General features: G+C 32.6%; 5 protein-coding genes across 11 annotated transcripts; 2 read left to right on the top strand and 3 right to left on the bottom strand.

The window, feature by feature from the left end:
• Positions 1-3,542: 3,542 nt before the first annotated feature.
• LOC8269763 (signal recognition particle 14 kDa protein) lies at positions 3,543-5,758 on the bottom strand. Of its 2 annotated transcripts, none has more exons than XM_048378641.1 (4): positions 5,626-5,758; positions 5,269-5,362; positions 4,992-5,101; positions 3,543-3,917 (listed from the first exon to the last, which is right to left on the bottom strand). In XM_048378641.1, exons 2-4 carry the CDS (start codon positions 5,318-5,320, stop codon positions 3,762-3,764), a joined length of 318 nt encoding a protein of 105 aa, XP_048234598.1. In that variant the 5' UTR covers positions 5,321-5,362; positions 5,626-5,758; the 3' UTR covers positions 3,543-3,761. The 2 variants fall into 2 exon arrangements, with proteins under 2 accessions (XP_048234598.1, XP_002530567.1); XM_002530521.4 differs by having other exon boundaries at positions 5,582-5,742.
• A 16,796-nt stretch (positions 5,759-22,554) lies between these two features.
• On the bottom strand, positions 22,555-26,099 carry LOC8269766 (trigger factor). Of its 2 annotated transcripts, none has more exons than XM_015726230.3 (8): positions 25,884-26,099; positions 25,595-25,710; positions 25,454-25,497; positions 25,286-25,377; positions 25,056-25,164; positions 24,519-24,532; positions 23,676-23,777; positions 22,555-22,780 (listed from the first exon to the last, which is right to left on the bottom strand). In XM_015726230.3, the coding sequence occupies exons 1-8, from the start codon at positions 25,926-25,928 to the stop codon at positions 22,658-22,660; spliced, it is 645 nt and encodes a 214-aa protein (XP_015581716.1). In that variant the 5' UTR covers positions 25,929-26,099; the 3' UTR covers positions 22,555-22,657. The 2 variants fall into 2 exon arrangements, with proteins under 2 accessions (XP_015581716.1, XP_015581717.1); XM_015726231.3 differs by having other exon boundaries at positions 22,555-22,776.
• Positions 26,100-26,111: 12 nt separating this feature from the next.
• On the top strand, positions 26,112-28,291 carry LOC8269767. The gene is made up of 6 exons (XM_015726237.3): positions 26,112-26,364; positions 26,444-26,538; positions 26,623-26,731; positions 26,982-26,995; positions 27,827-27,928; positions 28,000-28,291. The coding sequence occupies exons 1-6, from the start codon at positions 26,175-26,177 to the stop codon at positions 28,138-28,140; spliced, it is 651 nt and encodes a 216-aa protein (XP_015581723.2). The 5' UTR covers positions 26,112-26,174; the 3' UTR covers positions 28,141-28,291.
• A 170-nt stretch (positions 28,292-28,461) lies between these two features.
• LOC8269768 (DNA polymerase I) lies at positions 28,462-47,574 on the bottom strand. Of its 5 annotated transcripts, XR_007216947.1 has the most exons (17): positions 47,363-47,573; positions 46,809-47,040; positions 46,457-46,712; positions 45,823-45,902; positions 45,213-45,251; positions 43,980-43,998; positions 40,315-40,368; positions 38,508-38,635; positions 38,348-38,416; positions 35,279-35,364; positions 34,016-34,125; positions 30,680-30,730; positions 30,484-30,542; positions 30,234-30,278; positions 29,734-29,808; positions 28,666-28,848; positions 28,462-28,604 (listed from the first exon to the last, which is right to left on the bottom strand). XR_007216947.1 is itself a non-coding variant. In XM_015726236.3 (16 exons), exons 2-16 carry the CDS (start codon positions 46,968-46,970, stop codon positions 28,729-28,731), a joined length of 1,353 nt encoding a protein of 450 aa, XP_015581722.1. In that variant the 5' UTR covers positions 46,971-47,040; positions 47,264-47,573; the 3' UTR covers positions 28,462-28,728. The 5 variants fall into 5 exon arrangements, 4 of the variants coding, with proteins under 4 accessions (XP_015581722.1, XP_015581720.1, XP_015581719.1 ...); XM_015726236.3 differs by having other exon boundaries at positions 28,462-28,848; positions 47,264-47,573; XM_015726234.3 differs by having other exon boundaries at positions 28,462-28,848; positions 47,354-47,573.
• An 896-nt stretch (positions 47,575-48,470) lies between these two features.
• Positions 48,471-55,027, top strand: LOC8269770 (something about silencing protein 10). Its single transcript, XM_015726238.3, has 16 exons — positions 48,471-48,853; positions 49,242-49,333; positions 49,520-49,625; positions 50,153-50,292; positions 50,535-50,669; positions 50,767-50,861; positions 51,435-51,522; positions 51,700-51,879; positions 52,404-52,589; positions 52,673-52,750; positions 52,929-53,068; positions 53,157-53,298; positions 53,895-54,151; positions 54,388-54,448; positions 54,557-54,625; positions 54,723-55,027. The coding sequence occupies exons 1-16, from the start codon at positions 48,748-48,750 to the stop codon at positions 54,846-54,848; spliced, it is 2,001 nt and encodes a 666-aa protein (XP_015581724.2). The 5' UTR covers positions 48,471-48,747; the 3' UTR covers positions 54,849-55,027.
• Positions 55,028-59,804: the final 4,777 nt, after the last annotated feature.

Raw genomic sequence — 59,804 nt, 5'->3', positions numbered from 1 at the left:
ATAATTCAATTAAAATTTAAAAATTTAATATTATTTCAATTTTAAAAAAATTTAAATTTGGTGTATTTGTCTTTTACACACAAGTTAAAGAGATTATTTACTAAAAAATTAAAATTGGATATATTTGATCCTTAGACATAAGTTTATGGTTCAAATTGATCCTTTATCTAAAAAAATAAGACCTAAAAGGTAAATGAAAAGAGAATTATAAACTTTTAATAGTAGTAGGCTGAACCAATTGCAGAATTTGGTATTTAACTGTAAAAGTAAAATAAATTAATGAGTCAATTTAAGTATTTAATATTTAACTTAAAAGTAAAATAAAATAAAATAATAGTTAATAATAATATTTATCATATACATTAAGAAAATATAACTGATATATATTTAATGATTTGAAATTAATAAATAAATATTATGTATTTAGTTTTTAAGTAGTCGAAATATTAAAATTCTTTCATTGAGTTCTCCCAAAGTCTCAAAATTTCCTGGGAAAAAAACATGAATAAGAAGAAGAATAAGAAAGGAAAAACTTGGGCTGATTCTTCTTTTTCTTCTTCTTCTTCAGCAGAAACAGTGGCCAAACAATGTCGGCCTCCTCACAGAAATCCTCCTTCGAGTCCCAGCAACAACTCTACTCCATTTCAAGCTCGTCTCGAAACAATGTTATTCCACAATATCCAATCCCCACACTCGCCTCCACCTAAACCTTAATTCCACCACACCCACCGCTCTGTTTGTCCAAAGTCGCCGCGCTCCGAACTATCAATATCATTTCACCCCTCTCAAACCAGATGCCCTCCTGTCATCCAGGCGCTGACGTCCGAATACATCAGTCCTGTAATGGCTTGCTCCTCTGCTTTGCTCTGCCTTACCTTCCGGCTCACCTTATCAGTGATGCAAAGCTTGTTAGCTATGTCGTTTTCAATCATATTTATGATAGTGTACTTTATATTAAATCGCACCACTAAACAATTTAGGAGAGTCGATTTTCCTCGGCATTCAAGTATTCTGTTAATGCTGTTTGTTTGGCTTGTACCTGCTCAATCACAGAAACAACATAAACTGACAAGAAATTGCTGAAAATACTACCAAGACTCTTTGTCTAAATGGGTCCAGTCATTTCCGGTCCAAGTTTCTCTGAAATTCTGCCTTTGTTTTGGCTTTACTTCGAAAAGTTGACGGAGAACCCAATGTGAATCTAAATCCCGCATCCAAATCAGGGGAAGGCCCTGAATGCCATTGATGGGAAACTCCCTTGTCGACGAAAAGGATACTTGTCGGAAGTGAAGTTCCCAATGAACGCTAGATTGGAAGTTATGTTTTTTTAATAGTAATAACACAAAATAAACTAATCCTTTTACAGAGACTCAACTGGTAAACGTAACTTCTAGAGAGAAACGGAAAGTGGGGATTTGCTGTTCTTTCTCAAGGTGGATTATTAATCCATATGTTTGCTTTTCCGTCTCCATCTAGGATTAGGATTTGCTGCTTATTTTCCGTCAACGTCGAGGATTAGGATATGCTGCTGCTTATAAATATCATTGGCATTGGCGTCTCTTTGCCAAGATCCTGCGTGGTTTTAACTTTTTCTTAGGCGTGTTACCTCCTTCCTTATTCAAAATATAAAAAATAAACATCATTCACGAAGAGAGAACCTCTTTGCCAAGATTCCGCAGCAAATAGTCTGCTTTGTTTTAATATTTTCTTGAACGAGTTACCTCTTTCCTTATTCAAAAAATACATTGACAAAGCAGAAAATGAAAATTAATTAGTGCCAGCAATGATTTCGTTTCCTGTTGTTGGCTTTCCGGTTTCTATACATCATCATCAAGTATTTTTACGTCCTTTACATGTTGACAGCCATTCACAACACCATATGTATGTCGTCAGGATGATTCTGGTAAAGTGCTCAGGATGATTGGTGGGGTGCCTCCTCCGGAAGGCTGGTTTAAAATTAATACAGATGGCACTTGGAAGAAGTCATTCGGTATTGCCACAGCTGCAGGACTTTTCCGTAACAGTGATGGACAATGGTGTGGTGCTTTTGCTATTAAGTTAACCGATTGCTATTCAGCTTTTGTTGCTGAATTATGTAGTATCTTAAATGGTTTAAAGATTGCATGGGATGCTGGTTTTAAGAATATAATTTTAGAGACCGATAATAAGATAAGTGTAGACACAATATACGGGGATTTTGATACTAAGTGCATAGGTGATTTAGAAGATCTTTTAATTACTTCTATTAAGGAAATGCTAGCAATGGCATGGAACGTCAAATTACAACATCAATATCGAGAAGGCAACCAAGTAGCCGAAGCATTGGCAAATTTTGCAGTAGATTTTCCTCCTGGAAAAATGGTTATGCTTGATTATCCTCCTGAAAGTACTATCAATTTACTAATTGAAGATATGCATGGAGCAAAATTTCCACGTATATGTGCAGCTTAGAATAGTTTGACAACTCATTTAGATTCAGAAATTGTTAAATTTTGGTTATTATTGTAATTAATTGATTTTGTATTTTGATTGAACCAACAAGAAAACAAGCATATAATAATAGAAATAAGATTCAATTTGGCTCATAAACTTATTATAAAAGTCCAATTTACCTCCTTTTGACCTTTTGGGTCAATTTAACACAAAACTTGTCATTTTAGGGTCAAATCAACCCTTCTCTTCAAGTTTGCATAACATACATATTTGCTCATTATAAGCTTGTATCTGCTCAATCACGCTATGGTAGTTCAGATTCCTGTGGCAGAACCTATAAAATAGGTGTGTTGATGGTGTAGCCTTGGCCTATGGTCTCTGCCATGGCACATCAAGAAAGCTTTGTGATGTGAAGCGTCCACATAGGTTTCATTTTATTAGGCCTCGTGCCTTTGGATACTTCGACACCTTATTTTGTTTCTGAAGTCATTCCATGTGTGTGAACTCTGCTTCCTGAGCTGTATATATATTTTGTTTATGAATTGAATTTCCCTGTATTTTCGTTTGTTTTATGCCAACTCGTGTCTGTACTTGAGAGACTTCGTATAGCATGCCAATAGCACCAGATGTTGTAACCTTAAGAGATTTTGGTCTTCCCCAGGTATCACAGGGGTACAAAACACTAAACACGCGCCAAGATCGGCTGACAAGCATACTTAGAAGGCGAAAGATGAATAACAACACATGCGTGCATGCATTTGTGATATCAAAAATGAAAAGAAAGACCACTAGAAAATTTCAAGCTCCAAGACAGGGCAACTGGAATCAATGCGATAACATGGCATAATTTTCCTTGACCAGCACTGAACTGACTACCGGATCAATCTTGGATGGCTGCCAATTGCATTAGATGGCTAAACTGTCCAGAAAGAGAGAATCAAGGGTCAACATGATTAAACACCTAACTGAATATATGAGTGTTCTGACAATGTGTGGTAGGTTATTAGTAGTTCAGGGAGACCTTAACAAGCAATGTATATCATATTTGAACTAGCCAATCCTGATATTCTTAATATTAACTTGAGATATAATCCAAGACAGACGAAATATAAAGTCAGTAATAAGAAATCAACAGTTTCTTTTCATCAAAATTCTCATATATAAATGTGAGCCATATCCAGAAAAGAAAAGTCAAACAATCCTTCATCTCAGTACAACACCAAAAAAAATCTTCTTTGTACTTTCTGGGTAAAAAATTAAGAAACCTCACATCCTTGGACTGAAAGCTATTCCAGTTTATACGGAGGCTTCAAAAGCTTTGAAGGGGTTTAGGCCCTCTTTGCCTTTGTTGTAACAGCTTCTTTCTTATCTTCTCCTGCTGCTTTTTTCTTGTCCTTCCTCTCCCTCTTCTTTAAAGATGTCATATGGGCCTTAAGAATAGTTGCATAAGAAGATTGAAAGCGTTGGTGATCTTTTGCCCCAACCTTACCAACAAAAACAAGGAAATACCATTAACCAACGCAAGGAAATACATGATTAAGGAACTATATGGAAAATACAGAATGCTATCAGTAAGCAAGCCAATTAAAGTGGATAAAGAAATTCTAAATTGTAGCTATAAAATTCTCAAATTTTTGAGCTCTTCTCCCATGGTAGTAGAACACAAAACTTGGTACGTGTTATTCAGCAGAAGTCTAAGTCAAACCTCTTGGAATACCAAATCTCCAATGTTATCCTATTTTAAACCCCTCAAACAGTGCATCATTTTCATTTTCCCAATTACAACTCATGAAAAACCCCTCACTTCTCTTACTATATCATTCAAAGTTCCAGATTTAAAAAGAACATGACCTGGCTATAGTTGCAGATAGCCCTCTAACATAGCATCCAATGGCTTAAATTTACAAGAACCTTTCTGCACTAGCACGGTAGAAACCAATTATTATCCCATTTGTATAAAAGCACACCAATCGCTGATTGTTGATACCCCATGCCTCATCTTATGGTCTCAAAATCACAAGATCATACAAAAGATATGCCCAATTGAAATTAGAAGCAAAAACAATTACAAACACAGAAATCCATGTTGTATATGATTCTACATTGATTTACAGATTGAAAAATGATAAATTTGAAAAGGTACTGTTATCTAAATTAGAATGAATTTGTTTAATGCAGAGTATCTATTAAATACTTCTACACTATTGACTCAAGTGGTAAATATGTAAATTAGGCCATTATGGCAGCAAGAAATCCAGATACAATTTTAAAGGGAGAAACCACATAACAAAATCATCACAAGCGTAAGAATTATTCTGCATAAAAGCAATGAACAAGCAAGCAACACCAACATCTAGTTTACTCTTGAATCAATGAGTTACTTCATTTCCCACATCCATATATGGCCTTGGTTAATACGTAAATTACATTTTACCTCAAAATTCACCATCATAAGTTCCCCATAACCATAATTATCAAAATCATTGTATAAGAGTGCTCAACACTAGTCTAGGAACAAAATAAGCAAGACTTCAACTGAGAAAAATAAAGGTGCATACCGAAGTAGAGATAGTCCTTTTGCCATTAGTTGCGCGAATGAGGCACCTATACTCAATAGGTTCACCATCAGTTATCATTTTATTCCTGTGCGCTTTACACTTCTGCGATGCTAAAAGAAAATACAAAAATTTAAAAAACAGTTTGCAATTTGCAATCTAACACATAATTATCAATATACATCGTAATTAATCATTAATTTGATACCCTAAAACGAAATAACCCAACAAAATTAGACACACAAGGAGCATAAAGGAAGAAAGAGCAATATAAGCTCACATCTTTTAAGAGTGACCCAAACAGTGCCTTCCTCAGTAGTTTGTTCAAACATGGTTGTTAGTTCGTTAAGAAATGGGTCTGGCTGTAGAAGAACCTATTAAAAAGAAAAAAAAAAATCAAAAATTGCAGATTCTAACAAAACAATTTCGAAAACCCAAAATGTTAACAACTAGCTAATAACACAAACATATATATTTACTCCAAAATCAACATACAGGATCTGGTCAATTGCAGTGAATTGCAATATAATTATATAGTTACTCAATTTTAAAAGAAAAGAGAGAAAGAGAGAGAAATTTTAGGGTTCAATTACCATGATGAAGAATTGGATTTAGATCTGTGGCGCACTAAAATTACCTAGTGGGCGATGTTTTCTCTTTTACTCTCCAGCGAGTAACGGTGATGACCTGCGAAAGAGATTTTTTTTTTTTTTTTTCTAAAACTTGCAAGAGAGAGTTGTGTTGTTATTTTTCTTTTCTAAGTCTTCCTATTCTTCAGTTAAAAAGAAAAAAAAAAAGAACTCTTCCTATTCTAATAAATAGGGTAATTTTATATAATATTTTTATCTTTCTTTTTTAAAATTTACATTAATAGTTAAAAAAATTAATTATCTTAGTTTAATTTCTAAATTTTAATATATATATATATATATATATATATATTTTTTTTTTTGATAAACTTACTTATTACTTATTTAAAGTCAAAATAATTAAAATACTAAATTTATTATTAAATTTATTATCAAAAATTAAATTAGTCTAAAATTATTTATAACCAATTAAAATAAAATATTAATATCTAGCAAAAATAAATTTATATCTGTATAAAAAATAATTAATTATATTTAAAAATTTATTTAAGTTAATTTTAAATTATCAAAATAAAATAAATATTATTTTTATTATTGATTTTATTATACTAAAATTATAATTTTAATGAAAGATTCAAAGATTAGATTATATTTTTATTAATTGAGTTAAAATGTAAAAAAGATTTAGGGCAATACACAAAATATAGGGAAATATAAAAAATTAAAAGATAAATAATATAGAATTAAATATAGTTAACAATTATTTAATAAAAATTGTGATAAATTAATTTTTTAACATAAAATTATAAAATAAAAATTATAAGTTTAAAATATTAAAAATAATATAGAAAGTATATAATAATTACTTCAATAGAATAACTAGCAGAATATTAAAATATCTTTAAATATTTTTAAAATTTAGTTATTTTGTGTACTGTATGCACATATGTGTACATTTAAAAGTATAAATTTCATTTTTGTTAAAGTATTTTTCTAAAATAAATTATTTTATACACTATATTTAAATATGTATTCATTTTAAAATATAAAATTAAGAGATTTAACCATATTTTGATATTTTAAAACCTCTCGTTTGAAAATTCAATTTAATAATATCTCTATTCAAAATTTTTCAGTAAAAATTTCAGTTAATCAACCCGATCGAAATACTAATACATAATCAGCAATGAGATATTCAGTTTGATTTTCAAATTTAATATCAAGTATGCAATAATGGAAATTAATCTTTTATCAAATTAATGCAAATTTTTAATATGTTTTTGGTAAGTAGCCCACTAAAAACTGCTACACAACCACAATACTCAGATTGCTGAAAATGCAGCCAAAGAATCAAAGAAAGAATAAATCTATACGGAGAACCTGCATTAAACAGTTGGGCAAGGGTCAAACAGATCATTAGTATTAGAACTCCTAGTCCTATCCTGGTAATAGACTTAATCTTCAGGAGAATACTCCAATGCCAATTGAACTGACTTCTCTACACCAGCAATGCACATCTCTATAATCCGGTGGGTCGGTTTATAGGATCCTTTTCCAGATTCCATGAGTGAATGGACGAGCAAAATATTAAGTGTTCTGCAAAAAAGAAAACACAGTTTGTACAGCTTATCACATTCCAGTTTCTCATTCTGTCATAAATAAGTTCTGAGCCTCTTATTGATGGCTAACCATGTGATGAAATTATGTCTTGGGATACAGAAAGACTTCAGTATCAGTTTGCTTCAGGACACAGTTCCAGCTGGTATCTTCATAGATTTCCATGCACTTATAACAGGAAAAGGTGTCCAGGTGCCTGTTTTCCATCTGATTATGTCACCTATAGGATCAGGCAACTGCCAAAGACCATCTTTCCATATATCACACACCACCTTCTTAGGAATATCTGAATCTGCAATGTTGGTGCAATCGAACCTGTCAACAATTGATTCACACTAAGCCCCGGCTAATACCGCTCCTTTCCACAGAAAACTTCAGCAGGCAGCTTCAACTTCAGTTATCAAAGACCTGGGGAGGATAAACACTGAGGTAGCCTACCAGCAAAAGCTAGAAACTTAAGAAGTCCAAAATTGATTTTGTCAAGAATATTATCGACAGGGGGGTTACAACGAGCACTAGAGAGCCTAGTTGAAACCAAAGTTCTTTACTGGAGGCTGACCCTCTTAAAACACATTCAAACAGAGATATAATGGCAATCATCTTCCAGTAAGGATCACAGAGAACAGTCAATTCCGGACAATGCAAGAGTAGTCTTCATCTTTCAAATATTCAGTTTTCTAGACAAGACCATGATCTAAAACAAAGAAGAAACTTCCCACTAACCTCTCCCCATATCACTCCCATGTTTATAGGAACATGAAAGTTCATACTGAAAGTGAAATAATAACTACACATATTTACATTGACGACAACAGCAACTGAAGACTAAAATTCATGACACTAACAACTGACTAACTAAAATGCAGTAAATGACAGCAGCCTGTCTCTGCATTTAGATGCTCCTTCTTTGTAGACTCTTTTCCTTCCTCCCATGTGTGAACCTGCAAATGGAATTGCTCTAACTTGCACAAATCTATATCAGATGAATGGACTAGGACAAAAGAAATTAGTGGATATTATTCAGTTAAAAGTTGCAAACGCTTGATTCAAGGAGAGAAAACTGCTGTAAACGATGATTCTTCCAGGGGGGTGGGGGGGTGGAATGAATTTGGAAGCTAAAGATCCCAGATTGTAATCAGTGCCTCTCGTGATGGATGGCTCCATTCAGGTTTGGGTCTGATTAGCACAGGTAGAACTTCCTTCCATGATAGGATTAGCTTGGAGGATTATTGTATGATCGTGGAGTTTATAGAACAATTGTAATGATGTCGTGTGGAAGGCTAGTGGAAATTCTATATCACAAATAATCTATACATCTATATATATATGAAAAGAGTGTATTGACACATATTTTTTCTTTATTAAGTGGCACTCTTTCCTTTTTTTTTTTAAGTCATTTTTTTTCAATTTAGGCATATCATTCTAAAAATCTTCTCTTTTTAATGGTAAAAAAATAAAATTCTCTCTCCTATTAATAGATTTTCATTAAATTTTTTACTACTTTTTGAGCTCCTTCCATTAAATCTTTTACTAGATTATAACAATTTTGAGGTTGGGAATTTCTTCTCTCAGTCTCTCTATATTCTTCATTTATATAAGAGACAGAGAGTCTCTACAAAAGGGAGTCTCCTCATTATTATTAGCATAATCCCTAGGTGGGTTTTTCTTCTCTTATTACTAAATTACTTTCTGGCTTAAAACTTTTTACCTCCATTTGTTTCTTGATTTTTTTGCTATTATTTATTAAGTATCATTATCTCATATTTTGAGTGATCTTTCTTTAATCAATTTCTGCACTTCTCATCACCTTTCACTTTTCTATATCTTCAATTGCAAAGGCATGACATCATAATCTTTTGATTAAATATTTCAATTTTTGGATTTTTCCCCTTTTTTCTCTTTGGTTATTGACTCTGATAGCAACATATTTTTTGTGGTAAACTGATGCATGTTTTGGTCACAGTAATATGCTGGTTTTATGAATCACAACTTCAAAGGAAGTCATTCATATAATGGTAGTCAATGATCCTTCGTTCATACAAGACACTTTATAAGTATGGTTCAAAAAGATTAGGATAAAATGCCCCACTGGTACCAAATCTTAGCCACTTATATTCATTTAGTATCAAACCTTTAATTTGTTTCATTTTGGTACACCTCTTATTATTTCTGTTACTTCCGCCAGTACCAATGAAGATGCCAACAGTTATTTGATGATGTGGTTGCTAGATTTATAAAAGACCGCAGACCACTTGCAACATGTGCTGCTGACTCCTTTATTTTATCCTAGTGAGAAAATAAATAATGTCCCACCCCCAAATAAATAACCCTAAATCAGAAAAATTTCCAATTTCAAACTCTAGTTTTTAGTATTTGGCTCGATTCACAAATGAGCTTCAGAATTCGCAAAAGATTTGAGATTGCAATTTCTGGATAGAATACAAAACTAGAAAACTGGTAAATAAGACCTTCAAAATTTATGAGTTGATAAAACACCATCGAGATCAACTAATTTAACTCAAGATGTAGGTATTCAGCCGAATTCTCTCGGGCCCCCCGACTGATTCTACCATAGAGGCCAACGATAAGGACTGTAAAAATTCCTGCAGATGATGTGGTATTGCAATTTTCAGATGAAGCAGCGAAAAAACTTCAAAAGGCAAGAGGGAAAAAATAAGATTGATCACAATAAGCTCCTTGAACTCAGACCTTTTTCCCTCTCATCATGGCTTGATAATTGCATTTAATAATTTATTTATTGAATTTACGGATAAGTAGAACCCAACAGCTGAAATTGAAATTGAGACACAACCAAGATTTTATGAAAAAGCATATGTGAGTAAGGGGACTATAACATTCGAGGAAAGGAAAATGGCTATGTATGCAGATGAAGCATTTAAGCATGTAAATCCTTTTTGTAGGGTTGTCCTATGTCCATCATATTTGTACAAGGGTTGTGCTATGATGGGTCTTTTAACTATGTTCTACAATAGCTAGCTTTTTCAATTTACATCATATTGTAATTGATCTAAAGCCCAGTCCTATTGGTTTTGCAGCATTGGCCATCATGCTTTGCCAAAAATCATCTAAATCTTTTGTGAATCGAGCCAAATACTAACAACTAGGATTCGAAATTGGAAATTTTTCTGATTTAGGGTTATTTATTTGGGGGTGAGATATTATTTATTTGTTGATTATGATAAAATAAAGGAGTTAGCAGCACATGTGGCAAGTGGTCTATGGTTTTTTGTAAATCCGGCAGCCACATTATCAAATAACTGTCGGAATCCTCATTTGTACTGGCGGAAGTAGCATAAATAATAGGAGGGGTGCCAAAATGAAACAAATTGAAGGATTGATACCAAATGGATATAAGTGGCTAAGGTTTGGTACCAGTGGAACATTTTACCCAAAAGATTATATATCTATTTATTCCTTTGGCAATCAAATTTGGTCTAACATTTTTTTTTTCTTAGCACATTTCTATTCAAGGGAGGTTGTTGTTATTGTGGCAATCAATGATCCTCCATATACTAAGTACATGGTAAGAGTGCTATATTAGTTTTTCAAATCAGGTTCAAAACCTCTTATCCAACGATCCATTTATAGTTATTTTTATATGCCTTTATTTTGAATTATTATTTGTTATAATTATGATTCCGTATTTTCATGGTCTACTTTTTTATGTTTGGACTACAACATCTTGAACTTTAATTGGATATTATCATCTCTATAGTCTTTTGTTTCTCAGGCGTTTTGTTATTTTTCTTAATTAGAAAAACATTTCACTTCTTAGTATAAGCTTTCTTTTTTCAATTTTTTAAACTTAAAGTGCCATAGCTAGGCTTCCAGTCCATCTCGAACAAGGCAATAATCGATTCTAGCATTCTAATTCTTGGTGGATAAGTTTTTGAAAATATTAGTGTTTATCGTCTATTAATTATCATTTATTTTTAAAACATTGTCCTAAAGTTTTGGTATTTAGTTACTTTTTTAAAGTGATTTGGCTCTCTATATCTTCAAATAATTTCTTAAGGCAACCAAATGGATTTTCTACATCTATGTATTATATCGTGCTTAGAATTAATAAATCAACATATTTAGCTGTTTGGTTTTTGCTTATTTTCTGCACATTCCCAATAAGCTCTATGGTTAGCAGAGAAATATTTTCTTAGATGTCGCACATTGTACGAAATCTAGATATACTGTTTATCTACATTGTAGAGCATGTGATCTTAGTTTTTATTATTTGCTCTTCTCTCCAGTTTTCATTTATTGTCCTAATATAAAGGCATGTACTATTGGACGACCTTCTTTGGTAGAGAAAAAGGATCTAATTGTATCATGTGTGGAAATCTGATACATGTGAATAAGTTTCTGTAAGGGAGTATTTACAAAAGAAGCAATTATATATTGTGCTAATGATGCACTAGATTATTTTTAGTCAGAAGTGAATTAGATAATAGGCAAGTGGTGACACTTAATTTGAAGAGCGAGATGTATTTGACTTTTCAAGTTATACTTGCACCTTTTTCGTGATTTCTTTACTCTTTTTCTTATTTATTTTTTATGTGTGTGATGCTGGTGGATTTAGGAGAAAAAAAAACAAATAGAATAAAAGATGAAACATATTGGTATTAGAAGATATTAGAGTTGAAAATGAAAGAAGTGAGATAATTGTTTCTCTCTATCTCTCTCTCTATCCCAATAATATTTTATAAAACTCCAAAGAGTACAATCTTAATGTATTTATTTTACCTTCTCATAGTTTATCACCTTAACAAACATTACAAAATACTATGTTAATTTTTTATGTGTTAGGGCCTATCAACTTGGTCATTTTTGTTCGAATTTCTTACATCATAGAAATTGTGTCTCTCAACTGTAGAGAACTTTTTCCTTTGTATGTTTTTCAATATCCAATCTAGATAAGAGGAGTAATTTAGTTTGGATCGGACATTTCTAAAATTACTTTGATAATTATAGAATTATATTTTGATTTAGGCTACTAAGAGTTCTCTTTGATAAACCAATTGGTTTGTCTTAATGTATTTAAATACTTTTTAAAGCCAAATGACAATGTTTCGTCACATTTTTCCTTCTTGTGATTACAATTTTACAAGTTTGTAGCTTTTCTATTAGTTATCTTTTTCTCCTTTATCTTTTATAATTGTTGTTTTTTTTTAATGAAAGAAATACATGAAATTTCATGAACCTAGGTTGCCATATTCCACATTTGGAATGATTCTTATGCTAGAATTCAGTTTTATTGTATCCCTTGTTCTTACTAGAAATTTGACTTCATTTGTATATCAGTCTGAATGAAATGAGATATAATTGTGCCTTTACAAATGAGTCATCACATATTTAGTTAAAACTTCTATCTTAGTACAACTCATAAATTGAGGTTTGAGAAGGGGTTCAATAAGTATCACATTTATTTGTTCATTTTTTAACTAATTAGTATAAAGCCTTTCGTCATTCATGCCAGAAATTGAACCTTTTATTTCTAAGCAACATGTTGTAGAAGTTGTCATTATTCATGCTGGATGCTCGTACCAAATTTAAGATCTTAAGGGGTATCACATGGAAACTACGAAAGATTTTAAAGAGCTTCTTTCGATTGATTTTACAATAAAGTGTTATTATTTGTATAGCTTCAATTGTTAGTAATTTAATAATACTGCTGATATATTATTAGCACTGTTGTATTGTGTGCATCTGAAACTTCCTGATTGATTTTATATCTATTTATAAAAGTATTCTCGTCATTTATAATTTTTTAACCATCCACCATTTGCACAAGCAATGATGGAGAGGTTAAACAAATTATATATCATAAGTTTAATAATGCACTTGGTCTGTAGCCTTATGATACCTAAGAATTCAAGTAATTTTCTCTTAGGTTACATGGCTTTTTATTTAAGTTTCAATGCCATTTGCAGATATATTATTTTTATATTATTCTTGTAATGTATAAATACAAGTGATAGATTTGTTGTTATCAATTATTGCTATATCTAATTATTCTCTCATTATCAAGTTTTTATAGTTATGATATTGGCTAAAAATTCTTGGATAAGTTGTTGAGATAAGAGGTTATTATTAATTTTTTAATGGTTTATATTAAACTTGATAATCCAACAAAATTTATAAAAGAATTTGAAATGCTCTTTCCAGATAGATAGAGGCTAGCTAATCAATTGTTGCTCCTTAATGATTATTGTCCAATCCTTGATGCCATTGTTAACATTAGAGGTGCATATATGAATAGACCAAATTTTTACCTTTATCTTTTCATTTATTGTAGTCCAATGTTTGGTGTGTTTTTTTATCTTAACAATTCTCCCTATATTTTTTAGTTGGTGGTTTTAACAAGGAGAAGACCTGTTTGCCTTGAACTTATTGACTAGAATATGAAATAGTATGATACTTCTAGAATGAAGAAAACTTCATAATACAGTTGACTTGAGTAGTGGCTTGTCAGAATGACTCCAAATTATTTTATGTTATTTTATTTTTAATGTATTGAACTAAAAACTTACATTGATAGCTAATGAACTAAAAACTTATGTTGATGTTTAGTGAAGTAAAGTAAGAAGTGTCGAACATCTGTCTTCTTATATCTAGAAAGGTGTCTTCGTGAATTAAAAAAATGTAGCTTGTTCTTTGGACAGTCTTCGTGTGTCAATTATCCTTTTACGAACTTGGGCATGTGGCTACTGTATTGTTGATATTTTATTTTCTCATTCTCATGTTATTTTGTTGCCTTCTATGTACTAACAGGACACATGGTTCAAGCAAGCATGTACCATTAAGCCCATTGCATGTTCTCTCCATCTCCCCTTTTGCTTTTTTTGTTCTTCTTCTGATATATTATAAAACTTGTAACTAAGTTTTAATAAGGATCCTCAATTTGATATATTCTTAGAGAGGACACTTGGAAGAGCATGTGAGGCAGCATAATGAATAGACAATAACTATTTCAGAAGCGCATAATATAGAAGAGGAAAAAGATGATTCATATGACTTGACACTTGACGATGACTTCAAAATGACTGGAATATGGGATGCCTCCTACTTCATGAATGGTAATCACCTCTATGTTGTGCTTTTTTATTTTTTCTTAAAGAATATCACTAGCGAAAATCAACTATTTGTTTATACCCTTGAAAATAGTAAATTTATTAGCAATATATACAGATTACCATTTGAAGATAATTTAAGATTGGATTTTATCTTTTCAATTGTTAAAGTCAAATCGGCATCTAACGTCAAATATCCAAAAAGACATTCATAGTTTTAATAAGTTAAAGCTTGATTTGTCTTTTCTATTGTATAATTTTCTAGGGAAAGATATAATGGGAAGAGTTATTTTTGGATTAGAGATTTGGCATTGACAGGTTAGTGGTGCTTTTGACAAACTTTGTTAGCATTCAAGATGTGATTGTTTTCCCTTTGCTCAAGATTCAGTAGTAGGATTGCAGTAAAAGCTGGTGGATTGACTCATTTTTTATGTCAAAAGTTAGTTATTTATGGTTCAAAGAAAATATTATTATTCTTATTGAGTTTATTTTTTATTCTCTTGTGACCTTTTAAGTTTTGGGACTGAGGAAGCAATGTGTGTAATTTAAGAGATTTTTATACAAAAGAAAATTTTGGCTACATTTGGTTATCTATAGGTTGAGAAAATATGTTAGGACTCTTAAAACTATATTAGCCTCACAATTTTTGGAGGTCTCCATGTATCATTTGGATTTGTATCATTTTTCTTTAGAGGTCCTCTTTTATCATTTAGATTTGCAGACTAGGAATAATATCATTTTCCAATAATAAGATGAATTATAGTTGGACATTTGTAGTTATTTATATTATTATTTATAGCTATAATTTATGTTTAATAATTATATTATTATTATTATTATTATTATTATTATTATTATTATTATTATTATTATGCTTTAGTGACTTATGAAAATTTAAAAAAATGATAAAAAATATAATGGTTATACGACAATCAACTGTTTTTAAGGATTAATTATTAAAGGTAGTTTGGTTCAGGTTATTATTTTAATTTGTTTGGTTTAGGTTTTATTAATGAAAAAAATTAATAATTTTAATTTACTTTATAAAATAGCTCAATGATTGAAACCGGATTGTGATCACTACTACTATTGATTACAATATGTTCTTTCTAATTTATTCTTGTAATTAAAATTGCACATGCCTTTACTAAAAAAATTTGCACGTCTAGAAGTCTCTAAAGATAATACTTTGGATTATGTCCTCGTAAAGCTTCCTATAGATTCTTTTTCGAGTTATATATATATATGAGAAAAGAGCTGCATAATTTTTTTAACAGCTCAATTTCTTTATGATTTAAGACTTGAATTTTATTATTTATGCGACCTTACTTTTTGAACTCTATTATGGTATCTTATTAGTATACTTTTGATATCCTTTTAGTATTATTTTTCTTAGTAAAGTTATGATAGAATCAAATTCATTTTTCATCTCTATTCACGTTTTTATTGTCATAAAAATCTAAATAGCTACTATAAACACAAAACTACTATCCTTTTTTGCATATTTAAATGACTTTTTTGATTTTATTTTAATTTTATCTTCACATATTGTTAATTGCATTTTGAGTATATCTTTGGTAAAACACACATTTCCATTGTTATAAAAACACATAACCTACTATAGAAAAACATATAATATCTTTTAATATATGGATACCAAATATAAATATACAAAAAAAAATGATAAATATATCTCACTTGGCTGGTTTGACAATGATGCAAGTTAAATGATATCCTTTTAGTATTCTTTATGTATATTTTTAGTATTTTTTTGATAAAAATTTAAATAAATTAAAAGGCATACAAATAAAAATTTCTTAACCAAAATTGTAAGAAAAATCTAAAAAAGAAATTAGTACCAAATTTGAGTGATGAATGCAAAGATTTGTGCCAGAAATTGATGCGTTGTAATCCAGGTATTGCATGAAAAATAGCTTGCAATTAAAAATCTATATGTTCACAATGTGAAAAGTTGCAATGAACTGAGAAAAGGAACTATATACATATTTGTGCCTATAGGTCTATGTGGTATGATCTATGTTTCTTGTAAGCTAATTATATAAACATAAATATGTGATGTCTTATTATGCGAACAATAAATTACTAAATATTTGATGACAAGTTTTAGCTTTCTACGACTTAAAGAATGGGAAAGAAAATGCATTTTTGAGTACGAAAAAAGATACTCATAGTATCAAAATAAAAAGTGCAGGTTTATAGTATCAAAAGATTATTTAATTCCAATGAAAATGAGTCATTTTATTAAGACTAAGATTACAATTTAAACTTTCTAAATTAAAGGGAAGAGATAAAAAAAGAAAAAAAGAAGCATAGTATCATTAATATGTCATAATCTAAATCATTATTATAACACACAAAAAGATATACATTGTAAACTCATCCAAAATTAGACATAAATGCTTAAAAGAATATTAAATAATACTGTATCAATTTAAAAATAAAAGCCAACTTCAAAATCAATTTTGTCATTATTTTTAATATGTTGGGTTTACTTAAATTATAAAATATAACAACTGTAACAAAGCTTATTATTTATTATCAGCTTTCTACTTTAATCACATAGTTGTAATTTCAGCTCAGTTACACAACTGTTGCACGTTAGCTTTACTGTCGTAAATGTTAATTGGTTTTCCCGCTCCTTCTTTATACAACTGGCTTTCATTGATTGAATTAGTTAGAAGGTTGACTCATTTTAACTTGATGTATAAATACTGTTGTTCATGGTGTTTTTATTTAATGAGAATAAATATATTCCTCAGTTGCTTTTCTTGTTATAGTATTAGAGCATCTTTCTCTTCGTTAAAATTTTCTCAGCAACCAAACAACATTTTTCTTCTATAATCTCATTGTCTCTTCAATGGCGAATTAATCAAGACTAGAAGATTTACTTTTGAGTCCATATTTTTTGCATCCTAATGAAAATATAGCTTTGGTTCTCACCTCTTCTGTTCTTACTGGACATAATTTTCATTCATAGTCTCGATCCATGAAAATGGCGTTAATCTCAAAGAATAAGTTAAAGTTTGTGGACGGCACGATTTTTATTTCAAACAAAGATGATCCTATGTTCTCTGCTTAGGAACAGTGTAATACAATGATACTTTCTTGGCTGATGAGATTTTTATCTCCTTTAATAGCATAAAGTATAATTTGGATTGACTATGCTAAAGATTTATAGAAAGATCTTCATGACCATTTTGCTCAAGCTGATGCTATCATAATATCTGATGTACAGGAAGAATTGTTCAATTTAAAGCAAGGTAACTCATATGTGACAGAATTTTATACTCAGCTGAATATTTTATGGGATGAATTAATAAATTTTAATCCTATATCTTCCTTTATTTGTGATCCTTCATGTGATTGTAATGCTATTGGAGTGGTTAGACTATAGACAACAAGATTATGTGATTAGGTTTCTAAAGGGATTGAATGATAATTTTGCGATTGTTAAGTCTCAGATTCTATATGGATCATATTCATCCAATTACAAAAGTATTTGCTCTTGTTTTACAACATCAACGACAAACTGCAGTTGTTATTCCTTAACAAAATTTTGAGTGTAATGTTCTTTATGCTAGAAAAGGAAATTACAATAGCAACTCTGCTGAAATTTTTGGCTACAATTCTAGTAATGGTTTACAAAATAGTAATGTTTCATGAAATTCTTCGCCTAATGGATCTTATGGAATGCAAAGAAGAACTCCTATTTTTGGAAATAATATACCTATATGCACTTATTGTGGTAATTCTGGCCATACTGTTGAGAAATGTTATAAAAAGCATGGGTATCCTATTGGTTTCAAACCTTTCAATAGATCTTACAGTAGTGCAAATCAAGTTGAATCCACACAGGATGTTGAACCACATTCTGGACAAGAAGAATTATCTCACAATATATTTACTCCTGATTAATATAACAAACTTTTATACTTTATTAATTCAAACTAGGCTTCTTCATCCGCTCATCCAATTAGTTCTGAACATCATTCATCTCAAGTTAATGCCTTATCTGTTGCTTTTACTAATATGCCAGAGTCAGGTATATCATTTTGCTCAAGTACTTCTACAAACAACAATCTTAATTGTACTGCTTGGATCATCGACACTGGTGCCACAAACCGCATAATATCTTCTCTTTCTCTCTTTTCTACTTATAAACCTGTAACTAATATTTTTGTTAAATTGTCAAACTCACAATCTATTACAATTACACATATTGGCAATGTTCATCTCTCATATACCTGAATCCTTTATAATGCCTTGTTTGTTCCTAAATTTATTTTTAATCTCATATCTACTAGCCAACTAACCAAAACTTCTAAATATTGTATGTTTTTTCAATCTTCTTTTTGTTTCATACAGGAACTTCATCCATGGAGAATGATTGGTTTAGTTAGAGAACAAAATGGCTTGTATCAGTTAGTCTTTTGGATCATCTCTTATTTCTACTTCTAAGTCTATCTTTAATTTTGTTTGTTGTTCTAATGTTGTTCTTCCTTGTGATATTTGGCACTATAGATTAGGTCATCCTTCTTTTTCAAGAATTTAAACTCTTCATGCTTTAGATAATAATATCCAATCTACTGCTTCTAATTGTGATGTTTGCCACTTTGCTAAGCAACGAAAACTTACTTTTCTTGTAAGTGTTTATGTTACAGAAAAATGCTTTGGTTTGGTGTATATGGACATCATTATTTTTTATCTGTTGTGCATGATAAAATCATATTTACATGGAGATTTCCTATGAAACATAAAACTGAAACAAGAGTCCGTATTCAAAGTTTATGTCATTTTATTGAAACAAAGTTTTCTTCTAAAATCAAGTGTATCTGATTAGATAATAGAAAAAAATTTGCTATGTCTCATTTCTTCTCTTCGAAGGGGATTATACACCAAGATTCATGCCCTTATATCCCTCAATGGAATAGTGTGGTTGAACGCAAATATCAACACATTGTGAATGTTGCAAGACCTCTAAAATTTCAATCATATTTATCTTTACCTTTTTGGACTAACTGTATTTTACATGTCACCTACCTTATTAATTGATTCTCATCACCTCTTTTGAATAATCAAACACCTTATACTATTTTTTTTCAAAAACTACCTTCCTTTGACAATTTGAAAATTTTTGGGTGTAAATGTTATGCTTCTATTCTTGCTACTCATAAACACAAGTTTGATCCTCGTGCATGTAAATATGTATTCATTGGTTTTCCATCTTTTACAAAAGGATATCGAGTTTATGATTTAGATAGAAAATAAGTCTTTGTTTCTTGTGATGTTACATTTAATAAAGACATTTTTCCTTTTGCATCTAGTTCAAAACTATCTGCAATTGATCTTGATGTTCCTCTTCCCATTGATCCTTTCACTCTTGATCTATCAATTGATCCTTTTTCTCTAGAGATACAAACTGATTCAATGTCAACGGTCTCTACTGATCAATGCTCTTCAAGTGATATTCCTTTTCCTTTACCCCCTTCATCTTTACCTCATCCTATTAGACACTCTACTCAACAAACAAAACTTTCTCACTATCTTTCAAATTATCACATAATCTTTCCTACACGTACCACCCCACACTCTTTTTCTATAGTCCTTTCTTATCCATTTTACCCTAGCTCATTCCAAATTTATTTTTACCATATCAAACTCAAATGATCTAGCCAGTTATAACGAGGCTGTTAAACATCAACACTAGAAAGATGTTATGATGGCTGAACTTACTGCTTTGCAAGCTAATAATACCTGGACATTGCAACCTTTACCTCCATTTAAACAACTAATTAGTTGTAAATGGGTCTTTCACACCAAATTTAAATTTGATGGTAGTATAAAGCATTATAAAGCTTGTTTAATCGCTAAGGGCTTTATCTAACAATTTGGTGTTGATTATATTGATACTTATTCACCTATTGCAAAGACGACAATGATACGGTCTCTTTTAGCTATTGCAGCCGTAAATAATTGGCACCTTTCACCAATTAGATATCGACGACGCCTTCTTAGACGGTGATTTGGATGAGGAGGCTTTTATGGCTCTTCCTCCAGGTTCTCAAAGTCCTACTCTTGGTTTTATTTGTAAACTCAATAAAAGTTTGTATGATCTAAAGCAGGCTAGCCGTCATTGGAATGCTAAACTCACTTCTGCCTTGCTTACACAGAATTTTCATCAAGCATCATCTGATTGGAGGTTGCTCGGTCTAGTTCAGGTATCAATCTCTGCCAGCGTAAATATGCATTGGATTTATTGTCAACAATTGGATTTCTCGGTTTTAAACCTGTCAGCACACCAATGGTGTCTTCTCTAAAGTTATCCAAGAATGATAGCACTGCCTTAACAGATGTAACTTCTTATTGTCAGATTGTTGGCAAGTTGCTTTATCTCACTACAACAAGACTTGACCTTTCCTATGTCGTGCAACAAGTTTCTCAATTTCTTAATGCGCCAACTCAGACTCATTTAGTTGCTTTACATAGGATTTTGTGATACGTCAAAGACACCCTAGCTCAAGGATTATTCTTTCCAGCTAATAATTTTCTCACACTTAAGACTTTTTCTGATTTTGATTAGGCTTCGTGCCTTGATTCGAGGAAGTCTATCTTAGATTTTTGTGTACTTTTGGATTTTGCCTTGGTTTCTTATAAATCAAAGAAACAGCAAACCGTTTCTTGCCCTTCATCCGAGGCAGAGTATCGGGCACTTGCTTCGATCATCTATGAGCCTCAGTGGCTTTCATATTTATTTATTGACCTTCAAGTTCCTACCTCTTCTCTTGTAGTTCTCTTTTGTGACAATAATTTTTCTATCAAGGTTGCAGGGAATCTTGTGTTTCATGAACGTACGAAACACATAGAAATTGACTGCCATCTTATTCGGCAAAAGCTTCATGAAGGGTTGATCAAATTGCTTTTGTCCATACGCATCATCAGCTTGCTGATTGTTTCACAAAGCCATTTGCCCATTTCTTCTTTTCAATCAGCTATCTCCAAGTTGGGTATACAAAATTTGTACACTCCAACTTGAGGGAGAATAACAAAGCTTATCATTCATCATCAACTTTCTACCTTGATCACATGGCTATAACTTCAGCTCAGTTACACAATTATTGCATGTTAGCTTTACTGTTGTAACTTTTAATTTATTTTTCCGCTCTTTCTTCGTACAGCTGGCTTTTATTGACTGAATTAGTTGGAGGGTTAATATCATTGTTCATGGTAGTTTCTATTTAATGAGAATAAACCTCAATTGCTTTTCTTGTTAAACCGAGTTATATAAAATGAAAAAGATAGAAAAAGTTAAAGCCTCTAATGAGCTTAACACAATATGATTGTTTTGTGTACTACATACAAAATTCCAAAACCCAAGTATATAATTGACTAAAACTATCACTTATTTTCATGTCATAATTGTCAAATACAGTCAATAACATACATTGATCATGAATATAAATAATTATAACATATTTCTATAATGTTACCGTATAGTTGATAATACGATATAAATGATACATAAAATTACATTCTTTATTAATAACAAAAGACAAATAATTTAGTTCTATTTATTTATATATTACAATGACAACAACAAATTAATTTAAGTACAAAATACAATGAGCCTAAAAAATATATATTAACCTGCCCATAGGGCGGGCACAAAGACTAGTTATGTCAATGGCAAGAGGCTTTGAGTAATTCTAATGTTCAGGTTGACAATAATCAACAGGGTCAGAACAGGGCTTTATCATGGACTAAGCCTAATGCTAGTTGGCTTAAGGTGAATGTAGATGCTGCTGTTCCTAGTGAGCAAAACAAAGTGGGTTTTGGTTGTGTGATGCGTGATTGAATCTGTAACTATACTTGGTGTCAGAGTCTCATGTTATGAATGGTGCTTTTGCTCCCAGACTAGCTGAAGCATTAGGAATTCGAGAGGCTCTTAGTTGGTAAAAAGGAAAGCAATTAGATGAGCTTGTGACTGAAATGGACGCTCTGATAGTTTTTCCAGGGCTTAAGGATTCTTCTTTCAATTCAGGAGTTGGTTTAATCATGGAGGATCTTAAACAGATTGCTAGAAGTTTTCCAGGTTTGCAATTTAAGTTTGTCAGATGGTTTGCGAATGGAGCAGTTCACTTTTTAGCAAGGCTGCCTGTTCTTTGCCAGATCACAGGCATCCTTTTCCTTGTTATGGATGTATTAGCTTCAGATATTGCTAAGTAATGATATTTCTTTGTTGAACATAACACAAAATTTGATTAATTTCTTAAAGATTCTTAATGACCTTAAACTTGCCGCAACAAGCTAAAAAATATAGCCCAAAAATTGGTTAATTCTTAAAGTACATGAACATTTTTCATTCACTTTTTAGAAGCTGTATAACTGCATCAAAGCTGAATTTTGCATCTGGTTCAAATGTTTCTTCAAGATCTTCAAAACTCTGCTCGATTCTCAAGTCTTTACTGACTTTTAAACCTTCCTGCACAAAGTAAGAAAATTAAAAAATAGAATTCATGCTCCCACTTTGAAGAACATAAAGAAAAACAAAACTCATATAATTCCTTTCTTTTCTTTCATTGGAGACCCTGTGGGCTACATAATGAATAATTATCCTTTTACGTATCCCTTACCAAAAATGTGATAAACTCCAGATGGTGGACTAGAATACTTAATACCTCCTCAGTTGTTACAATGGCAAGCGAAAGTGGCATGAATTTCTTGAGCAAATTAGACCAACATTGAACTAAGAGGATGTAGACAAAGAAATAGTAATAGAGGCATTGTAGCTCAGCATTTTCATATTGGCTGGTGTTCATTAAGTGTGAAATTATGAAGATCAAGTCAATATCAACATGATTTAGAGATGTCACTTGCTACAAACTCAATTCATATACATCTTTTAAAAGAAATATTACATTCCAAAGAAAAGCTAGCATCAATGGACCCTTCAAACACAATTAACTAGTGAATCAATGGACGACATGCTACTATTAGAATTATGTGTTGGAAAGTCTCATTTACTCAATCCATAAAAAATCAGAAAATTCTATTATTAAAATGACAAAGTCGTCATGTAAAATGGATATCTAACGAATAGTTAGCAGAGACATCAAGTCAAACATATAACAGCGCTAGACAGAGGTGAAAGTGAATCCACGGTGCATGCTCTTTTTTTTTTTGATAAATTATGGTGCATGTTCTAAGTCATTCAATTTTCAAAATCAGAATCAGAATGAGAAATATTAGAAAGGTTTAATGACTATTGAAATCCCGAACTTTCAAGTTTTTTTCATAGTTATCCAATTCTTTTTAACTTTATCAATCTGAGAGAACCAAACTCCTGAAAACACACTCCAGAGCCTGGACATAGTTACCTTTTCAACATATTTGGCTACAGTAGAGTTTATTACTTTCTTGATCACTTCCTTGTAGACTTTTGAAGGTCCGAGAACTTCTAACAGAATGTCTCTAGGTATCTGCAAGAAATGAATCGTAATCATAAATTTCCAGAGCTGTATGGGGAACAAGAAAAGGACAAGTGTATGTATATACAAATATATGTCATCACTATCAGTGTCTATGAGTATTATGCTTTAAGCAGTAACTGTTTGCTTTCCCATTGAATAGCTAACTAGAAACCCATGCATCTCCACTCGTGGCATGTATTTTACATTAAATACAAAGTAAAGCAATATGTTGACAGCAGTAACTGCAATTTTATCAAACTCATTAAGACTTTTACACATGTCCATCTAAAAGGATTAAAATGGACAATGTAAACTAAGTTATTTTCTTCACTGTGGCAAGTGGCAAGCACAATCAACCATGATTTTATCTCAAAACAGCCCTCTTTCCCCTTTAATACCATGGCATCCAGATGCAATCACTTGACCGCATTCACAGCAAAACTTAAGGCTAAAAACTCATTTGAGCAGTTTGGCATATACAGCATAAGAGCCCAATAGACCAAACTCATAGCAAAAACTAGTAGAAAGCAAAATAAAGATACAAAGCAGATTCTGTTACCAATAACTATGTGCGCATTTTTGCTCATGCATATGTTCTGTAACAGCGTTTCACTATGAATTTACATAAGGGCCACTAGTACATCAGGGGATTGGATTGCAGTCAATAATTAAGCACACCAAACAAAAAGATACAGTTTCATATTACATTGCTAATTGCATCCAGGAGAATAAGATGATAAAGAAACTTACATCTGGTGTCTTACCTGGTAGTTCCACAGTCATCCACATGATAATGCACCCAGTTGAAGTAATTGGAAACAAAAAGAAAATGTCAGCATTCTATGAAAAGGGAAGAAAGAGAAACCTTAAAAAATACTGCTACAAGAGAAATGGTTGTCCGTAGAATTTGCAAAAACCAAAGTATTTGGATTGTCATCTAAAGTTCTCAACTTAAAATTCAGGATTTTATTATAGCTTATACAGAATTTCTTTTTCTTAATGAAATACAATTGATCATATTCTTAAATGATCAAACGGCAAGTGCAAGAAGTTCCAAAAGGCAATATACTGTCATGGTCAACAACAAATATCACTATCCTATTACTCTTCAGACCAGCCATCACAACTAAGCAATTTTAATTTCTAAAAGAAGCAAAACGCAGTTTAATACTTAGCAAAAGAGACTTGGTTGACTAAAGCAGCTTTTGAAGATGTTAATAGTTTTAAGATTATATAAACAGCAGTAGCTCTCCAGTAGAAGTTGAATAGTAAATTCAACTATTGTACCTCCTTTAACTCTTCTAAATCCTGGAATTGGCTGGGCAGCAGCAACCATCTTCTCAAAAACATTGTCAAAAATAGCTCTAGTTTTCACTCCTGATACCTCAACACTGATCTGTTAAAAACAGTTGTATAGAATTAACGTCAAACCACTAACCAAATTAACAATTTTAATTTTCATAATTAGCCAATCATCCAAGCATATCAGTTTTAGGACTGCAACATTCAGCTCATACCCTTAGTTCTCGAGGTTCATTAGTACTTGAAGCCATCACTGAGAATTGTTCAAACTGAGAAGAAGATGCTCCAACTCCAATATCTTGCATGTCTATTTTAATCAAGGGAAATGTCAACAATAGCACTAAAAAGAACAATTAAAAGCACCAGTTGAATTGGATGGGCACCTGATAGTACAGCACAGACAGGAGTAAGACATCTGTGGTTTTCCCTGTGAATTGAAACGTTACTCTTTTTTTTTCCTCAGTTTTGCTCAATAAAACTGGGAAAGTCTAATGTATAAATACAATAAATATGATCCAACTTACTTTAACCTTACACAATATCCTTGAGTGGTGTTTCTTGTTCGATGAGAAACAGATGTGGTGGGCTTGCAAGAAGTGTTCGTAAAGATGGCATCTACTGTGTGTCTGTTATGCATCAACTACATAAACCCACAAAGACAATGACTTCATAATTGCAGATGGTTAACAGTAATTAGTTCAAATGAAAAGTTTTCATTTTTCTCATAATTGTAAAAGAATTTGCAGCTGCGATTCAAAAAAATTATTTTTTCACACGCAAAAACAAAAGAAAAAAGAAAAAAAATTTGCATACCTTGGGATTTAAACCCAAGAAAAGGGTTTTAACGGCCATTTCCATTATTTATCTTTCTCTGTGCTCTCCTTCTCTGCTCTAATCAACGGCTCTCTTATCAGTTATCAGTTAGCGCAACAGCCCGCTTCAAGATTACAAAATCAGTCAAACGCCATCGTTTTATTTTAAATATTGTCGTTTTACTAGTATCCCTCCAGTTAAACGATACCGTTTCTTGGAGGATTTAATTGACTGGTGCGCTGCTGTTGCAATACAGAAGCTCAAAAGAATAACTGAAGACAAAAACAAGCAATGGCCTCAATGTCAATGGCAATTGTTTCCTTGAAAAACTACTGCTCTTGCAATTACAATTGTACCCTTAGAAATAACAACATCACCACTATTACAAGCTTCAAGTTGAGATTACCATTCTCTTCTAATTATAAGGGAAAAAAAAGAGTTCTTGAACACGTTTTCAAGCCAATATCTGCAGTTGGCTCAGGTGAATTTTGAAATTTTGAAAACTTTTAAGCTTCAATTTGCAATCTTGGATGAGTTAATTTTTGGGTTTGCTATTTTAGGGCTGGAGACAACATTCACTGATCCAAAGGACAATGCTATAACATTAAAGAATGCTAAAGTAGTTGTAGAGTCGATGCAAGAAAACAAAATTCAGGTTAAAAGTTTGTGTAATAGTTGGTTTCTTAGAGTTAAAAGATGCAAACTTTAACATGTTGAGAAGTTTATGGTGATGTCACAGCTGAGAGTGGACTTGTCCGGAGATGAGACAGAAATTGTTTTCAGCAAGGTTTTGGCAAACTTGGCTCGCACAGCTCCACCAATTCCTGGCTTTAGGAGGGAAAAAGGAGGTGACTTTCGTCTTGTTATTTATATGAAATAAATGTTCTTCTTGAACTAAATTCAATTTGCTCAATCTTTGTCTGCAATTATTTGGTCATTTAGAGAGCTCTTCTCTTAGCTGTTAAAAGGGTCTCTCTTAACAATATTTCTCTGTTCACAGATCTGTATCTTTGTGTAGCTTGCTCATTTTTCAGCACTTGATTTCTAATTATGGTATTTTGGTTTTTTTTTTTTGGCATGAACATTGGGGTAATGCAGGAAAAACATCAAAGGTGAGTGGTGCCATTCTTAACTTTCTCACTAGATTGTGACATCTCTGAATCTTGAATTGGTGCTTATATTATGAGGAGTTAGCAATGATATTATGTATTCATAACATTTACACCATGCTTCAATTAGGCATCTCTCCAAATGAATGTTTGGATATTCTACAGAAAACATGTCATTAGAGCCTCAGAATAACACCAGTTTTATTTGCACTAGCTTCCATCTAGATGCTAGAGATACATGCTCACAACTGATAGCTCACATGGTGATGTTATTGCATTGGCTATCAAAGTGCAAGAACGGGCAAGAGCCCCCAAAAACAAAGTTGCCAACCTCAGATTCTATCTTGGGAAATAATGATTGCAACATAACTTACCGGCTGAGAAATGGAAATGGCATTGCATTTGATAATTCCGGAACAGGTCACTGAGAAGGCTTCTAGTTTTGTAGCCTATCCTGAGACTAGACAAAGTCCACGAAATAGAATTACAGGCCTTTTATATTATGCTTTTGATATTAAACAAGAGAATTAGTGTTTAAGAGTTCCCATAACTCGTGTACTGAAATATCTTGATCCATGAATAACCCCTCATCCGACTGTTCTAGAAACTCTGGTGTCTTTGCTCACATCTATTTCCCTGACAATTAAATATTGAACAAACCATGGAGTATGTCTCTGCCATGGACTGAAGCATCTTAGTTTCCGTTTTTTGCTCACTATTTTCATATATGTAGACAAATTATTTGCAGGGTAATCAGTTTATCCTTACAGAATTTTTTTGCCTCTTATTATGCATTTTGCTTGATCTCTGTAAGCTTACACAAAATTCCTACAGGTTCCTCGGGATTTCCTTCTACAGATTCTTGGTGAAGAGCGTGTCACCAAGTTTGTTATACAAGAAATAGTTAGCTCATCAGTTGCAGATTATGTGAAGAAGGCAAGTCATTTCTTTGCCTGCATTTTATCATGGAAACGCGACATGAATTTTAAGTTTCTTACGTAATATAGGAAAATCTGAACGTGAAAGAGAACAAAGTTAACACCGTGCAAGAGGCAGACGAACTCAAGAAGCTGTTTATACCAGGAAATGACTTTGGATTTAATGCTGTTCTGGAGCTTGAGGAAACCAAAACTGAAACATCAAGCTGAGATTACTCAGATTTCATAGAGCATAATTTCGACAACAATTTAATTCTCTAGCATCTCAGAATCATTTGTTAATTTCTTCATTACATTTGACCACCACAATGATTGTCCATTATTAAAATATAAATGTTCAAAACGAATAACAATTTGCATATACAGTTACTTGTTTTGGATAATGTTCAACTTTTGATAATGAAAGTAATCACATGTTAAAATGATACCTGAACAAGTTTCCAAATAGATATCAGAGCATGCCTAAACCCTATGCCTTGAAACGATGGCGCTTGTAAAAGGAAGTAGAAGGCAAACTAAGAATCAGGCATGGAACACTCAAATCAAATATGATATTTCCGCCTTCATTTTCTTGAAAAACAGCTTCATCTTGTAAAATACAGTTGAGTAAAAAGAATTATTTGATCTCTCTACTCTGTAGCTACAAATTTACAATTGACCTCATATTCCTCATTCTTTTCTGGCCAAAAAGCTAGGGGCATATTCAAGGCCAACGGTAACCTAGTGCTCGTCTATCAGCCGAACCATTGGAATTTACTATACAAAGAAATAACAATAGCTTGGACACAGCAGAAAACATCATTGTGCTTCAAGCTTCTTCCACAAATATAAAGCTCTTCTAATAATTGGGTCCGCCGAAAATCCTTTGGCATATACACTGATAGCATTCAAAAGGTTCATAAATTTCTCCCCGTCGTCCTGCATTAGTTCAAAGTTTCAGTTGCAGCATTCACAAACTAAATTCTCATTCATTTTCCTTTTTCAAGGAAACAAAAAAACTCATATATAACATATGAACAGCTAGCTGTCCGAAAGTACATCCTAGTAGACGATCATCTTGTACTCAAATGCAGATAAATATAAATATTTTCAAGGGCCACATACTATTACAATATGATAATATTAGTGGTTGTTTAAACTATATATGCCTGGCAGCTAAACTAACATGGAACTGAGGTGAGTAGCATGAAGAGCATTCGGCAAAAATTAAAAAAGCAGAACAAAAACTTTTGTGCTCACAATCCACAACAGATACGACTATGAAGGAAATAACTGGAAAACTAGTACCTAAATTTACTCCTTTAAACCATTTATAAAGTATACTGTATAAGCAAAACCACAGTTGTGCTTTAGATTCACTCTAGCCCTAGAAGAGACATGAGTGAATCATGCCTAAGAGTTGAAGACCAAAATCATGAACTGATGGTGCAATTGAACAAGATTTGTGATCTCATAAAAAATGTGAAATGATTTAAAATTAAAATATAATGACAAACTAGGACACCTCATCAACCTTTCTTTACTACAGTGCCTAGGAAACCTCAAAAGATCTGGAAGACAGATCTCTTCAGCTACTTCTTTTCTATCAAAAGTTCTATAACCATCAAGTAAAGTGCAGGTGTTCAACTCAACGGTCAAGCTTTTTGCAGCTATTCCTGAACCAGGGCCCTTAGTATCCCTCAGGCAGCAAGAGACTCAATATTAGAGCATCCAAAATAATAAGATATACTAAGAAATTGGGCACAATATAGCTGCATGAGGATTAAAATCTTGATATGCAATAATGATTATAGTTGTACAAACCTCAGGCTTCTCAAAAGTGAAGTCTTTAGTGGAAAATGGGACCATATAGAAGGGCAGATCTGAACGTAGCAATGCCTGCCATAGCCAAAAAGAAAAATTATATATATCATGAGAGTCCATATGCGCGACCTAAGCTCCCTGACAATAAGATGAGAACTGCAACAACAGTAGCCATGTTTGTATATTGTGTTTTCTTCCGAAGTATCTCCGATGGCAATGAAAAAAATATCTATAATCAACTGGATTGTAATCAATGATCAGGGTTGAACTTTAAAATGGGAAGACATTGTAGATAGCATCTTTTGATAGTCAAATTAAAAAGAGGCCATCATGTTGCTGTATTTACTGGAAGGATCAGTTAGTTGTATGAACCTTGTTGCATGGACTCCAAATGCACAAGTAGATAACTTTAGGAAGCTCTTTATGCACCTTAAGACAAGTTTTATAGAATTTCAAAAGAGAAAAAGGTATAGAAATAAACAAAAAGGCATAAAAATTACCAAATTCTTGCTTAAGACAGCCTGATCAGCATTTGCTTTCAGAGCCTACAAGAGAGACACCATGGGGGAGAAAAGCAGACATGAGTTAGCAATAAGGAGAAAAGAAAAAGATGAAATTTTTAGGAAACAAGGCCAAAAAACATTTCAAAGTTTAGAATCTCTTTGCCTCCACACAGCTATTAAATTATGTTTTAGACGGGAAACTAAATAGTTTAGCTAGCATTAGTTGCACTGTAACTAGACATGCTACCTCTCTGATGCGTTGCCCTTCTACTTTATCAACACATTCCAACAAATTCTCTAATGTTCCTGCCACAAGAAATGACAATCAAACAAGATTCACTATTGACATGCCATGTGGGCACGATACCATTTCTTACACAAAAAAATTAGAATAAATATCCCATTTGAGCTTCTTGTATGACAACATATTCACATTAACGTACCAAACTTAGTGATCAGTTCCACAGCATATACAGTTCCGATTCCTTCAACTCCTGCAGTTATTGGAAAAAGACATGTTCATCATTTAACCTTTAGGCTGACATGAATACTTAAGAAAGGTCTAGCTTGGTAGAGAGACTCTTTTAAGGAAGGAAAAGTTAGGAGGGTTGTTCTCAAAACAAGAGAGATAAAACTACCCATGCCAAATGGGTCCACTACATCTATCTTTTTTTAGAATTTCTGCAACAGTGTTATGGAAGATCAGGGTTTTTCATGAGTTATATGCTAAAGACGTAAATGGAAATAGTATAAACTCATAATCTTATTACCTTGTTTCTAAAGATAATTGTTCCAATAAGGTGAAGAATTTTAGGCCCATTAGTCTGGTGACTAATGCATATAAGAGTGTTACTATGGTATCATCCATAAATCTGTTTGTTGTCTTTAAAGAAACTATTTCTGCCACCAGTGTTCTTTCATAGATGAGAACCAAATTCTGGATCCTAGTATGGTTGCTAAGGTTGTTTTAAATATTAGTTAAAGGAACAAAAGAGTGTTGAGAAAATGACGACTTGAACGAAATAACTTCATAGCACTGGAAAGAGAAATATTCAGTGTTAGATGGATAAGTAGGTTCTTTAGCAGGCACAGATTTAAAACATGACCATAATGACGTGTGACGGGAAGAGGACTGCAGGGGCTACAGTGTAAAACCATTGCATAACAATGTTGAAGCTCTTTTGCCTCCTTGGCTATCAAATCTTATCCCCTTTGAGCATGGTCATGTAACAATGCTGAAAAACGCTGTTCTCCTCTATACCTCCAAAATTTATTCATTTTAAATCTAAAGATGTTATTAAATCTCAATTAAACCTAGCTCTCCTTAAAATCACCAAGATATTTCTTTTCCATTTTTAGGAGGACTAGTGAAGATAGTTGTTTACCAACGAGCTTGAAGATTTATAGTTGAGGTTCTATCTCTGGTTCAGAGTAAGTCGATGTTATCTGTTATTCTACAACTCATTATAATTACTTATTTTCTCATATGCTTCATGTAAAGATAATTTCAAGTGATAGAGGCCAAATACAACAATACACATTAAGTAGAAGGTCAAAAGAAAGACAAAGGCAATGTGCATGCTAACAGAAATAGTACACTGCTAACTAAGCTCAATAAAAAGAAATGATAATAGTAGCACTGCACTCATTTTTGTTTACACAAATTTCCAATTTTTAGTGTAAAAATGACACAGTAGTCCTTAACTTGAAAGATAACATTTTTCATTAATTGAAATACAATTATACAGACATTTTCATATCCATATACTTGCCCAATTTCCCTATTCATTATAGAGCTTAATTTGTTATGGAGACTTTCTCCATAACGCATTTCTTTCCTTTGCTTTAGAATTGTATATTTACTTGTCGATATATGATGCAAAAGCCATCTATGGTATTTAAATGGCTAAAATTGTTTCTGCTCAAATTCAGTCGTATTATTTATTTGCTTATTTATTTCGCAAGAAATTAGATGTCACCTAAATTATATTTTATGCTGAAAAAAAAAAGAACTCAAACCATTTTTATCAATATTGTTGCTGAAACTTTATATGCTAATAAAATAACTCAACTTGCCAAGAAACAGTACAAGTCTGTCACTTTCATTTTCTTTATATATTAGTATTGAATATCATGTAGTTGCAAAGTTTCAGCGCCTACTTGCATAAAAAAATTGACATATCTAAATTGAGTGCAACAAAATTTTTTATTTACGTTGGCAAGTTGACATAAACATATTAGTTTTACTGATGTGATAACAAAATATAAGAGGAGAAAGTAACAATAGGGACAAAATAATTGACATATCTAAATTGAGTGCAACAAAGAATTTTATTTTATTAAAATAAATGTAACAAGAAAAGATATACATAGTACTTAATTTACGTTTTCAATATAAACTGATTAAAAACACTCAACATCTAAACAGTATCTGTTTCCATAGGAAGTTAAAATTTAATAAAGTTGTTAGGAGATTTCAATCAATAAATATAATTCCTTTCAAGTCAAACAATTGTATCATTTAAACTAGGCCTAATTGCGCACTTTTTGCAATTTTAACATCACTTCTCAATTTTGGCAAATCGAGTCACCAAGTATATATATTTTTTTTGCAATTCAAGCACTGACGTTATCCTGAGCTGCTTCATATGTGCCAGGCCAACGGTGTCCATGTTGGATAGAGTCTCTAACCTCACAGACACTTCAGATCCACCTTGTCTAAACACAAAACGCATCGTTTTAATCCCAAGGAACCACTAATAATCCTAATATCAAAATGATGTCGTAAAGATTGTAACCCTATAAACAGACGTCAAATTCCTAATTTGGTTTAGGGTGTTAGCAACTTTGTTAACCTAGCAATATTCTCAAAACTTACAACTCATGGTCAGAGTTATAACCATTGGTTGTGCGCCTTTTAATGGTGAAATTTCAATTTTTTTGACAGAAGAACATCTAGAAGAGGAAATTGGCTTTGTTGAAGGAGAGAGAGACAACAAAATCAAGCTATCTGATTCTTCATCTATTAGTTCTACTGAGATTGATTTATCTGAAGATGTCGAGTTTCAAAATATTTTTCCAGATTTAAAGGGTACAACATCGACTCAGATTTAGCTGAGAAAGATTCTAGCAATGACCGAGTGAAGTGAAAGAAAGTTCGAGTTGAGGTTTGAAGCTGAGTGGCAAGCGACCACCGAAGATGACTTCGACAATCATGGTTATAGAATGAGAATCTTGCATTTAGGAACTTACACCTTTCATTTCCAAAAGAATGTTGTCTGATATTTAATATAGGCAAAGTTAGGGTAGATAGAGTCTTTTTAAGTAATTTGTCCAGAACAAGGACATTGTTAAACCTTCTTTACCCAATTAGACAGCTCATGCAGGAGGCCACCGTTTATGATATCATTTTGATTTTAGGGATTATTAGTGGGATTAAAACGGTGTGTTTTGTGTTTAGACAAGGTGGATCTGATGTATCTATGAGGTTAGAGACTCTGTCCAATGTGGACACTGTTGGACCTAACACGTATGAAGCATCTCACTGGGATTTATATCAGTGCTTCGAATTGCAAAAGAATATATACTTGGTAACTCGATTTGTCAAAATTGAAAAGTGATGTTAAAATTGCAAAAAGCATTAAAGATCATGTTTAAATGTGCATTTAGGCCTTTAATGTATACATAAAGAAAAGGTAGAGTGAAAATATAAATGGATGGGAGTGCAAATAGTGCCATCCTACTATTTGTTGATTGTTGATAAAAACACATAAGTTTACCTGGAATATTATCAGATTTATCGCCCATTAGAGCCATCACATCTACAAACTGAGACGGTCTCAATTCTCCATATAACTTCGCAAAATCTTCCATGCCAAATGAAACCATCCTGTATTTGAAAACAATTTAACATTGCAGCCTCAATGATAGAAAAGCAAAACAAACAGTTGGATGAAACCGAGTTATGGCCAAATACATATTTATGCCCCTAAACCTTAGTCATTTAGTTAGTTTAACACTCTAACATTCAATTTAACCTAACAGACACCTGAACTTGCCTTTTATGATATTTTAACACTCTTTGACAAGTGTCTTCATTCAATACATCCATATATATTGCACAAAAGTGTTTGAGTATTACTAAAAAATAAAGTTCAGGTGTAAGTTACGTTAAATTGAAAGTTAAAGGTGTTTAGATATTTAAAAAAGTAAAATTCAAGTGTCTGTTAGGTTAAATTAAAAGTTAAATTGTTAAACTGACTAATCAATACAAATTCAGAGACATAAAAAAGATTTGGCCCCGAGTTATTGTAGGTAAACTTTAACATTTCTGATTATGTTATTCCCTAAAGTAAAATAGACCACAAAATTTTCAGTGACAATATTTATGCACTTTAACATTTGATATAGACCACACAGCATTTTCTGCAGGGCACAAGAGATTTCTTTTCTTAATTCTGAAACATTTAGAATTTCAATATTCTTTAATATATAATATATAGAAATTGTAAACCTGTATTAGACATGAAAATAAATTGAACATAACATAGAAGTCATGGTCTAATTTAGCCATATTAAAGTATTTGGATTAAATGGAACACTCAGCTCCTTTAGCCTTTTTTTCTGCAAAATTTTAGAGCCAGTATAAAGATCTTATAGTTATGTTCACAACACATACATAGAGCTGCTAACAATTTTAAACACCGTGTCCATCAAATAAAATCTTATCAGAAATAAGCAACAATTTTAAACACTTGAAAATCTAATCAGAAATAAGCAACAACCCAACTTGCTAGGACCAACTTGACAATACTTGTACACCCATTACAAGGATCAAATTTGCTGTATTCTTAGATACCATGAATTTTGTATAAATAACACAAGATTATAATAAATTTTCTCATGAGAAAGAAAAAAAAAAAGGACGCAAAAAGAAACTTAAAAAGTGACGTGCAAAAAAATGATAGAACTTATCACCCAAACCTAAAAAATATTAACACAACTAATGTCGCAAAAAAGTTGTGGATTCAATGGATACTAACTCAAATCCACGTGGCGCAATTCGTAAGAGACGTAATGATGGAGATAGAATCTGGAAAAAGTCTTTGTCAGGAGAAACAACCCGTACCTGTTACATAAGAAGTGCATAGAAGAAAAGAAAAATTTTCAGTCAGACAACTGTATTACCAGAACTTAGATTTAGGATACAACCACAGTTGTTAAAGGCGAAAGGTGCATCAATGCTATTGGTGCCTGAGGCACAAGGCAAGGTGCGCACCTGACAGAAGTGAGGCGCAAAAGATAAAATAAAATAAAAAACTAGGACTCATAACACAACCCATGCATAAAATAAAAAGAATAACACACAACCAAAGAAAAGAAATAAAAAGATTTTGACAATCACGTTCAAGAGCCATTTAACAAACAACAAAAAGGCATGTTCAAAACATTGATAAAAGTAAAACATAGTCTTATAAATAACTAAATGTTCTAGAATAGTAGCAATCCTAAAGCATCTTCCATTACTAATTTATTATAAGTCTATAATTGTGGTCTTGGTCCTACTCCTACACTTCTAGGCAATTATTCTCTTCTTTTTCTTTATCAATGTCTTTTTGCCCTATTCTATCTTCCATTTTTAAAATATTTTTCTTTGGAGATAATTAGGTGTGGGTAAGCCTACATATTTTATATCAAATCTATGATGAAGGGCTGAGATCATTGTATGTCTTAAAAGAAAAAAAAAAGTCAAAATATTACAAAGGCACACCTCGCCTGCGCCTTGTGCACCTCTCGCCTCAGGTGCACTTCAAGCGCGCCTTTGACAACTATGGATACAACTATTTATGGAATTCAGAACTCCCTATTGCAATCATATAAATGAGGAAGAATGCCTTGCCTCTGTTGGGAGAGAGACATTCAGCTAAAAAAGTTCTGTTACCTGACACAATGGTCAGACTTTTCTCAGCTATATTAATGATCAGAATTTTTATAGTTATATGCATATGTTAAAGAATTTCATACTGCAGTTACTAGACCAATAAAACAAGTTTAACACCCGCTCACGCATTAAAATGAACTCAACCTAACCTTGTCCGATATCAACCGGGGCCAGCTATATAGGTCTATCTTCTCCATTTGCTAGGTTTCAAACAGTATTTACTACACAGATAAATGAAGCTAAATTCTACTTTACCAACTTATCTTATGCCAACTTGATCTTTTATTTCTCCTTTTTTTCCACTCCTATAACTTGGATACGCTTAATCTCCTTTGCCGGATACTGAATCTCCTTTACCGGTTACTGCTGAACGTTCTCCAAGTCAAACTATTTCAATCATCCCTCTCTCTTTAATAAGTGTGATCTATACCTTTCTATGGGTGCACTCATTCTTTGTACAATCATTTCCAATATTTCCATGCATTCATGCTATGAATCTTGTAGAACTTCCTATCCAGCTTAGCAAGAATTTTATGGTCACAGAAGGCACTCATGCATTTATCCATTTCAACCATTCTATCTTCATCCTATGGCTAACAAAACATCCTCCTTTGTCCACTCCTCCCCATCCCTTTAGATGATAGAACATAGGAATGATATCGCTTGGCATAACATCTACTCTATTTCACTTGAACCCTGCTTCCTTTTCAATGTTATATTGCAGTACATATATTACCATTTGGTTCTACTTAACCTGAAAAATTGAAACCCCTAGACTCTAAGATGTTCGTTCATCAGTCCAGCTTTAGTTATTCCTAGCTCCGGTTCATCCATTAGAGCTACAACACCAATCAAAAGCATACATTAAGAAACATTATCTTAGTGCTGAAAGTTATAAACATTTTGAATAAGAATAATTTGCTAAAAAGAAATAACTTTTATTATATAGTTACAAATGTGAAAAAAGAAAACCGCTATCACTACTGCTAGACAGTTTCTTATCCTTTTCCATTAATATAATTAATGTGATGAAATCATTTATAGAAAGTAGAACCCTATAAAATTTCAGTCTTTAAGATCAGATATATTTTTTTAAGTACAGTTAAGAGGGTGCTTTCCTTTCTCTGTAGAAAAGAGGATAATACGGGTAAGAGTTGAATGTTGTTTGGCAATCTGAATCGGGCGTTCTGAATTCATCAAATTCCTGGACATGTAAATCATGAAGAGGAAATAACAAGTATAGCTTTTTTCATAATTCAAACAACTTTCTTGCAAAATTTTCCATTATATTTTGTGAGTTCTCCTAACTTAAAACATTATCTTTTCATTTCTTTTCCAATGATTAGTAGGAAGAACACCAGAAATTTGTTGACGATACAGATTCTACACAAAAATGTGTATCTGTTGATGTATATGTTGTGTGCCTCAGTAACTGTGAGAATGAAAATCATGCCTGTCTTTTCCTTATATTGCTTTGCCGTTTGCCATCTTTGGAATACACGTTGATATATTTGGGAAAATGTGAATTCGCTTGTAGACTTCAGAGAGTTTTATGATTCAACTCAACATTTTCAAGGGAAGGCCACTTGGAATTGTATTACTCTTGTAGTTAGCTGGTGTATTCCAATGGAGGAAAATGCAAGGATCTTTAAGGATCAAAATCTATCTTTAGAGGCATCATGAAGCAGTAGGGGTTTTTAGCATCTTGCATAAATAAAGAGTTATTAATACAAGTGATGCCTAAGTGGCAATGAAGTAAGAAACACTCAAAGCATTAACTATCATGTTTAATTACCAACTTGATAAGAATTCTGAATGGAGTTCTTAACCCATGAAGTAGAGTATACATAATATACACAATAGAATAAAGAAACACTCAAAGCATGAACTATCATGTTGAAAGGGAAACAGATGCTAAAACAATGCCAACTTGATAATAGCAGCACACTGTCTCCCAGCTATCTTAATAACAGTTATACACATACAGTGAACAATTCTTTTTGTTATTTCTTTAAGCAAAAGACAAGCCAGCCTATAATAATTAAATTTAACTAGGGAAATGGGAGAAAATATTTTCAAAAACAATTAAATCTCTCTCTGAACCAAAATTGAAATAAAGGAAGATTGTTCTCATATTTCACATAAAATATTTCTGCATTAGAATCATCACCTTGAATCCAGCATCCACACTCCTAGTAGCCAACGTTCCAATCACATCATCAGCTTCTACACCAGGTACCTGCCTTATTTGTGCTTTATGATCAATTATCATATAAATATTACATTCAACAAAAAAATATTAATTAATACTGCAATATACAGCTATTTACCTCGATCACCTTGATAGACATAGCTCGGATAGATGCTTTCAAGTATTGAAGCCCCTGAATTATGGTATCAGGTGTAGGGGGACGGTTGCTCTTGTATGAAGGATATAAGGTGTGACGAAAATTCATACCTTCAAAGGATTAAAAAGAATATGAAACTAGACAAGCTAATCTTGGATCAAATCCAACCTACTAATACACATATGAACTGCAAACATTTAAAAAGAAAACATGATTAAGTATTAAATAGTTTTTGCTATAGTAAACTCAAACAGAAAGTGAAGGTCTGCAGGCACAAAAAATGGAAAAGTAAACCAAAGAGAAAAGAAAAATTTAAAACTAACAACACGATAACACAATATAATTTCATGAAGGGCAAAGCTGAAAGATGAAAAAGGAATCATGAAGCCAATCCCTAGGCACTTGCAATGTAAGGCCTCAGTGACTTGTTCGGGTTAACTCATTTTGCCAGAAATACAAGACCAGCCTTTTGGCATCAGAATTAACTATCTGCAATGGTCATAATTTTAGTTAGATAGGACCTTCATATGGTCAAGTTATAGAACAAAGGCTTGGTTAGACATGTTATGTGCAAGTAGAAATGCACCAGGTGGCACCAGTTGTGGGCTATTTCGAACTGTAAAAGTAGAAAGGGTTCATGCACAAATAATAAATAAAGATACAGATTACAGTGATTTGATTCGAGAAGCACCTGCCAATCATTTTCTATATTAACTCGGGGACTAAAATTTTACACCTTTCTTGTTAAGCCTTCAAAACCTCACCGCATTCATTAATAAGAAATGAATCTGTATTATTGTATGACATTCCATCAAACACAAATCAACATATATGTTCCAACTGTAACATATTTATTTCAACTTGTTCCTATTTCCAAACGGCAAATGAAACTACATGTTACAGCGATAAACGCAGCTAATTAGACTTAATTGTATTCCGCATCCACTGAACGGTCATGCAAGCAAATATTGGAATCAGGGAGAGGTTTATTGCAGCAGAGTAGTCCAAGCTCCAAGAGGAAAAAAAAAACTGATTTTTCTGAAACCCATAACATATCGGTTCAAAAACTTAACAAGCTTTACTTGTTCCTTTTAGTTAAGAATCAAAATTTTATAGAAGTTATTATAGAGATTCATGCCATTTAAATGCAACAACGAACATCCACAGAAATAGAATCAAGTATTATCAACAGCAAAATTAAACCAATTTTCAATAAAATAGAGCAAACAAAATAAGATAGAAGCTTTTGCCAAAAACAACCACCAAAGCAGTCAGATTTACCAAGAACTTCACTCAGAAAGTGAGATATGCTTTAAATTTGATATTTCTAGTCTGGTGCAGCAAAAAAGTGATGCAAGATTCTACATAAGATTTTAGATTACCTACACAGTGACAATGTCACAGCCCTACGTTCATAGAAAATTCTTAGGATACAGTCATACAGAGGGCCTGTTTGGGATTGTTGTTAGCCGATAAAATATCAGGTTTAAATTTTTTTGAATTTAATAGATTGATTTTATTTTTCTTTCTTTTTTTGTATAAACTGCTTTTGTCAAACCTGCTTCTAGAAAAAACATCAATTGACATGCTTCTTTCAAAAGGCAATTTACAGAACTCAAAGGAAAATATTGAAAAGCACTTCCATAGATGCAATTCCAAATGAGGCTAGGAAGGATGTAATTTATATACAGTACAATATTCCCTCTCTATACAGTAGACTCTTGTGTAATACACCAATTAATATGGCACTTCATCATGCGAAACGTTATACAATTATGAATGAACATACCTTTTCCCATGATATTTTCTTTGGATGAAACACAAGTATGACCAAATGGAACGCCTGAAAAGAAAATGTTTCTTCTATCAAATTTTTGCTTGAATTACAGTTTCAGAATCCAAATTACCCCATAACTCAACTACATTCTGGACCCGATTATTTAAAAAGGAAATATAAGATAAAGGCACTCGACATCTTAAGGATGAAATGCCACCTAAAATATTCAAATTCCCAAGATATTAGCATGTGATTTAATAATAATTCGTAATAACATAAATAAAAAAAATGAATAACTGAGTCCAATATTTATGATCTCAAGAAAAAAAAAAAAAGCAATTTACATATATATATCTCATTCAATGGTTAAGAATGGCACCTAGGGTTTCTTCTTTAACAAGGAACTTCTATGTACTAAATAGTTTCTCCAATAATGTCATAAACAAAACTTCAGCATCCTGCATCCTTTCTACCACCCAACCCTCTCCGCTTCAAACCAACAAAAGTCTAGAATCCCAAAAACTCAGTTCTCCAGAAAGGAGGTCCACGTTGCCAATCCTACTAATAAATCGAAAAGAAGAAATAAGAGAAAGACACAAACTATGCTTACAACATATTGCACCAATCAAGAGATCAAGCTTTACTATGTCTCCCTTTATACAATAGATCATTAGGATTCACTCTTTGGCGAACTACAGACCAAACCAAAAAAAAATCACTTTTTTTGAATTATGTTCACAATCCCAATGGTGATAGGTTCCATACTTAAAACAAATACTCACCTATTATGTATTATTTCATAGCTTGCCCTGCTCCACACTAAGGTTACTTGGTCAATGGAACTCCTCTCTAAATCATCCAAACAAAATATCTACACCATATTCAAATAGATAAAGGGACATTTATAGATGCGAGGATTAGAAAGTTTAGAGACTGTCTTTTTGATAAGTGTGAATAAACAGTTTAGAGACTGCTTTATGTAAGTCTTTTCTGAAGCAGATTATGCTTTTTGGAAAATTTCTGAAATCAGATATTCCTAGTCAAAGAAGATACCTGCCTGAGAACCTAAGACATCAGCCTTCCAGAGGAATCAACTAAAGTCTAAGTTTCAGCCATTCTTTAACTTGCAATTAGAGCCATGTATTTAATTACCATTTTTATGAAGCAAAACCACATATTGCTTTGACAAGATCTAGGAGTCCAAGGTTCATGTATCTTCACTGAAACTCTTTGCAAAATTTCACTCCTCACAAATTAACCTTTTCTACTAAAATTTGCAAAAAGCTTGATAGAATATGTGCAATGATTGCTATGCAATGTACTTTCAATCATATGAAAGTTGTGAATTTAGAACTATGTTACATATAAATTACTAATCCCTCAAACTCTTTTCACTTACACTACCTCTTTCAATTCTATGAATCCGAGACAATGGTTCAAAAAGCAGAACATATCTTAAGTGAAGAAAATTTGAATACCTCTGTTCAACAAAAACTAGTGTTATCCGGCAACAAAATTGAGATTGTATAATCTGTCACCCTCCAAGATTATCATATTAACATACCACATAACTCAAGATAGCACTAAGAGGAAATATTTCTTTTAAAAAAAAAAAAAGAAAGAAAAGAAATAAAGCATCTTCTAGTCAAAGTCTGTGAGAAGAGGAAGAGTCATAAAAGCCCTGAAGACGTCCATTAAAAAATTTTAAAATAATAGCCATTAGAGCACACCATTCATACATCCAAACAACAAAATTCAAGAGCCCATCCATAGCGACACTATACAACAATAGCTTCCAAAATAGATGATCACAAATCCTCTTCGTGTCAAGTTTACAAATTAGCCTATCCCTGCCCATCTTAAATATAGAAGTCCAACACCTTATTAGCTATCTATGCAGCACTTAAGATCACCTCCATCCCAAAAAGTAATTTGAGCTTGCTAAACCAACCTTATGATACCCTTTTCAACCTCAAAATGCACCTTGGACAGTATCAATGTAAATAACCTCTAAAATGTTGCTTGTGTTAGAGATTTGTTCATGTTGTATCCTGCAATTATACATAGAGCTAAAGCTCATATCCACAAAGGCCCCAAAGCATCATAAACCTTTGGAGGAGTTGACCATGGTTAAAATAATCAATGGCAATAGTCATGCCTTTTTCATGGTGCCAAGCCATCAAAAATTACATTAACATCATCGCCTTCATTGACCTGAAGTTTTTCTGTGTAAGCATGAAACTATAAGAATTTCAATACATATAAAAACATCCAAAGTTTTTATATCAAGTTCTGGGATTTACTGATATCTGAGGGAAATGTCAGTTTTGGGGATTATAAAAAGGACATTTTTTGTTTCCGAGTAACAATATTGCTTCTATTTATGCTTGGAGCACAAAAAAACATTCTACTACAGGGTATATGTTTAAGAGTAGGGTGTATATGGTGCCTTCAGCTTATCACTGGTTTTCACTTTCTATACTGCTTCCAATTTTCATGAAGAGATAAGGGAAAATATATTTTAAGTTTTTCTTTGAGTTATTTAACATTCCTCTTCTCAGTAAAAATCGCAAAGTCTCACTCCCCTCAAAGAGTGCCGAAGCTTCAGAAAAAGGGATGATTTCCCCAAGTCATTAAACTGTCCTCCGTTTTTATTAAAATCATTTACCTTCATAAGAGTAGCATTGCTGCAAATAGTTCCATTGTATCAAAGATTGAACACAAACTACAAAGCATAACTGTTACAATATGGGAGGGACTTACATACAATATGGGTAACTTATACATAATCAGCTATAACTTAAAATGCCAAACTGAGGAGCTAAACCTGCCTAACCTCGCTCTGTGGCTGAGGTACTAGCTAGTGGTGTCTTTTCAAGCCTAGTAGAAATCTCGTAAGAGAACGAGAAAATTGAATTTGATTAATTCAATTATAAGACTTCGGAAAAATTACAAAATTACAAAAACGAAAGCATTCATTTTGAACAACAAAGAATGATTTATCGAGTCCGACGCGGATTTTCCAACTCGCCTGTAGTAGCAACATTGGAAGCACCCAAGATTTAGGTTAACAATGTTTGACATGCATTCTTGACTTAAAAGTCAAGTCTAATGCTATCTGTGTATCACTATGAATCTCTTTTCATTGTACAGCCTATCCTTTTCACTCAATTTTAAATTTTATGATTTCAACTCTTTTCAAAGTTTATAATCACCAGGATCTCTATAGCAATGAAAATTTGAATACCAGCTCATACCAATGAAGAATTTTACTTGGTTCAGCAACAAACACAAGAAAATTGAAAGAGGCAAATAATAGAAAACAAGGGGATTTAGTGGTAAGAAGATTTTCTTTTTCCTACCTCTCCAGAAACCTAGAGGCTTTATACCATTCAAGTAGTTCACAAATATCACCCAAACTAGAAAGTATCAGAACTTATCAACTAAATATGTCTGAGCATGCTGCAAGTCGCATCATTTGCTAAAGATAGTTTCCTCTAAATTTAGTCAGAAAAAGACAAAAAGCATTAATCGGATTTTCAAAGGCTTAAAAGAGCTTGCAAGTTTCGTGGAAAACAGGTTGAAATGAATATTGCAGAGCACATAAAATGAGAGAAAGAAGCTTTTTTCAGGCAATTTAGAGAATCAAATCATAACTTAAAGAAATTCTATCTCACCATCATGATCAAACACCACCTGCAAAGAAAATAATAACCAATTTATAAGTAACACCCCGAGGAAAAGGAGGATGACGATAATTAAGTAATTCAGAAAAAAGAAGGCACAGAATATCATGAAGAAGAACAGTAAAGAGATAGCAGATGAAAACTGAGAGAAAATTGCTTTACTCTTTCAAAACAGAAAAAATACTAGCAAAATGATTCCAATTAGGAAAGCTACTGGTAATCAGAAATTTTTCTGAAGATACTTTGCGGAACTGTATTCTAAACAAGCAAGTAATACTCGGATATCATATATAACGCAAATGGAGATTACAAATCTACATTAAGCATCCAGATTGCATAAGAAACTAATACTGTTATATGATTATACACAACATTTAGCGGGTTTCATAATTATATGCTGAAGCATGCCAATTCCGCTATTGTCGACAATCTAGAAGCAATAGCACCAAAAAAAATGGACAAACATGGACATTAGACCAGCCACTTGACTCATAGTAAGGACAATATCTTGTCCTCCTCTGTTCTGTCCGTTAAATGTATAATCCAGTCAGAATAACTATGACCCAAAAATTTTAAGCGGCAATGTTGTGACAAATTTAAAAATGTAAAGAAGAATAGCGTGGCAAAAAATAAATGTACTAAAATAGATTTGCCAAGATACAAGGATATATGGAACAAAGGAAAATAAATTGTAAGAAAGTGGAAGCGTTATCCATTGTGAAAAAATTGAGAGGAGGGACATAGTGATGGTTTAACCACAAAGTGGCTCCAATCCAAAAAGTCGGGCACATTGAAATTGCAGATGGCTAAGGTGGCATCAAGAGAAGTAGTGGGAAGTTAACAGTCCTAAATCTTTTAAAAATGTAACCTTAAACCAGGTGGAATGGAGGAAAGATATCCATATAGATAAAGGCTTGATTGAGTTGAGTTGTGTTATTCCAAATATCAAATGTCTATGTCCTGCAATGAAGTTTGTTTAAGTACAGCCCAATTTCGTTAGCAAATTTGTACATCAAGTCTTTTATTGTAGGCGGACACTTCAGCAGCCTCAATAACAATCTTGCTATACTAAGAACTAGGAATGAGTCAGAATTTATCAGCCAAGAAACTTCTAAAATGTGCCATGCCCAAACATAAAAGCAGCCCAAAATAAAAATGATGAAGAAAATAGATAGCCAAAGCACATACAAAACAGGCATAGAAGCACCATGGAAAATCTCATACCACTACATGGGAAGGAATAAATTCCAGGACATCAATTATCTGCAAGAGAAAGAATAATTATGACTTAGGCTTGAGAGGAAAAAAAAATGAGCTTTAAGAACAGACATTAATTGGTTAATGTAATGTGATTATAATTGGTCCGCAAAGATTATAGACAAGGAATTAAATAATTTGCCACGGATATTAATTTCTAAAAATTGCTTTACATGTAGGATATAGTAAAATATTTCATAGTAGATATATCTAAATGATTTGACATTAACAATGCAATTCTGATAGTAGGTTAAATTCATAACTGAGAGGTGGCTTTTTGAGATCAATGCTTTGAGGAAATTGTCATAAAACAAAGTAGAAAAAATGACATCCCTAATTCAATGAATTCCACTTACAAGTGATAGTGCTGGAAATGAAAGTTAAAAGTCGATCCCCTACGCAATAGTATCTCATAGAATGAATTTATTATTTCTAACTCTAAATACAATGCAAGACATAGTGCAGATACTTGATGAGCTGTAGATATCCATATGAGGTCAATACTTTGAGAAAACTACCATAAATAAAGTAAATGAAGAAATAAAAGAAATTCCAAAGTATAATGAACACCACTTACAAGTGATAATGCAGAAAATATAGTCAACACCCAATCTCCATTTCCATCTGCTTGTGATAGATGACCATGGTGTAACTTTGCTGCTCTCGATCAAAGGAAAAGGAGAAAAGGACCAGTTAATATACATTTGTTAAAATGGATAAACATGGCAAGCAGAAGCTCTAATTTATAAACAAATTCCACAAAAAAACATCTTTAAGTTAAAACAAAATTTAATGACCAGAATCTAATTCAGAAGAGAACCATAATAGTAATCAATTATATTATGACTAAATACATAAGGCCCTTATAGAAGACTGTAAATCCATACAACCACTAATAATTATCTATGTCTTCAACAGACATTCAATTTCTTCAATAAACTAGCTGCTAGAAAAATCCTAAGGTATCCACTATCTGATGCAATGCCTTTACATTATGTATGTAACAAATCCTAATGGTAGCCCGTCAGAAGACCTGCAGACACCAAAGCTAATTCCTCTATAAGAAACTTGGATACTTCAAATGAATGGACAAGGTAAGGCACCAGACTGTATCTAACCATAATGCAACAGTCAGACGCAACAAAAAATGATTTCCAAGATACAAAAGCGCTTGATATAAGTCAAAGGGTCAAACAAGCACTGTAGCTTACCTAAGAGCTTGTAGTAAGCTCTGTAAATGATTGACGTGCCATCTATAAGCATTAGTCTACCATTTGAAGGACTAGAATTTGCTACATCACTTTGAGAAGTAGTATTCACCAATCTTTCTTCATATTTGATGGAATCAAAGATTGCCCCTTGATGCGGCATATGCAGCTCTTCAGAGGAGGTAAACGTACTACTCCGAGAAGTTACACAAGCATCTTGAGGTAAAGCTGAACTTGTACTTGATATTCCATAAAATCCCTGAGAAAAAAAAATAAGCAAATGATAAAAGAAACAACATGAGGTAAAGCTGAATTTGTGAAATCTACCGTGCCTTTTTTGTTTCTTTCGAGTTACCTTCTTAGATAAAGTGGATGAAGGATGAATCTGAACAAGTGTCTTGAGATTGGACAAGAAGCTTCCAACTCTCCGAGCCCTTTTCAACTTTTCCCCCAAGTAGTTGAAGTTCCTCCACAAGGAAGACTGAACTCGAAGATTCAAAGACTGACAGTATGCCATGATCTCATACTAGCACTCCTCACTGACTATGCATAACAACAAAAATCCTTTATAGGGTGTGTCTGATGCCCTGGAATTCAAAATTGTGTTGCACATTCGAGAAATTAGTTCTCATTGTTGGATTAAAGGAATGAAGAAACAAGTGCAATGATGAACCTCTATCTAAGAATATTATCAAGAAACAAGAAATAAAAGAAAACAAAAACGCAATAACATTTGAGAAAAAATCCAAATTAACTATAACAAAATTGCAGATTATAACAGCACATTAAATTTATTCGACTATGACATACTCGCAAATTCTAGACGACAAAAAGCAGAGTCATTGAGAAATACAAATGCATAAAGAGAGAAGTAATTTGAACAAGAAAAAGGGTTTTTACAACACCAACTTCTTAATGGTGCTCAAAAGTAAGTCTCTTTCTCAGGAACAGGGAGAGACAAAGCGAAGACTAGCTCTTTCTCTGCACTTTGCACCGCCACAAAGCTTACCAAATTGATTTGCCACTTTGATATTGCTCTTTTTCTTTTTTTGATATTTTTGGGGTTCTTTTATTTATTTGTTAATATTTTTATTTTTTAAAGGAATTTATTTATCAACCTCAATTTTTATTCTATATTACTTTTTTAATTCTAAATATTATTCTTACAAAATACGCATGAATTAATTTTTTATAAACAGATTTGAAAAGATTAATTATAAAAAATCAAAATTAATATATTATTAAAAATAATATTCAATATTCAATTTTTGTTTTTATTTTAATTCGGATTTTTACTTAATTCTAAAAATAACATTTTTATTTTATTAAATGATAAATATAATTTTGATAATTATTGTGTATTTTATTTTAAATGTTAATGGTAATTCAATTTGATTTTAAAATAGAAAATAGAAATCCAAAAAATTTAAGAGCTTTGAATAATTTGTTGCTTATTTCGTCTTTACTTTGAGATTTGACACATTTTGGGAAATCAATGGATTTGAGATAGTTTTCATCAAAAGGAAACAAAAAAAAAAAAAAGATTTCTAAGGGGAGAAAACGAAAGAGTAAACAATTTATTTTCTTTCATTTGAAGTTAAATTGTATAATTCTCGGTTTCTTTTCAATTTTGCATAGTTTGTTTTATGTATACAATATTTGATTTAATAATTAATTTCTTTTTTTAAAGTTTATATTATATTTTACAATAAATTAATATACTATATTTTATAAAGCTATACATATCTCTAAATATTTGTAAACACTAAGTAAAAGTATTTAAAATCACAATATTTTTAATTTTCATATTGGCAAACTAGATAATTTTATTAAAGAGATTACGATATAAAATAATATAAGTTAGCATGTGAGAAAAATGATTTTTTAATTAGTATAAAAAAAATTAAACTTTTAATATTATAATCGTTAGTCTTATGTAAATTGGGCTAATTGGGTCGGATGAAGACCAGGCTAAATTGGGCTCTGGTTAAAACCCAATAGAAAAAACCTAATACAAAATTACTTCACGTTTCTCTTTCTGCCTGTAAAGTGTAAACCCGTCTAAAACCCCCCAGCATTTTCATATTCCTAAAACCTAAAATTGCTTCACAAAACCAAGATTTGCAGGCAGCAATCACTACAGCCTTATCAATCAATCAACCAACCAAACAATTTGGGGTTTCACTCGTTTTCTTATTGTAGCTGAGGAAGTGTCCATATTCTTTTGGAAAGGAATTTTGTACTGGTGCTATAATTATTAGAATTATTATTCTTGTTTTTGGGTTCGTTTAGCAATGGGAAAGAGAGGAAGGAATCAAAAGAATGATAATAGAAACGCTAAGCGAAGTTCTCGGCGCGAATATATTGCCCCAGAAGACATGGACGATGATGTTGATGCCTGTATATATCCATGTCACTTGTAATTATTGTTTTTGTTTTTTGTGCTGTTCATATACATATTTCAAATTCAATAAATTGTTGTTTTTCTTTAAAAAAAAAATTTTGTTGTAAGCTAATATTTGCACTATAGCTGTACTGAAGTTTTACAAAATTTGTTTAATATCTTTGGTGTGACTCCATGTGCTTTACTATAGAAAGAAAAGAAAAGGATTTTAATCGTGTTTGGAAAGTCAAAATCTGAATTGGACTCTATTTAGTCAAATCCTTATTTTTGGAAAGATCAGAGTTACTATAATTCAGTTCTTTCAACTTAAAATAAAAGGATTTTGCAAACAATGCCTATAGATTTTTTGTTTATAAAAGTTCTTCTTACCTGGGATGATTGCAGTTCACAAGCAGAGGGACATTATTCCACTGGATATCAATGGTGATGATGTGGAATCAAGTGAAGAGGAGGATGAAGCGGTTCTTGATTATGAGGTTTTGATTGCTCTTTATTATCGTATTGCAACATATGATTAATAGCTTTTACATTTAATTTATTTTTAGTTAATATGCCCGGGGTGAAGGATTACTGGTGAAGGGTTACTGAATTAATTTGATTCACTGAACTTTGATTCCTTTTTTCTTTTTGAATATCTCTGAGTATAGTAATACTGATTGCAGGATATTAATGATGATGATGATGATGATGATGATGATGACGACGAAGAAGATGAAGATGAAGATGAAGATGAGGATGACGATGACAATGACAAATTTGCTGCAAAAAGTAAATAATTTTAATTTTAATTTTTCTTCATTTCAGAATTTTCATGAGCACAGTTCAAAATAGAAATAAGCTCAAGTTCTTTGTATTAACTAATTTTGTTGAAATGATACCTCTTTTATTATTCTATACAAATGAATTTGCTCTGACTATATGAGGGTGGCGATTCTTGTTAGATGTTGGTTTTATTGCATTACAGCTAGACTAACATGTTTGCTTTGAGTTAAAAGTTAGTAGCTTTTGGCTTTTTGGGACTTCTAGTAACTGCTAATCCCATAATTCCCTATATGTTGCTTTCTTTTTACAGCTTCTAATTCCTTTAATAGTTTGCCCCTTCTAAAACTTTTTAATTGTAAAACCTAATCACATGTTTGTCGAATGTATAACTATTAATTAGTTGTTATTGTTATCGTTGTTACTTGCATATGAATGTGTCAAGTACAATTTCAGATTATTGCTTTTATCTGTTCTTTCACAATTGGACTACATAGGAGGTGCATTTCAGTGAACTTGTTACTTTCTATTTGCAGTCAAGATGCAGCAAAAATTTATGAGAGAAAAGTATGGCGTATCACATGATGAAATTCACGATGATGAGGAAGTAAATGAAGAAGACAAGGATGTATGGGGTGGAAAAAAGAACATATATTATGGTGGTGGTGATTATGAGGTGAGGGTGCCATTGTTGTATCTTCTTAGATCTTCCCCACCTTCTCCTTCCTTTCTTGTCCTCTTTCATTGCCTAGTTACTGTCTTGCCATCTTATGTTTCCATGTGGAAGTATATTACTGAATGGTTTTGTATGCCTATAATTGATTGTTTTCTACGTATTTTATTTAATTAAAGCACTTGGATGCCTTGAAGTTTCTTCTGAATTAAAATATTATACAAATATTTGTTGATGTTTTGTAGGGGGGATCAAGCGATAGTGATGCACTTCTAGAAGAAGAGCAAGCAATTTCGAAAATGCAAAAGAAAAAGGCAGAAACTTTATCTATGGATGACTTTGGCCTTGAAAATGTTGCTGATAGGGAATTAACCATGGAGGTGAACTATGATCTTAATTTATTTATTTTGAAACAAATATCAGTATGAGTTTTATAAGCTCAAAAATAAAGCGTGATTAATTAGTATTTTGGTGTAGGAAATATCAGTTGAAGGAAAAAGGAAAACAGAAGATTCGTTGATCAAAGGTTTGAATGCTTTGTCCAAAAAGGAGAAAATGGATGCTGTTTATAGGTAAGACTTCTTAGATTTTTATATTAATATATTCATTCATTCTTTTGTGATCTTTGTGCATTTGATTCTGCATCGCTAAAGGGGCAAGGTGCAGATGCACACGCGAGAAAGGTTAGGTGCTAAAAATAAAATTTGTTAGAAAAATCAAGAATATGTCTCTCATAACAACTTCAAGATTTTAGCACTCTCTGACTATATTCACCGAAGTTAATTGTCCTTAAATATCTAAAATAAGGAAAAAGAAAGTGTTGACCAAAAATTTTAAATTCCTTTCTTTGCATGTGTTTACAAGAAGGCTTTGAGAATTCAAAGACACAGTATTATTAACAATGATTAGCTTGCTTTTACAGTATAGGAAGTCTTGCCTGCTTGTGTATTCTAAGTCATTTAATCCTTGTGTTCATAGAACTTTTGCTATAGAGTGGTGCAAAATGTGAAGAGAATGACAGTGCATAGGTAAATGTTATGTGGGATGGGAACTTATTATTTTAATGTATATGGCGTTTCTTTAGTTTACTTTTGACCCAACTATGGTTTCGTCCAAAATTTCTTAGCTAATATTGTTTGGTACAGTTCTGCACCAGAACTAGTAGGTTTGCTTTCTGAGCTAAATGATGCACTTGAAGAGCTTGAAACCAGAGTTAATCCACTTTTGGACAAGGTATTCTCGTTGTATTTCACTTCTCCTTTATCCAACAATATACATACTGGAGCTATACGACTAAATTTCTATTGCCTTGTGCTTCACTCTTTCTTCATGCTGGATATTCTACCATATGGTATCTCCTGGTTTTTGTGTTTTCGCATTTTTTTGATGCCTGGTTTATACTTTCTGCAGGTTAAAATGGGTGGAATTATTTTGGAAGGCGGATTACGCTATTTGGAGGTGAAGCAGCTTCTGTTACTTGCCTACTGCCAAGCCATAACGTTCTATCTACTTCTCAAGTCTGAGGGACAGCCAATTCGTGATCATCCTGTTATAGCCCGTCTAGTAGAAATCAAGGGATTATTGGAGAAGGTTTGGAGTTCTCTTCAGAAATGTTATGATGGTTTTTCTGTAACTGAAGTGTGATTCGCATCATGCATGGGTGATTTTACGAGATTGAGGAATAATTGGCATGTAGTAATTTTCCCTTTCCTAGACTTTAACTTCTCAGCTTATAGAGTCAGGATGTAATATCACCTGAATCAGAATTCTAGTAGGGGAATGCCCGATTAATAAGTGATGTTTAAAATATTAGACTAGTAGTGCCTGTCCTAAAAATTATTATTTTAACAATTAGACTAATTCAGTTTATCCAAAAAAAGTCTTTTCTACTCATTTTGGTTGAAGCTACTTTTTCACAGTGAAAGTAAAATGTCGTGGTTGTATCAGGTAATAGATGACAATTTTATTAGTGTTTTAAAAGGGTTGTCCTAACTTTGTGAGGTCAGTTCCAAAAAAATAAAAAAATTGTACTTTGTGCAATGTGCTATGTGCTGCAAACATTCAAGAGATTTTTCTCACATCTTATAACTGAATTATTGTATTATGTTAAATAGATGAAACAGCTCAATGGTAATTTTCCATCAGAAGTTGAGGAGTTTCTGAAGAAAAATAATGGGACTGTAGCAGGGGAAAGTAAGGTCATTCAAAATGCTGTTCCTGCATACCCGTCCGAATCTGCCAGAAAAGATCATAATTCTGCTCTCGCATCAGCTGAAGCTGACACAAAAGAACCAGCAAAGGTGGTAAAAATCTTCTTCTTGTGTTATCATCTTTGTTTTTTGTTGATATCATAAGTTGATTTTGAAGTGCCCTTCTATTACAGCCTTGTAGCACATCTGAGTTGGTTAAATCGGAGTCTTTGAGGGATGATGAGATTAAAGAGAAGAAACATAAGCATAAGGTGATTGGTGATAGATTCTCCCTTATCCCACTATACACTATGGGATTTGAACTTGAGATTTTAAAATTGGAACTTCCAAGTACAAGCTATAGATATTACATTTTTCTTTACTTTTGTGCTGCTGCAATAGTAGGTAGCATTGATAATGTGGCTAACAGAAATCTCTTAAAATTGGCAGACTGATCAAGTTGCTGTTCAAAGTGTGGAAATGTTAAAAGTAAGAGCTAAACTTGAAGAAAAACTGAAGCAGAAGAGACTACTTAGCTCCTTTGTTCCAAAGCTTGATAAAGCTCAGAAACATCCAAAATCAGTGAATAGGTACTGTTTTTGTGCTGCCTCCCTAATTGATTCTATTTTTGACTTGGTGAGGGCTGAGGACTAACTCATACAACTTGGAGTTCTACAGACAACTTGAAACATATGATGATTTCAACGATGATGCTATAGATGTTGAGAGAGGAAATCATGGCTTGAGTAATGGGCAAGCTAGCTTGTTGGGCTCAAGTAAACTCTCACAACTTGTTTCTGCCAAAGCAAATAAACCGAAGGTACACATATTGGACTTAATGCGTCCTCTCCTTTTATTACGAGTCTTATGATGCACTTGAATTGTTCTCAATTGATATAAATCGAGGTATTTATCATAATTACCTTTATTCATTGATGAGAAATCAATTTTAGCTGTCAACTATTTTTAACAGCAAATTGATCACCTCCCAAAACAATACAGGTTATAATAATTGGGCATTAAATTTGAGTTTTAACTTCTTTTTTCTACTTTTTGAAATTGGTTTCAACAAAGGAAATTTTGGAGATTTTAAATCTTTTTGACACATCTTGTGTAGAATGTCAGTTTTCTTTCTCCTAAATTATTGATGCTGGAAATGCAATTTAGGAGCTGTTGCTCTTAGCATGCTATTAATATGCTTATAGTTTCGATTGGTCAACTGTTGACAACTGCCAACTCTGCTTCTCTGCACCTCCACGGGCAATTTTTTTGAGGATGGTATCATTGATTATATGTTTATATAATTTTAGAAGATATGCTGTTGGAGTATTTGGCAGTATTTAGATGTTTTTGAGCAAGTCACATCTATGCCTCGTCCATTTTTTTCTTAATATTCTCTTGCCTCTTTGTGGCTAGGCTATTTCTGGTGATGATGATTTACCTAAGAGAGATGATATTGGAGAAAGAAGAAGGAAACATGAGATCAGAGTGTTGGCAGGTGCTGGTGTCAAGTCTGAGGATGATGCTATACATGAGCCTGGCACACTTGAGACTGATGAGCCCTCTGATATGGAGGAGGATGGTGATACTGGAGGTTCGGGGGATGAATTCTATAAAGAAATAAAACAGAAGAGGGATGCAAAATTTGTTGCCAAAGCTGAGAAATATGCAAGGTCGGTTTACTTGTACAATAAAATAGTCACAATGGTTTATAAGTCTTCACTATGAGGCAGCATCTCACTCGTCCAAGTTCTTTTTGCATTTGACACTTGGATGAAGCCTTGCATCACACTTGTGCTTCCAAGATTTCTGTTTAACAACTCAAATTAAAGCCTTCAGTTATATGCTTTTCCTAAAAATTTTGGCCTGTGCCAATGATTATTCTTCTTAAAATTGCCCTCCTTCACAGGAAGCCAACAGTCCCAGCTTTGCCTGAAACCATAGATGGAAAACGGCATATCACTCGTCAGGTGAGAATACTTCATATTCACTGGCTTGTATTTACTATTCTCTACCTTGATCAAACTTACAGATTTTGTTTTTGTTCTTGTTTCTTATTCTTTTTGCCAAATTACCAGATCGAAAAGAACATAGGTTTAACCCGACAACGGAGAAAAGACTTGAAAAATCCAAGGAAGAAATACAGGGTAACTTAATAATTTTCATGCTTTTTTTTGTTTTCTTTGATATGCTGCTTAATACTTAAAAGAGTTCTAATTTATTCCCCTCTCTCTCCCTCTCTAGACAAAGCATGATAAACAAAAGAAAAGATGGAAAGGCCAAGTGCAGCAGATCAGGAAGCCCGATGGTTCTTATGGTGGTGAAACGACTGGAATCAATGCAGCAATCAGTCGAAGCATTAGATTTTAAAACTAAAGTCTGTTTTAGCTTCATTGTTATTCATGACAAACCGTTTGCGGGTGTTAAAATTTTGGTTCATGTATTTGGGTACCTTACACAGTTTTTTGAAGGCAAAAACTGGTGCCTCGTTGTATTATTGATACTGTTCCAACTTGTTCAATGAAAAAAGCTTAGAACTCTTTACAAGATATCTAGTATTTTTTCACCATTAATTTTATCCATATTCTAATTCATGGGAATAATTTTTGGATGTTTAGAAATTTCATTGTGTTAGCAACATCTCCCAATCCGATTACACAACAAATTCTGTGAAAGAATCTGCCACTCTTCTGAATTGAAGGTCCTTTTATTAGCTTCCATATGATAATTTCATAAGATGATCGATTTTTGAAAAGGAGCAAAGCAGAACATGCATTCATGCCAAGTAAGTCTCAGCTGCAATTCATCAAACAAGTTTGGAGCAATCTCTACTACAATTGGAACATCCACAATTTGACACTGGTAAGAAGAAACCTTCTGTTCAATATTTACATTAGACTTCTATAAACCACAAGAGAAAAACCTTATTTTACAGTCACAAAAAAGCTAGGGTTTTCAAGAAACATAATTTGCAGAAGAAACCATGTCCTTCCACCTCTATTCTGCCATAATTTGCTTTCCTGGAAAGACCCACTTGGTTCCATCCAGGAACAAAACATAAGCAAGAATAGATAAAGCCAATGCCATGGAAATCACTGAATAGTACCTGCAAAACTTGGCAAGTTTAAATTTGACCTTGTTTTCAATAATCAAATAGCAAAAAGAACCTGAGAAAGAAAGGATGATGCAAATAACAAAAGCATGGAAGATCGATGGCTGGCCGTTGTTAAAGATGAAGATTGGGACTGGATTCCCATTTATGGATTCTTTAGGAAGTAAAGCTATAATGGTGCCAATCATGATAGAAGCTAATAAAATAATCTTCATCTCTGTAATTTGTGCTTCTTCCATTTGAATGATCTTTGACATGGTGGTGGCGTCTGGATTATATTATGGCCGACGGTGGTGGCGGCGGAATTGGTGGGCGCTGGAATTTGGGGCAAGCGAAAGATGAAAACCTAAATTGGAGAATCACAGGGTGTTATCGTCATTTTCACTGTTATTAGTATTATCACTTCAGTCAGTGTCTGATGTACGGTCAAATTTCAAAAGCTTCTTGGGGAATGGTTCTGAGAGAATGGTGACACAGTGCCAAGTGTGCGAACAGCCGTGCTGGCCGTTGGATCATAATTAAAAGAAGATCCATAGTTTATTAGGCCTCAAAACAAACCAGCAAAAATTCTTTTTCTTTCCCTCTCTTCTCGGATAAAGATCAATTTGGCTCCTGAACTGATTCCCGAGAGTCAATTTACTTCAAAATCAGCTTTCTAAAAAAAAAAAAAAAAAAAAAACTTAATTTGTTCCAAATTTAAGGTAGTATGTTATACTCACATTCTAGAGAAGTGAGTTACATTAAATAATAATTAAAACATTATTTTAATTTCTTTCTTTAAATTTCTCTTTCTTAAGGGTGCAATCGAGCCGATGAACTTTTAAAAGCTCACTTAAACTAAACTGGATTACTTTTTATATTGTAAGCTTGAGTTCGGTTTATTTCAATTATTTTAAGTTCAAATTCGATTAGAAATTGACTTGTAATGAATTCTGTTATAGCTTAAATTTAAGCTCGTTGTCACTTAATTTTAAGTTCAAATTTGGCTCGAATTCAAACTCGACTTTAGGCTCGAACTCAAACTCTAATTTATTAAATATATAATTATAAATTTTTTTAATTAAAAAATAAATTATATGCAAAAGTAAAATCTATATTTAACATAATAGTAAAAGATAGAGAAATTCTTAAGTCGATTCAGTCTAAAACATTATTTATAGACTAAATCAATTACATACTGGCACGTGCCTTCATTTATTAATTATAGCTTTTTCATTGCTTAGTATATGTATTATAAATAACAACTCATGATTAAAAATCTAATCAATGAAAAAGCTACAATTAATAAATAAAACTTCACGTTAGCATGTAATTGATTTGGTTTACGAATAATGTGATAAACTGAGTCTACTTAAAAAATTTTCACAAGTGATAATAACAATAAAAACAATCTTAAAGTAAACATGAATTAAAAATACTTAAATAAACACTAAAGAAAATAACAACATACAACATAAAGTAAATTCTATAGTTTATGGCGTTTTCATCCTTAATGTAAGCCGCATATTAAATTTAAATATCTATTATAAAAAAATTACTAATTTTATTTAGAATATATTTACTTGTATTAAGCTAAATTATTCACATTATCATTGTCCATATATATGTTCTAACAAATATTTTATTTATTAATTTATATATATATATATATAATTAGGACAATTTTTTTTAAATAAATATGATAATAAAAATCTTAAAAATATTAAGAATAAATATAAAACATTATTAAATTATAAACGAGCTTATTGTCGAGCTCCTGACGAGCTGATTCTCGAGCTCATAAATGAGTCATTCTTGAGCTTTTAAATAAGTCAGTTTACGAATTCGTTCGCGAGTTCATAAATGAGTTAGCTCATGAGTTCAAATGAGTCGAGCACTAGTAAGTTCGAATTCAGCTCGTCAACTCATAAATAAGCTAACTCATAAGTTTAAATGAGTCAAGCACTGGTAAGCTCAAGCTCAGCTTATTAACCAATTAATTTCTTAAATTATAAATTGGAACTCGACTAATTTTGCTTAATATTTATTGAACCAAAAACTTGCAAGCAATTTGGCTCATTTTTAACCCTACTTTATTATATTTGTTAACATCTTTTAAATATTTTATTTTTTTATAATCAACAATTAATTTTATTAATATATAAAAGTACATTACTAAAGCTAGCAAAGAATACTTAATATAAATCTCTAACATAACACATCAACAAAGTCCAAAGAAATTACTTAACATAACATATGATTTTCCAACAACAACTACAACTTCATCGTGAAGCTATTTGACTTAGAAAATTAATATTTTTGAAACTTCGTGTAACAAGGAAACCCTTTTCATAAATTTTGCTGCAAGAAAAGGTTGCGGCAAGTAAATGCTATTACTAACAAAAGTGTAGAAAAATATGAACCTGATAGATCAAAATTACAGCTAATAATTTGAGAAAATAAAGATAAAGAAAGACAAAATACACAATAGAACACACAGATATACGTGGAAAACCCCTAAACAAATTAGGGTAAAAACCACGGGCAATGATAGAAGAATTTTACTATAAGAAAAAATAATAGGAGTTACAAACTCTCTATTTATAAAAGAGAAAACATTAAAATTCTCTCTTTATAATAAGAGAAAAATAATTGCTTAACTCTCTAATATTTTTCTCTTATTTTGGGATACTTTAATAACAAGGTGAGGCCTCTATTATATAGGCTTGGAAAGTACCTCCACATTGTTAACTTAGCAATGTGGCAGAAAATGCTCCTCAAATATCAACAATCTCCCACTTGAAGATTTGATTGAGGATCAATCAGATCTTCACACCGTTCTTTCTTCCTTGCCTTTCCATGCTGCTTATACTTTTATCAGGCCACTAGAGGATTGACACCAAATAAATTTGTCAGTGTTAACTGTCTTCGTCAAAAAATCTGCTAGGTTGTCTTTAGTATGAATTTTCTGCATATCCACAGTGCCCTCTTCCACTTTTTCACGAACGAAGTGATACTGGACTCGTATGTGCTTTGACTTTGAATGAAAACCTGGATTCCTTGCGAGATGCAAGGCACTCTGACTATCACAGAACAGAGGAATATGCTCTTGTTCGTGCCCGAGTTCCTCCATCATTATTTTCAACCATACTGCTTCCTTACTAGCTTGTGTAGCTGCTACATATTCTGCTTTTGTTGTTGATGTCGCCACAACTGACTGCAGTTTTGATATCCAGCTCACAGCTCCGCCAGTAAGTGTGAACACATACCCTGTAGTAGATTTGCTTTTATCAAGATCACCTGCATAATCTGAGTCAACATATCCTCTGATAATAAAGTCTGATCCTCCATAACATAATGCAACATCTGAGGTTCCCTTAACATATCTTAGAATCCTCTTTACAGCATTCCAATGCTCCCTACCAGGATTCGCCATGTACCGACTTACTACTCCCACTGCATGTGCAATGTCTGGTCATGTACAAATCATCGCGAACATAAAACTCCCCACTACTGATGCATACGGTACTCGAGACATTTTCATCCTTCATTCTTCACTGCTAGGACTCATACTGGAGGATAATTTGAAACTAACAGGAAGTGGGGTAGAAATTGACTTACAATCTTGCATATTGAAGCGTCGCAAGACCTTCTTCAAATAATTTTTCTGAGAAAGCCAAATCTTCCTATTGTTTTTGTCTCGGTGAATTTGCATCCCTAGAATCTTGTTTGCTGGTCCCAAGTCCTTCATTTCAAATTCCCTAGCCAACTGTGCCTTTAGTTCTTCAATATGATCTTTGTTGGGGCCTGCTACCAACATGTCATCTACATACAACAGTAAGATAACAAAATCACTTTTACCAAACCTCTTGAAATATGCACAAGGGTCTGCATTAAGTCTGTTGTATCCAAGGCTCATGATGAAGGAATCAAATCTCTTATACCAACACCACGCTTTAAACCGTATAGAGATTTGTTCAACCTACAAACCAAGTTCCGCTTTCCTTTTCTTCAAAACCTTCACGGAGCATATAAATTTCTTCCTTAAGATCTCCATGGAGAAAAGTCGCTTTCACATCTAGCTCTAGATGTAAGTCAAATGTAGCACATATCGCCAAGACTACTCGAACAGTTGTTAATCGAACCACAGGGGAAAATATTTCGTTGAAGTCAATCCCCTCCTTCTGAGCATATCCTTTCATCACCATTCTTGCACGAAACCGCTCCACTTGATC

Source organism: Ricinus communis, chromosome 8, assembly GCF_019578655.1.
Source record: "Ricinus communis isolate WT05 ecotype wild-type chromosome 8, ASM1957865v1, whole genome shotgun sequence".
NCBI lineage: Eukaryota > Viridiplantae > Streptophyta > Magnoliopsida > Malpighiales > Euphorbiaceae > Ricinus > Ricinus communis.
Note: the sequence above shows the minus strand (reverse complement) of the source record. Positions and strands in the feature narration are given on the sequence as shown.

Coding starts and splice junctions, on each gene's coding strand:
- LOC8269763 (XM_002530521.4), bottom strand. Junction 5,102..5,268: donor TTGGGTCACTCTTAAAAGAT/GTGAGCTTATAT, acceptor ATTTTCTTTTAG/CATCGCAGAAGTGTAAAGCG. Junction 3,918..4,991: donor AAAGGACTATCTCTACTTCG/GTATGCACCTTT, acceptor TTTGTTGGTAAG/GTTGGGGCAAAAGATCACCA.
- LOC8269767 (XM_015726237.3), top strand. CDS start 26,175: ATGGCCTCAATGTCAATGGCAATTGTTTCCTTGAAAAACTACTGCTCT. Junction 26,539..26,622: donor TGCAAGAAAACAAAATTCAG/GTTAAAAGTTTG, acceptor GTGATGTCACAG/CTGAGAGTGGACTTGTCCGG. Junction 27,929..27,999: donor TTGCAGATTATGTGAAGAAG/GCAAGTCATTTC, acceptor TACGTAATATAG/GAAAATCTGAACGTGAAAGA.
- LOC8269770 (XM_015726238.3), top strand. CDS start 48,748: ATGGGAAAGAGAGGAAGGAATCAAAAGAATGATAATAGAAACGCTAAG. Junction 50,293..50,534: donor ATGGTGGTGGTGATTATGAG/GTGAGGGTGCCA, acceptor GATGTTTTGTAG/GGGGGATCAAGCGATAGTGA. Junction 51,523..51,699: donor TTAATCCACTTTTGGACAAG/GTATTCTCGTTG, acceptor TACTTTCTGCAG/GTTAAAATGGGTGGAATTAT.
- LOC8269768 (XM_015726236.3), bottom strand. CDS start 46,970: ATGGCATACTGTCAGTCTTTGAATCTTCGAGTTCAGTCTTCCTTGTGG. Junction 35,365..38,347: donor GTGTGGATGCTGGATTCAAG/GTGATGATTCTA, acceptor CTTATGTAACAG/GTACGGGTTGTTTCTCCTGA. Junction 30,279..30,483: donor AAGGGCAACGCATCAGAGAG/GTAGCATGTCTA, acceptor TCTCTCTTGTAG/GCTCTGAAAGCAAATGCTGA.
- LOC8269766 (XM_015726230.3), bottom strand. CDS start 25,928: ATGGAAATGGCCGTTAAAACCCTTTTCTTGGGTTTAAATCCCAAG. Junction 25,711..25,883: donor TCTTGGGTTTAAATCCCAAG/GTATGCAAATTT, acceptor GGGTTTATGTAG/TTGATGCATAACAGACACAC. Junction 25,378..25,453: donor TGTCTGTGCTGTACTATCAG/GTGCCCATCCAA, acceptor TGATTAAAATAG/ACATGCAAGATATTGGAGTT.